General features: G+C 32.3%; 7 protein-coding genes across 10 annotated transcripts in view; 4 read left to right on the top strand and 3 right to left on the bottom strand.

Moving 5' to 3' along the window:
• Positions 1 to 546: 546 nt before the first annotated feature.
• Positions 547 to 3,303, top strand: LOC133312900 (GCN5-related N-acetyltransferase 5, chloroplastic). Its single transcript, XM_061514174.1, has 4 exons — positions 547 to 1,281; positions 2,131 to 2,434; positions 2,556 to 2,676; positions 3,032 to 3,303. Exons 1-2 carry the CDS (start codon positions 617 to 619, stop codon positions 2,387 to 2,389), a joined length of 924 nt encoding a protein of 307 aa, XP_061370158.1. The 5' UTR covers positions 547 to 616; the 3' UTR covers positions 2,390 to 2,434; positions 2,556 to 2,676; positions 3,032 to 3,303.
• A 15-nt stretch (positions 3,304 to 3,318) lies between these two features.
• Positions 3,319 to 6,861, bottom strand: LOC133312898 (probable serine/threonine-protein kinase PBL28). 2 transcript variants are annotated; one of them, XM_061514172.1, is made up of 7 exons: positions 6,547 to 6,861; positions 6,306 to 6,493; positions 5,930 to 6,128; positions 5,688 to 5,851; positions 5,497 to 5,601; positions 3,912 to 4,034; positions 3,319 to 3,555 (listed from the first exon to the last, which is right to left on the bottom strand). In XM_061514172.1, exons 1-7 carry the CDS (start codon positions 6,659 to 6,661, stop codon positions 3,319 to 3,321), a joined length of 1,131 nt encoding a protein of 376 aa, XP_061370156.1. In that variant the 5' UTR covers positions 6,662 to 6,861. The 2 variants fall into 2 exon arrangements, with proteins under 2 accessions (XP_061370156.1, XP_061370157.1); XM_061514173.1 differs by having other exon boundaries at positions 6,592 to 6,861.
• Positions 6,862 to 10,907: 4,046 nt separating this feature from the next.
• Positions 10,908 to 12,544, top strand: LOC133312907 (MLP-like protein 423). Its single transcript, XM_061514186.1, has 2 exons — positions 10,908 to 11,162; positions 12,081 to 12,544. The coding sequence occupies exons 1-2, from the start codon at positions 10,976 to 10,978 to the stop codon at positions 12,350 to 12,352; spliced, it is 459 nt and encodes a 152-aa protein (XP_061370170.1). The 5' UTR covers positions 10,908 to 10,975; the 3' UTR covers positions 12,353 to 12,544.
• A 26,265-nt stretch (positions 12,545 to 38,809) lies between these two features.
• Positions 38,810 to 48,446, top strand: LOC133312919 (uncharacterized). Its single transcript, XM_061514200.1, has 5 exons — positions 38,810 to 39,110; positions 46,335 to 46,540; positions 46,647 to 46,894; positions 47,015 to 47,889; positions 48,103 to 48,446. Exons 1-5 carry the CDS (start codon positions 38,810 to 38,812, stop codon positions 48,444 to 48,446), a joined length of 1,974 nt encoding a protein of 657 aa, XP_061370184.1.
• A 1,379-nt stretch (positions 48,447 to 49,825) lies between these two features.
• Positions 49,826 to 50,749, top strand: LOC133312917 (uncharacterized mitochondrial protein AtMg00810-like). Its single transcript, XM_061514199.1, has one exon. It carries the CDS (start codon positions 49,826 to 49,828, stop codon positions 50,747 to 50,749), a length of 924 nt encoding a protein of 307 aa, XP_061370183.1.
• A 1,260-nt stretch (positions 50,750 to 52,009) lies between these two features.
• Positions 52,010 to 55,742, bottom strand: LOC133312891 (WAT1-related protein At3g28100-like). 2 transcript variants are annotated; one of them, XM_061514161.1, is made up of 7 exons: positions 55,463 to 55,742; positions 55,274 to 55,336; positions 54,993 to 55,106; positions 53,595 to 53,826; positions 53,320 to 53,478; positions 52,876 to 53,027; positions 52,010 to 52,334 (listed from the first exon to the last, which is right to left on the bottom strand). In XM_061514161.1, exons 1-7 carry the CDS (start codon positions 55,666 to 55,668, stop codon positions 52,193 to 52,195), a joined length of 1,068 nt encoding a protein of 355 aa, XP_061370145.1. In that variant the 5' UTR covers positions 55,669 to 55,742; the 3' UTR covers positions 52,010 to 52,192. The 2 variants fall into 2 exon arrangements, with proteins under 2 accessions (XP_061370145.1, XP_061370146.1); XM_061514162.1 differs by having other exon boundaries at positions 53,320 to 53,427.
• A 3,757-nt stretch (positions 55,743 to 59,499) lies between these two features.
• The window catches only part of LOC133312890 (WAT1-related protein At3g28050-like), a 3,883-nt gene continuing 2,434 nt past the window's right edge, over positions 59,500 to 60,948 (bottom strand). Inside the window, exons 4-7 of one of the 2 annotated variants that reach the window (XM_061514160.1) lie at positions 60,623 to 60,860; positions 60,368 to 60,526; positions 60,100 to 60,251; positions 59,500 to 59,993 (exon numbers count right to left, since the gene is read on the bottom strand). In XM_061514160.1, the coding sequence (XP_061370144.1) occupies positions 59,831 to 59,993; positions 60,100 to 60,251; positions 60,368 to 60,526; positions 60,623 to 60,860 (712 nt within the window). In that variant the 3' untranslated portion in view covers positions 59,500 to 59,830. Of the gene's footprint in view, positions 59,994 to 60,099; positions 60,252 to 60,367; positions 60,861 to 60,948 lie in introns of both variants that reach the window. The other variant, XM_061514159.1, reaches the window with a different exon arrangement.

The raw sequence follows: 60,948 nt of genomic DNA, 5'->3' as shown, positions 1-60,948 counted from the left end.
AATCTGTGCCACCAAGACACGTACGAAACAGTGCTAGAGAACATAATATTTGTCATACCAAAGAACATAATGGTTGTCATGCACACCTTTAATCATTCATTCGATTTGATTTTTTTTTAATCCAATACAATTTTATTTGATTTGAATTGAATCCATTTTTGGTTTTTCAAAAAACCTAAAATTTTATCCATATAAATCTGTAGCTATATCAAAATGAAGTCATACAAAGTTACAAACCATTGAAAAATTAAAGTTTTCAAAGTAAACAAGTTTTAAAGTAGAGTAAAATAAAGTAGTTACTATCAATAATATTTACAATTTCATCTCTACAAAAAACAACGAGCTAAATTTTAAAAATAATAAATGCATAATATATTATATCGATTTGTATTGAATTGATTTTTCATCAACCAAATAAAAAAATTATCTAATTCAATTAAAATATATAATTTTTTTTCGATTTTCAATTTTGGATTAATTTCGGTTCGGTGAACACAATTTAAACTAGTTAGTTTGTACAGTTTGATACACCCGGCACAAAATGTAAATACATAGTGATTCTTTTGATGTAAATAGATAAGATAGATTGCAACTGCAACAAACGCTTCCCATCGTCATGGCTGCAACTGTTTCACTCTCCTTCCCCTTAGACCCTCAAAATCTCCACCACCGCTTTGTCCCCGCCACCACTCTCTCCAAAGCGCGTCACTTGATTTTCTCAACTCCCCCCCACAAATACCCACTTCCCAATTTCCACAAATACCCCTCTCCTTCCTTCAAAATCTCATCTTCGCATTCCCATTCTTCGGCGACGCTCGACGACCCGTTTCGCACGGGTCGGTTCCTGAGCGACGAGGAGCTCCAGAAGCTCAAGTCCCTCGAGAGCTTCGTGTATTACCAGGAACTGAAATCTGGGTCGATGTGGGTTCGGGTTATGAGGGACCATGAGATGGACCTCACCGTGCGGTTACTCGCAGAGTCGTTTGCTGAGTCGATGCTGTTGCCGAAAGGCTACGTGAACTTGTTGGGGTTTCTGGTGAAGCAGTACTTGATTGAACGAAGAACGCTAATGCCCCACATGGCCACGCTTATTGGGTTTTACAGGGGAGTGGTAAATGGTGATGGTGAAGAACAAGAAGAAGAAGAACCACAAGTGCAGTTAGCAGGGACTGTTGAGGTTTGTTTTGACAAAATGGGTGCCAATGCTTCTCTTCCATCACCTACACCTCCCAAGGATTCCCCTTACATTTGTAACATGGCTGTGCAAAAGTCTCTCAGGAGGTATATACATATATTTAGTCATTTAGAGTAGAAATCTCATTTACTAAAAAAAAAATATAATTTTTTTAATTTAATTCAAAGTGTTATGCTTTTATCAATTTTTGGTAGAAATAATCATTTTCAGTTGTTTTGACAAACGTTAAATGGTGGGACCCAAATTTGAAAGATGTAACTTTCTATTAGTTGTTGTGCACCCACACAGTGTGCCTGTTCAAGAAATTGAGTGTTGAGTTGGATCTTGAACTTAATTAGGCACAAAACAGGGTGGAAACTTTAATAGTTTGATTAGATCTTGAGTAATGGGTCTATAAATAGTATTTCAAAGTCTTAACTTATTCTTGTCAGGGAAAAAATAAGTTGTTAATCTGGGGTTTATGTTCAACTTATCTTAAATTTCTAAATGTTTCCATCTAGGGTAATCTGAAGCCGTTTTCATAAGTAGCAATTTGACTAGGGGAAACCTGCAGTTTAAATAATTAAGCTGCCTATTTTACCATCAATGATATTGGAATTTAATAAAGACCTATTTAACTAAATCTTTTAGCTGCAATGAGAGACTGACATGATCCTTGTGATAACAACGTTATTCTTATTTCCGAGCATAATTCTGCACGTATACAATGTCCGCTTTCTTTGAGTGAATGCATGCTGTAGAAAAGCCTATGATAACTGCTTTAAGCATCCAAGTTTATGATCAAGTTAATCCCAAAATCCCCATATTAGCTCACTTTTTATAACACTTAGTATGTCTTTTGATGAAATACAAAAACCGAGGGAGTGTGTGTATAGTTACCTCAATGTAACTGGATGCTAACTTGCTTAGTGTATGTTTCTGATAATTCCCATCAGGAGGGGCATTGGCTGGCATCTTCTAAAGGCAAGTGAGGAACTAATTTCTCAGATGAATTCTTCAAGAGAGGTTTACTTACACTGCAGAATAATTGATGCAGCTCCACTTAACATGTATACAAAAGCAGATTACAAAATTGTGAAGACAGATAGTATTTTAGTCCTGCTGATGTTGCAGAGACGCAAGCACTTGATGTGCAAGAAACTTCCTCTCTTAAGTATGCCTTCAGACACAAATCTGTCTGGTTCTGATGAGTAAAAGACAACATGAATTTGTATAAGGGTTGCGAAATATTTTGTTAAGGTAATGTTGCCATTGTTTCATATTGCTTAAAAGGTCGTTCATGTTATGTCTAGCTTCCACATGATCTTATACTCAAATATGTCGTATGATAAAGTTTCTTATTGTATTTGTGCGTTTTCAGTTTCAGCAATGGTAGCAAAGATGATCATGGTGGTTTTAAGTTTGACTGGAGAATGGAGAGTTGTTTCAGGCATCCTTATTTGTTTCTCTTTTCTGTAGGGCAGAGACAAGTTGTGATACAGGTAAATTACAACATACATTTTAAACTCTTGATTTCCCTATCTGGCTTTGACAACCAAGTGATGAAAAAGATTGTATAGCTGGTAATTTGTCATAAAATACCATGTTATACATGGATCTTTCTTGAAGAACCCAGGAACATTTCTGTTGCATGGAAAAACACAAATCATATTTACTCTAGATTTCTTCAATATAATCAAAACAGTGGTTTATGTATGGATCTATGGTTTATATATCAATCTCAATGTTTGAACAACATGGCATATGGAATCTCTTGAACCATGCCAAAACAAAATCATAATATTAGGAGGTTAGAGTACATTTTCTAAGAGGTTTATTCTTGTTGTGGTCTCTTAGGTACTCCTGTCATGTGAGCAGAAAGGGGTGAGAGCAGCACAAGGGTGGGAGTGGGGTTGAAAAGGGAAATGGAAATGCTCCTTCAGTTTGTCCACAGTGGATTGAGTTCCTCATCTCTTATAAGATCATCCATATCAGTTATGCTTTGTACAAGATCATGCAAAATACTTCGTGGTCATATATTAATCTGCTTGGTGTCTAAACATTGGAAGAACTTCCGAATAGAGCTGACCTTTTTATTGTCAATAAGAAATCATCATGATTCGGTGTCTAAACATGTGATTTCACTAGATCATTCTCAAACTATGCATAACCATTCCCAAGCCTTTTGAATTTGTATAGATAATCATTAGGAGTTCTTTTACACATTCTGCCATCGAAGGTCTCTCGTTACTCTCAGTGCGGACACATCTTGATGCCAGATTGGCAACCATGACTACAGACTGAATGGTGTAAGAATTTCGAGGCATCTCTGGATCTATCACCTTACGGAGCTTTTTGCGGTCATTTAGTATGTGCCTCACCTACATATGAATGTCAAACTTATTAAAGTCTTGCTGTTGTATGAGTCTAAAATTCTGAAACTTGTGAACCAGAATCATTTGAAATAAGAAAATATACAAACACATATATTGGGGCATATCATGTGAAAACACTAGTTTTTTGTAAGAGGTGCTAATCTTAACCATTCAATCTCACATGGATGGATGGTCAAGATTATAAGTTATTTATTAATCACATGATCACATAAAAAAGTCAAACGGCCTCATGTTTGTATCTAGATTATACATGCATGATCAAATGTTAGGATTTGTTCTTCTCACTCTTTGAATAAATCACTTCTCTTACTTGAACGATGTCCTATGTGTACATTTCTTACCTGTAGTACAAGGTTCTGATCACTAGGACCCTGGTTTAGATCTACTGCTCGACGTCCGGTCAAAAGCTCCAGAAGAACAACACCAAAAGCATAAACATCACTTTGTAGAGTGAGTTTCCCAGTCTGTTGTCAAATTAAATAAATTAATGATGTTAGTGTAAAAACACTAGTGTAGCAGTCCACAGATACTATATGTAAGAAGATAGAAGGTTAGAGATTGCAAGATAGCATTTTGAGATATATACATTTGATTTGAGTAACAGAACTGTTTGTTGGCATGCTGTATATTTAGGGTCTTAGAAGACAGATGGAGGGATTGATAGATAGATAGATAATATCAAGTTTGGTAGCAATATTCAATTGTAAGCATCACTGTCTATCTTTTTCTGATGAATTGGATTATGTTCATTTCAGGTCATACCCTAGTAATATATAAAAACTACCTGTCCTATATTTCATTTTTAAATATTATGTCAAAATGAAAACAATGCTTCCTATGAGCTGGAACCTTTCTTTTTAATTTGTGATATCAGGATTTACCATTATCCCTACTCTTTTCTCATACATCTTCCATTCAAGCTAGGGTTTACAGGAGGGAAGAAAAAGAAGAGGAAAAGAAAAAACTCCAGAAGAGATTGTCATAGAGCCACTTGACCTAAAACCTAAGTGTTTAGGCAAGGACTCGAAAATGATTTTAATAACCCTTATCACACCTCCCATGAAAGCCCCCTAGGCTTGAAGTATGGATAAGTACAGAAATTTCCTTGAACTTTATACTGGAAAGTTAGCTCCTAGACTATGGATGGCAAGGATTGAACTGTAGGCCACAGTGTCTATCAGTTTCTGATACCATGATAACCACTTGACCTAAAAGTACAAGCTAATAAAGAAGGGCCCTAGAATTGATTTTATAGCCTCACAATGCTGAAGTCAATTAACTTCTTCTGACTAACTCTCATTGTAGGAACTTAGTTGTAACAAAAATTCTCTCTGAATCATTTGCTGATAAACCTTACAAGGAAACTGAAAGGCTTCTTTGGTATTGGATAGGATTTCAGCCTTAAGTTTCCTAACTTAGACCAGATTTTCAAAGTTAAGCCTATTTTTGCTGCATGAGTTGGTGTAGAATTTGCTGGCTTAATTTGCATTGGTTATTTATTCTATGATGGCCTAAACGAACACAACAGATACTAGTGGGTGCTGCATTGCTGTTGTTAACCATTGATAAAGCTCACTCTTGATGATTAAACCGGTGAAGCTGATTGCATCATGTGGACAGGATTAATTGCAAAAGAACTGAACTGATTGAATTTAATGTATTCTGTCAATATCATTTTTTATCTTTAAAAAACTGGCAAATCTTGATGCACAAGGCTCCCCGACTTTGAGAGTAGGGGGAGGGTTAATTGTACCCAGATTTACAATTGCATTTTTGCAAAGAGACTGTTTTTCAGACTCGAACCGTGACTTTCCAATCACAAAAGAATGAATGAAATGAAAAATCGGAAGAAACTTTATCTGAAGGTGTTGAAACAAGTGAATTTTTTTATTTTTTATTTTTGATCATTATGACATAGATGCATACCGATGTATACTCAGGATCAAAATAGCCAAAGGTACCAAGCACTCTGGCAGTCACATGTGTCTCCTGTCCTTCTGGCATTAACTTGGCAAGCCCAAAATCAGATATCTACAAAAAGACCGTTAATTTCAGCTCTGTAAAATATTATTGTAAGAAGGAAATTTTAGAAGTCATTATCGGGTGTTTGTTTATACCTTTGCTTCAAAGTTTGAATTTAAGAGAATATTGGTCGATTTGAAATCTCTATGAACAATAGGAATTCCAACATCAGAACTTGAATGGAGATAAGCTAGCCCTTTTGCAGCTCCCAGTGCCACTTGGAGTCTTAGAGGCCAATCCATATTTCTTTCCCCAATTCCTAAAATTAGGTGTAGATTAATAGAAACTTGATTTAACAATTTCTGACAGTAGAGTGGATTTTGGGTACATGACAAACCATTCAAATGATCTTGTAGGTTCCCATTATGCATATATTCGTATACTAGGAACCTATGCTTTCCATCAGCACAGTAGCCTGTCAAAGAAACGAGATTTGGGTGGTCCAGTCTGCTCAAAATGTCAACTTCTACACGGAACTCACGTTCCCCCTCTGCTTCTTTAATTGCTGGCAGCGCCATTTTCTTGATTGCTACAACCTTTAGAGGGAGTCATATTATATAAGTATGTATTTATTTGTATCAAAATCACAAATTTTGAGCCATTTTATTAGAAGCATGGGTTCTGTATGGAAGCTACAAGTAATGTTACATAATCTTGAGATTTATGATGAATTCCTGTGGGCTATATATAAATTTATATGAAGAGCGTGTTACCTCTCCTGACCGCAAAGTGCCCCGGTAGACTTTGCCAAATCCTCCTTTTCCGAGCAAATTTTCATCACTGAATGAACATGTTGCCTCTTCCATCTCCTTGAGTGTGAAAACAAATGATCCATGCAGCCTTTTTGTTGGTCGTGGTGTTTGATCTTCAAGTTGCCAAAGCTGTGCAGGTTTGTAAATCCCTGAATAGAGTGAGTAAAAGTTACAAGTTGGTTGTGCAATGAAGCAACATTCATTACATGATTAAAGCCTGAGAAGAAGAAAAAGAAGAAGAAAATACAGGGGTCTGTATGATCTTGAGACTTGCTTCTGCGGCGCTTGTTCCAGGCCGAGACCAAACCAAATGGCATGATTGGCTGCTCTAATCTTATGTGTTCTGTTTAAGGATTGAAATGTCAGGTTATAACAAATGAAACATGCAATTGGATACAGATCACTAATTCCGTTACACCCGCAGAGATGCCGGTGTGTTACACCAAGAAACTTGAGGTAAATCACTTTTTTGATTCGACTTTGGGGGTGGGAGGTTGATCTAAATCACTTTGGAATAGTTGGCATGTGATTGAGAGAGCTATTATTCCCACATAAAAGTATTTTGATATAGCATGGGAATCCCTATGGAGTACGTATAGAGCAAGTGAAGTTAGATTAGAAGAATACTTAGCATAACATCTTCCAACAACACAAGGAGAGAGACACAGATATGTACTTTAAGGCAAAGAGAAAGCTCTGAAAAGAAAAGTAGGTACTACGGCTTGCTTACCTATTGTTGGGATGTAGTACTAGTAGGGGTGTGGGTGCTTTGTTTGATAGTGAAATGGAAACTGCAGCCTCTTTTCTCCATGTTGATTATCTTATTTACGTTTTACCGTTTACATGTTGAAAATAAGTGGAGGTTGAGATGCCCTTTTCATTTGTTCTCTTCATCACAAAAACTGTTGTTACCTTGTTTCTAACTCTTTCTTTTGTGTGGTGCAACCGTCATTGTTACTATTAAAGTCTATCATAATCAGCATTTGAAGAATATTATCTTTCGGACCAATAAAATAGTCCATGATCGTCAATGTGGGGACCCAATAGCCAATATCCTTTTTGTCAGTTACCATCATCACCTGAAAATCTGTGGCAAGAGTAGAAAAAATGAATATGGAGTTGGGTGTATTATTCTGGTTTTTCACCACAATTTTTGGCACTTGCCCCTCCCTTATTTCCTAACATTTCATTTGGAGTTCGTCGGAGAAATGTGGTTTTGGTTTTGGGCACAGGGAAGAATGGGATTGGCATGAAATGGTTATGTGAACATGACATGGAATGCCCAAAATAATATACTTGTATCTACTAAAAAGAAAAATAGTTCATACTTGTTATTATTTTTAGGTTTTCGGCCATATCAATTAAAGTTATAAACTTGTAATTCATTTTGGGTTACAAAAAGTGATATTTCAGGGTCCTTTGTGCATCTTGCTTAAACGTGCCATAGGCTTATGGGTTGTTGTCCTTGTTGGGTTTCATGTGAGAAGAAAGTTAAGATATTTTAGTCCTGGTCATTTGGGCTTTCCACTAAATAGGCCTTGAAGTTTTTGTACTTGTTGGGCTTCATATGCTAACCATTACCAACTATACATACAGAGATATGGATCCTCTTATAGTATAATCCTCTCAATCTCATGTTAAAATTGTGAAAATTTAGGGTATTTATGGCGACTGTCGTGCACCGAAAATTGCTCTTCGGAGTTATGACCCTTGGTTGCACTTTCACTATCATCACCTTCGAAATTCAACTCATTGCAGGGTCCTCTTGATACCACCGACAATGTTGTTATAGCTAAAATTAATTTCAGAATAAATTCAATTCAACATTGAGTGGGTGATAAAAGGGATTTATACTCGGCATTTATTTTTAATGCACCAAAAAAGAAAAAAGTAAAAACCTACAATTCAATAATAATGTGTTATCTCAGTATTTAATAAGTTTAATATTTTATGCAGTTGCTGAAATAATTAATTTCACTGAATAAGGTGTTAATATTATATTGGGTAATAATATAAAAACTTTATATTAAAATTACATCAAAATTAAACTTGATTTATTTTTCGTTACAACATGTGAAGTTATTGAGTATTGTTATTAAAATTTGATTTCAGCTTCAACAACTTGTTACAACGCCTTAATTTAGCCTATAAGTAGGACTTTCTATAAGTGCAACTCTCAAAGAAAGCATCAATTATAAACCTTGAGGTCATCATCCCAAAAGCTAGCTCAAAGGATGGAAGTACCCAAGACTTTATAAACCCCACATTAATTATATAGGTAACCAATGTGGGACTCGTAACACAACTCAATATCATTATCAAAATATTCCGACAATGTAACTATATAAATTGGGTTCACTTTTTCTACAGTTAATGTAAATAACTTATTTACATTAAGCCTAAAACGACGTCGTTTTGAAGCAGAAATTAAAATATTTTTGTAATTATAATTTATTTCATTCATGGTTATAATAGTATTTTTCATGATAATTTTTTAATTTTTCAATCAAAAACGAAATCATTTAGGGAGCGAATGTAAATAACTTATTTACATTCACTGTAGAACATTAAAACCATATAAATTTATATAAAAGTATTTATGAAATGCAATGGTCGATCAATTCAATTAGTTGAACTTAAACCCATTTTTTATTAGAAAAAATGAGATGATCGAACATAATTTACTACTACATAATATCATTGTTTTTTGATTAAGATATACTGACCATAACTTAGTTCCACCAGTTCTCAAATCTCCCAAAAAGCCTACTCACGTATGCTCCTAACGAGTCTGCTCACGTCTACCAAAAATCACACTCATACTGTCAGCCTGAAGATGATACCATAGTCTTTTTTTTGGGGGGGGGGGGGGGGGGGGGGGGTCAGAAAAGTGAGCGTCATCGGGTAACTCCAGATGCACGAATAGATAGTTTGCCTATCAATCTACGTATTGGTTGCCCTCCCGAAGAACATGCATAAACTAAACACTCCATTGACAACTAACAAATGTTCATATTCGAGTCACTAGGTGGGACACATGAGCTTCATTGCCTTCGTTAGAAAATAATGCAATGACTGTTTGACATTTACTTTCAATCAAAACATTTCTACATCTTGCCTTCCAAGCTAGCTCCAGCCCTTTAACACACCTCACAATTTTGCTTATAAAGGATGACAGTGACCAATTCTTGCAGCAAATCCCCCTAGCCAAACTTTCATGTGATCACGAAGAAGCCCTCCACAAGCTGCTTCAGTCATTTGATCCTTTGACATTCTGTGACATCTTAATTTAACATGATTATATTAAAATCTTAATTATTTATTCACAAATCACTACTTATTATGTCATGTGCATAATTGTTTTAAATTTTAAATACATAATTATGAGATTTTTTGTATTTTTTTTACTTTTCTGGGATATTTATATCTCTTAGCAATTAGTAATTTTATTTAACAACAAGTCTAATTTATCTAAAATACAAAATAAAACATGTAATTGAAGTTAACTAATAATTTAAAAAGATAACGATAATATCACAAAAATTAAACTGCCAAAGGAATCTTCATTTAACTAATTAGTTTGTTCGCATTTTTAAAAAATTATAATCGAAATAATAATTTAAATAACACTTAACAATCATAATAAATAGCTTACACGGTTAGTAAGCTTAAGCTATAGTATTAGGGGTTTGAGTATGTAGAAAAGCAGTTATAGAGAAAGGCAACCTTATTAAAATTGGTCTCACGCTGTTTACCGGGAAAACAAAAAAAAAATGGCCACACGCTCAAAAGAAAACGCTCAATAATATTAATTCTCTGCCTCATTATTTTTAGATTCTATCTTTAATAAAAAGCAATATCTTTCCTAACATGCAAAAAGGTGCTTTAACGGTAGTGTATGAGAACTGAGTAGGTTGGGGGTGAGAGTACGTATTCAATCCTTTTTATATTATCTTTGGAAGGAGTTTAAAGTCTTAATACTGATCTGTCCCGAACATGATTGTCTCCCTTTGAAGATACTTGTGGTTTATAAAAAAAGTGCTTTTTGAGGGAACAAAAAAATAAAAGAGCGATTATTGGAATTAAGAAAAACGTTTTTTTTGTGTGTGTGTTTTTTTTATAGAATTTTTTTCATCAATTTATCGAATACTCAACTAATTCTAGTAAAGAATATTGAGTATGTTGGATGAGCGACCACTTAGTAGTGCTAATTTCTCTCAAGTGGCTACATTTATGTCAAGTCTGGTCGCTCGGGACGTTGTACCTTTTGATTATGGTATGGTATTGTTAGATTCAAAATAAGGAGCAGTCTTTGAGCTAAAACAAACTGAAATACCCCTAAATTGAAAGACTGTCATAACACACAAGTTATTGTATTGTCAAAATTGGAACATCAGTGATTGGGTCCCAAAATTCATTGACGGCGAATGGTATTAACTTCACACGAAAAGTTAGGTGAAGCTTCATAAAGTGGCAGTTGAACTATTAGCTAATGAATTTATAGCTTTGTTCCAGAATCATAAGTGTTTTTACAATTATATATACGGGATCGCAATCCTATGTTCTCATAACATATCAATCTATATTATATAAATATACCTCCATTTTGATATATTTCTAGTTGATAAACCATGGGAACCCGTGGAAAGCTTGAGGTAGACATTGAGCTCAAATCTAGTGCAGACAAGTTCTGGCAAATCATTAGGGACTCTACCACTATATTCCCAAAGGCCTTCCCACATGATTACAAAAGCATTGAGATTCTTGAGGGTGATGGCAAGGCTGCTGGCTCTGTCCGTCACATAACTTATGCTGATGGTAAAAACTTTCTTCTTCCCATGAAGGATAAGTTATTATTAATTTTTTTTGAAGGGTTGTTTTTTTTCTTACTTGTTTCATGTTATATAACCTTGTTATAACCCTGTTTGGCGATTGATATTTGAAAATTTTAGTCCAATTTTCAGTAATCATTTGAGTTATGCCTAAAATTTTCAACTCCCCTTAATCTTTTCATAACCATGCTAGCTGTAGACTTGTTTATTTACTTTGTTTATTTACTTTATTTGGCTATTAACATACAGAAAGAAAAATATTTCTGCAGTTACTGCAGATAGGTTATTTGCATTTACTCCAAAAATAACATCGTTTTGGTGTTGAAATATTAAAAAATTATAATTATAAAGACTATTATAACCCTAAAATAAATTAAAATTACAAAAATACCTTGATTTCCGTCTCAAAACGACGTCGTTTTAGACTCAATGCAGATAATTTATATACATTAACTGCAAAAAAAATGAACCCATTAACATATTATTGGGTTGTGTTAGAAAATAATATAAACTATTAAAAAGATCATCACTCAACACCTTAAAATTTTGGGTTGAGGTAGTTCTTTACATGGTATCAGAACTTCAGTAATTACGGTAAACAAAAAATTGAGTCTGTATAATATTCACGCTTTAAGCCCAAAAGGCTCTTGCATAAGAATGTGTATATTAGAGAATAATATAAACTATTAAAAAAGCCCTCGTCCAATCACCTTAAGATTTTGAGTTGAAATAATCCTTTACAGATTAAAATGATTGGTTATCATGGTATCAAAGTCTTTATGGAGTCACTAGTTAAGTCAGCACAAACTGAAACAAAAATTAAGGGTAAAGATTAAAGCAAATGTTAGAACAAGAAATTCCGTTCTTTGGATTTTGATATGTTCTGTGGTGGTTAATGGTCCAGGTTCAGCAATTGTGAAATCATCCGTAGAGAAGATTGAGGCTGCTGATGATGCAAAGAAGACAGTTACTTATGCTGTGATTGATGGAGATCTTCTTCAGTACTACAAAAAATTCAAGGGACACATCACAGTAACACCCGTTGGAGAGGGAAGCGAGATTAAATGGACCGCTGAGTACGAAAAGGCTAGCCAAGAGGTTCCTGATCCAACTATCATCAAAGAATTTGCTGTTAAGAACTTCCTAGAAGTGGATGCCTATATTCAAAATGCATAGAGGTTATGCAATTGAAGTATGTGGTGATTATTAAATAATGTGGTGGTACCATTCCCCATTTAATATAATGTGGCATGTGACCCTGCCCTTGCTTGATGTTGGTGTAATGAATTATGTCATCTTTAGTAATTCTGATCCAAATGCCCATTTATTTGAGCATTCATTTATGAGAGTTGTAGTATATTTGATCTTAATTTAATTCTCTATCTTAGTATATTTGGGTTTATTGCCACTTACCCTAACTAATTTGGGATAAAAATATTGTTGAGGTTAATGTTGCATATATCCATAAAGCCAGCACAATACATCATCAGCAAATGCGAAGCAGACTCCTCTCTGCCATTAAATTTTGTTGATAAATTAAACATTTTTCAAAGTCCAAATATGATTTTTTTAATAGTTTTACCCCTCAAGATCGATGACATTAAATGATCCTCAAGCACACACTTATGTAGATATACTCTTGATGTCTGAGAAGGAAATTAACATTTGGAACATCATCTTTTTTGGACCCTAATGAGACGGACAAGAGAATTTACTATAATTGCAAATTAAACTTTGCAATAGCCCACCATGCACCTAATAGAAGTTAAAATGTAACCTACCAGTAGTTCTTCATTCTTACTGTGTTATATCTTTGGTTCCAAGTCTTCTTGTCTCAACAAGAGTTTTATTGATGTCAATCAAGGACAATATTGATGATAGATAGTCAAATCACCATAGGATCACTAGTGGCAGACCTACATGGTTTTGTCTATGTGTGCAATTACCAATTTTTTTTTTCATGTGAAATAGTTTGAAGAGTAAAATACTTTTTGGATTCTCAACAAAAGTCATCAGCCCCATTTTAATTCGTTAGAAAAAAGTCGACTTATGATCTATCTGAAATTCAAAATAGATATAATTAGTTGAAATCGTGGTCCATCTGAAATTCAAATAAGACTCACGTTAGTCTCTCAAAAAGAATAACATAGGTCTATTTTGAATTTCAGAGGAGACCACGATGCGAATTTTATTTAAGAGATTAAATTGGCCTCCGTAATATTTGTTGAGGATCCAAAAGAATACTTTACTCTAACTTAAAATAGCATTTATAAAAAATGAGATATGCGTGAAATAGTTTGAAATAACAAAATTTGATATATGTGAATAGTTTTCTTTTCTCTTCTTTTTTATATTCTTTTATTTTTTAATACATTTAAAAATTCTTTAAAAAAAAATTCGGGGGCAGCACAACCCCACCACTAACCATGCAGAAATAAAGAAAAATTTCTGGGTCCCAGACATAATTTTTAAAAGAAAGAAACAGATTTTGAGAGAGATCAACTTTCATCTCAAACCTTTTTTATAGGAAAAAAAATCAAAAAATAGTAATGTATTTAGAGATGATTTTTTAATTTAATTTTTTTATGTTAGTATTCAGATAAAAAATTTAAAAATTAATGTTTACCTGAGATGAAATTATTTTGTTTCTATCCTTATTTCGAATTAAAAGAGTAGTATATATCACTTACAGATGAAAGTTTCTTATGTCTCTAAACAAATTTTAATTTCATAACAATTTGTTAGAAATGAATTGTATTGTATCTTGAATTTTTTCTTTAATTCCCTCCCAAACAAGTGAAATTAACATTTCCTTATCCATCTCAGTTTCAATCTTTATCAGAGATGGAATTAATTTTTTCACCTTTGAAATCTGTCCCTTGATTTGATTTTTTCAATAGGTGTAATTGGCGTGTGGGCTAAGGTTGCACACATGTTTCACAGAATGGGCTAACAGTGTTAAAGACCCAACCAAAAGCTTAGCTCAAAACTAATTGAGCCTCTTTTAAAATTTAGATTCTGCATATACTTTAGGAAAAAACTACTCTTATATTACATGTGATAAGTTTTTCTCCTACACATCCTTCGATAATTGTGTCACCTTTTTCATTTTTTAAGGTAGTGGAACCCACAAGTTTTCTCTATGACATGAGATAACTTATCTCATTTAATATGAGATTAATAAAATCCTATATTTTAATCAAGTTTTAAATATATAAATATAAATATTATTTTTTTAACTTAAATTAATATCTTAGGTATATTATAGTAATATTTTACATGTTAATATAATTTCTTTAAAAATATGTATTTTAAAAAATTAATTTATTTTCTTATCAAAATCTTATTACTTATTTGAGAAAAGATCCATGTATAATTTTTTTATTATAAATTTTTTGCAAATTACACTATATACTCCCAGAAATACATATTGTAACCTAGTGTATTTTTGGGAGTACATAATATAGTTTGTAAGCAAAAAGTTTGTACATATAACTCTCCCCTACTTTATTTATATGTATTATTAAAATTGATATATTTTGTATAAATCTTAATAATAATAATAACGTATTAAATTTTTAATGAAGTCTCATTATCATGATTTGATCAAGTGAAATTATTTAGAAAATATAGTTAATTTTTCCAAAATAAATTTAATAAGAAAAATAATTAAAACAATACAACATATATATACTTACAATTGGTATTCTATAGACTTCTAGCATTATAAATAATTTAAAATATAAAAAATATCTTATTGATTGATGATGTTAGAGAGGGGCTACGGTCTATGTAGCACCGATACCGACACGAGACACGTGACACGATACGACACGACATTCCGACACGTTAATTTTAAAAATGTTAGATTTCGACACGTTAGGACACGTTTTGATATTAATTAAAATTTTTAATTTATGTAGTGTATATTATATTTAATATTCAATAATTTAACAAAAAAATGAATCTAAAATTATAATATTCATAAATTTTGCAAATAAACATAAGATATCCCAAATATTTATATTAAACTCAATAAAATAGTAATCGTAATCCAACGAATCTAATAGTTGGAACTAAAAACTCAACGCAACGCAACCTTTAAACCTTTTTTTGAATTTCTATACCGCGTGTTGAAGTGTCGGGGAGTGTCAGAGTGTCCGAGAGTGTCGGAAAGTGTCAGACATGACACGTCAAGATTTTTGAAGTGTCGGTGCTTCATAGGCTACGGTGGCATTTGCCTCCCAAATATCAAAAACGTTTTCAATCAAAAAGGGACAAGAGACTTGAGGTGTAAGTCAAATGAACATAAGAATTTAGATGTTTGAAACCCCTCTCCCATTTCCCTACAAAACGCTAGGCTGTGTCAATGGTCTTAATAAATCTACATTCAAATTAAGAAAAATATATTTAAAAATTGATTCTTCTTTTTTTTTTGGTAAATCACAACATAAGAAGAAGAGTTTGCCCTTGCGGATAGGGTTGGCAAAAACGAGCCAACCCGTCGGGTTGGCTCGCAACCCGTCCTAAATGAGTCGGGTTGGGTTGGCCTAAATGAGCTGCCAACCCGATACAATCCTAACCCAAACGAGCCAGCCCTCGGGTTAAACGGGCCAGCTCGCGGGTTGGGTATTTTTTTTAAATTAAAAAAAATAAAACGTTTGGTTTGAGCGTTTTAACGCTGAAGACCATAATCATTTTCCAGCATCAGGGCGCTAACACGTTCTGGATGGACGTTTTAACGCTCCAGACCAGCATCTTTTGGCTTCTTTCTGTAGCAGGGCGCTAAAACGTTCTGGATGAACGTTTTAGCGCTCAACACTTAGAATTTTTTCTCTTCTTCAGAATCTTCTTCCTTCTCCTAGAGCCAACTGCGAGCTTTTTTCCGAGCCAACTCGCGAGCTGATTATCGAGCCAACCCGCGAGCCAACCCTAACCCGGCTCGGGTTGGGTTTTCTGGCTCGTTTATTTTTTCGAGCCAACCCTAACCCGACCCGATTTTTACGGGTTGAATGCGGGTTGAGCCGGGTTGACCCATTTTGCCAACCCTATTTGCGGATGACATGCGAAAAGTGATATACCACTTCAACAATTTATCTTCCACATATATTAATTCCCAATTTTTTTCCTGATTTGTACTTCGATAATTAAAAGGCCTATCTTTTATTAAATAGATTTTTAATTTTATAAAATGTTTTAAAATACGAATGATTGATTTTTGAGTAAATTTTTCCCTTAAATAAAAGTTGAAATTAATGATTTTCAGTTCTTCTATATTTCAGAACAGATTTATAGTTTTTAAATAATTTCAAACAAATTGTCAGAAGACTATATATGACATATGCCACAAAAGGGCATATTGTAAACCAAATAAAAATAGTTTATCATACAATTTTGGTATATAAGATAATAGACAAATAGTCATTATCATAAATTATACTGACCTTCTATCTCACTTTTCACCTATCCCAACCACCAAATATTCTAAAAGTAATTCAACCAAGTTCATTTTAATTATAGTTTTTTTCTTTCATGGAAAAAATATGCAATGCTCAATATATTTGCTTTGTCTTAAAGTCCATCGAGCTGAAAATAATTTAAAACAGTCATTCCATTTATCATTTGTAGTGCTTAATTAAAAATTATAGCAATATTGGAATATTTTCTTTTGACGAATGAAGCTTACGAGAGAATAAGTCGTTTTATCTAAGGTAAGAATACAACACAAACTATGTGCAAAAATAGAAAAAAGAAAAGAAAAAAGAATACAACACAAACTTAACCAAGAGGATACAATTAATAATACTTAAAAATAAACAACTTGATCGATGCATTGTCTCCATATATATATATATATGCCAATAATATCAACCGTGCATGCGCGCATCCATTCCAACTCCTTATAACCCAAGAATGAACATCAGCTATAATTGAATGCTGCATTAAAGTTCATTACTTCCGCTATGTCTAGAATCATATAATTGAGAATTGATTTAATTTATAAGTTATTTTTTTTTTTGAAGAGTTATAAAAGAATAAATAATTTAATTTTAATAAAATGGAATCTAGTTTAAAAATGTAAAATAATAAGTAATTTAATTTTGTTAATTTCCTAGACCTAGAGTACCTCTCACTCAAAATTCTAGAATAAGAATTTATTTAATTTTGCAATCTTGTTAATTTTAGTAATGTGAACATAAAAATTTATTGGAATTTAATTAAAGTTGAGTGATTGGGTATATAAACCAATCAAATTCAATAGATTCAATCAAATTTGATTGTGAAATTACATTTATTTCCCATTTTATAATGATTCCAAAAACAATGTTTTCCTATTTTAGCTTTCCCATTTACCATAATCGTCCCTCCCATTTTGTAAGCAAATATATCCATGGTCCCAGGTACTTTATACGCGTTTTTCTATATCTTGTCTACTACACATCTTCTATTTTTATTTTTTGAAAATATACACATCTTTTATTTAAACTCCTAAACTATGTATATATATACAGGTTAGCCAAGTCTTTCTAAACCACCATCATCACAAGGAAATAGAACCAACGAAACCATGTCAGAATCATTCGTGAGAATTGTTCTTATGCTATCACTGCTTTCGGTGCTAGTAGCTATATGTGATGCAGGTCTTCTACTCCACAAGGTACATGAGGTAGTGATTAATGATTTGCCTGATAACAAACTTCTAACCCTTCACTGCAGGAAAAGAAAAGGTGGAGATCTTGGAGTCAAAGTGCTTCGTCCTCTTGAAACCTTCGAATTCACTTTCAGGTTGGCACCACTGAATATTATTGTAGCTTCCAATGGAAAGGTGCCTTTCACTGGTTTGATTTATACATTAAAAGTAGGGATCATAAACAATGCAGCCAATGCAGTTGGTGTTTGTTACATTATCACAATTATGGGGAAGATCAGATTAAAATTATTGATGGAAAAGATGTTGCATTTGTTTTGATGTTTAGACAGAAATAAACATTTTATTTAAATCATTAGCCTTGAGAGGCACTTACAATATGATCAAGATCAACAGTCTGCAATCTTAAACCCAAATTTATTTATTTGATAATCAACTGCGTGATTGGAATATACAGGATATATGGTGCATTCATGATTTTAACTTTCACGCATAACAATCACTAAAATTAAGAGTTTGATAATTGAACCTACAAATTTTTTCCTCTAACACTCCAACGTTGGAGTGTTAGAGAGGAAAAAATTTGTAGGTTCAACTATAAAACTCATAATTATAGTGATTGTTATGACTGGAAGTTAAAATGAATGCACCATATATCCTGTTCCAGTCATGCAGTTTATTATCAAATAAATAAATTTGGTTTTGAGATTGCAATACTGTTGATCTTGATCATATTGTAAGTGCCTCTCAAGGCTAATGATTTAAATAAAATAATGTTTATTTCTGTCTAGACATCAAAACAAATGCAACATCTTTGATCTCCACCCCCCCCCCCCCCCCACACACACACACACACCCACACACACACGAAAACATAATTGTGATCATAATGTAATTTATTATTCATCTTTACTGTTCAATTTTTTTTTTTACTCACGTTGATTATGTAATTTTGCGCTTTACTACTTCCATTAATTAATTTTATTTTAGCGGAGAGAATAGTTTTGCTATTGCGTTTCTTTTTAACAAAACAGTACTTTGGAAAAAAAAAAAAAAATTAGCAAATAAACTAAAATGAAAGCAACTCTCATAAGAGTCACCCTATGAACATTGACAAATTGCAAGTGACAATATACTGCAATCGTTTTGGTGTTGCTGATCCACTTTCACAATCAGCATCAAGAAGAGGGCGCTTCGATAATGATTCCAGTTTTATTTTTTCTATCTTTACTATTATTTTGCACCGTTGGATAGTATCTACATCAATGACTCCTAATATAATGGATCCCACTAGTTTGTCTCTCTTCTTTCTCTCTTTGGTCAAAAATTCTCTCTGTTCTCTTTTTTGAAACAAACATTTTCTTGCCTTAATCTTTGTATTATATATGTACCTACTACAACTGCATCCATCTCGAATGCCATCTCTGACCCTCTAAACAAATATCTCTAGCTAGGACAAGGAGCTCTCCGTCTTCTCCTGCATCAATTTGAGCATCCCCAATTCCGTGCAATAAGAGAAGTTGGGTGTTTCATTCATACTTCTATTGCTAGATTTTAATTTATTTATTTTTTCAATTTTTAGTCTCTTAACTAAAATTTGTAATTATAGCGTTTGTAAAAACTATAATGATCAAGGTTTGCTCTTAACAATATTTTCATATTGTCAAAAAGAGAACTGCGTACGTGGTCTTTGTATTCATCTATTCCTCAGATTCAATGAGTTCTTTAAGGCTTTGTTTGGGAGTTTGGAGGGGAAGTGAAGGAAGGGGATCCAAGAGGGAGGGAGGAGAAGGAAGGGGAGGAAATTGGAGGGTATCTCCTTCTCTTGTTTGGGAGTCAAAAAAAAGGAATGAGAGGATAATGGAGGGTCAATGAGATATTTTTATCATTTTATCCTTTTTTTTAGAATTAATATAATTATTATACTTTACAAATTAAATTAAATTAAATTTAAAATTTCTAAAAAAAATTATTTATGTACTTTTCACAACACCAAAAAAGATTATATTTTCGATGAAATTTTTACGTTGCAAACGATGAATCGTCGGAATACTTTTCGATGAAAAGCGACAGAATTTTTCAACCGATGAAATTTTTTACAAAAATAATCAAAAGTTTTGATGAAAATGATTTCCTCCATCATATGTTTTAAACATAAAAGAATTCTTTCAAACATTTTGATGGAACATTTTCCGTTCAAAATTTCGATGAAAATGTGTTCTGATGAAAATTTTAACAGAAATTGTTTTGTTAGAAATTTTGAGGGAAATGTTTCATTCAAACTTTCGACGAAATTTAGATTTTGTAAAGAATTTTGACAGAATATTTTTTCCGTCAAAAATTTTTACGAAAATATTTTCTGTCGAATTTTTTTGACAGAAATGCGTTCCGTTGAAAATTTTGATGTAAATATTTTTTTATCAAAAAACTTGACGGAAATATTTTTCGTCGAAATTTTTTGAGAGAAATGTATTTCGTTAAAAATTTTGACAGAAATATTTTTTGCCAAAAATTTTAACGAAAATATTTCGATCGAAAACTTTCGGTGAAATTTAAATTCTATTAAGAATTTTGATGACATTTTTTTTCGTCAACAATTTTTGATAGAAATGTGTTTCGTTAAAAATTTTGATGGAAATATTTTTTGTCAAAAATTTCGATGAATATATTTTTTTGTAAAATATTTTGGCAAAATTTAGATTGCGTAAAGAATTTTAACAAAAAAAAGTTTCGTCAAATTTTTTTATAGAAATAACTTTTGTCACAAATTTTGATGGAAATATTTTTCGCAAAATTTTGATGGAAATATTTTCCATAAAAAATTTTGACGTAATTGTTTTACGTCGAAACTTTTCGATAGAAATGTGTTTCATCAAAATTTTAGACGAAAATATTTTCGTTAAAAGTTTCGACGGAATTTAGATTCTATCAATAATTTTGACTGGATTTTTTTTTTCCGTACAAAATTTATGTTAGTGATTGTGGCAAAATCTGGTTCCGTCTCTAATTTTGTCTTTAGTTTTGACAGAAATTTTTTGACATATATGATTTTCATCAAAAATTTCATCACTATTTTTTATGAAATATTTTTCTTCAATAAATTCTGTCGGTATTTGAGACTTTTCTAATAATATCGCATTTAAAAATGATTTACAATTATGTAGTTTTAACATTTTAATGCTAAGGGTAGAAAAATAATTTTTAACATTTTTCCCTTCAAACCCTCCAAATTGGGGGAACTTTAATTTTAAGAAGAATGAAGGTTTTGGAGGGTTTAGTAAAAATCTTCAAACTTTTCCCCTCCTTTTTTTAAACTCACAAACAAAGGAATGGCTTTCTAAAACCCTCCCTTCCCTTTCCTTCCCCTCCTAAAACCAACTCCCAAACAAAGCCTAAATATACAATGCTACAAGTTAAATGTGCAACAACTATCTAAAAAGGTGTAACAACCAGATAAGAAGTAAGAAACAAATTTATGTTCCTATCTATACATAAGAAACAAACTTCTATTCCTATCATAACAAAAAACAGAGTAACAACTTGATAGATCCAAATATGATATATCATGATTTAACATTTCTCCTCAAGTTGGTGCAAAAATATCCATCATGTCCAACTTGCTAATAGCTTCTTTGAAGACTTTTACTGATACAACCTTAGTCAAAATGTCAGCAAGCTGATTTTCTGATTTGATGAACGAAAAATGAATTATTCCTTGATCCAACTTTTCCTTTATAAAGTGTCTATCCACTTCAATATGTTTGGTTCTATCATGTTGGACTGGATTGTGTGCAATTTCAATGACAGCTTTATTGTCGCAGTGTAATTTCATAGGTTGATCATAGTTGATTCCTATGTCTTTCAAAACGCTCTTCACCCATATAAGTTCACAAACTCCGTGTGCCATGCCTCTAAACTCAGCCTCCGCACTTGATCTTGCTACAACCTTTTGTTTCTTGCTTTTCCAAGTGACCAGATTGCCTTCTACAAAGGTAAAATAACCGGAAGTAGACTGTCTAGTAGTTTTATCTCCTGCCCAATCCGAATCTGTATATCCTTCAATGGTGGAATTATTATTCTTTGAGAACAATAGTCCTTGTGCTGGTGTTCCTTTTAGATATCTTAAAATACGATATACTACATCCATATGATCAATACTTGGAGCATGCATGAATCTGCTTACAACACTGACAACATAGGAAATATCAGGCCTAGTATAAGATAAGTAGATTAACCTTCCTACTAACCTCTGATATCTTCCAATGTCTGTTGCAATTTGATTAGGAAAGATGCCAAGCATGTGATTCATTTCTATTGGTGTTTCTAAAGGTTTAAAAGCAAGCATCTTGTTTCTGCTAACAAATCCAATATGTACTTCCTTTGTGAGAGAAAAATACCTTGACTTGATCTTGAGATCTCAATCCCTAAGAAGTATTTGAGTTGACCAAGGTCTTTCATTTCGAATTCAAAAGCTAAATATTTCTCTAGCAACTCCATTTCAGACGGATCATCTCCAGTTATCACCATGTCATCAACATACACAATTAGAGCAGTTACTTTTTCTCCTTTTTGTTTTATGAAGAGTGTATGATCTGCGTTGCTTTTTCTATATCCAAACTTCTTCATAGCTAAAGAAAACCTCCCAAACCAAGCTCTTAGTGATTGCTTGAGCCCGTAAAGTGCCTTTTTCAACTTGCAAACTTCATTTTCCTTCATCGGTTGTGTCTTAACTCCAGAAGGTATGTCCATATACACCTCTTCTTCCATGTATCCATTCAAGAAGGCATTTTTTACATCAAATTGTTTCAGAGACCAGTCTCTATTTTTTGTTACAGACATCAGGATACAGATTGTGTTAAGCTTAGCCACTGGAGCAAAAGTTTCCTGATAATCAACTCCATATCTCTGTGTGAACCCTTTGGCAACTAGTCTTGCTTTATACCGATCAATGCTTCCATATGCTTTTAGTTTTAATATGAACACCCATTTGCATCCAATGGTCTTCTTTCCTTTTGGTAAGGTAACTAGTTCCCATGTTGAATTTTCTGTAAGGCCTCCATTTTTGTGTTCATTGCTTCTGTCCACTTCAGGTTATTCATTGCTTCCTGAAATTGTTAGGAATAGGTGTTAGTATTTGGGTGTCCTAGAGACAATCTTATGATTAATTAAGGACATAGATGTAGACCTTTTTAATATTGTCGCAAATAAATAAAAGCACTCTTTATCTTGTTTCATAATTCTGTCTCGATATTAATGTTAATATATTATGAATAACTTGATAAACCCCGTGGAATAAAATAAGTATCTCTTGAGTATCTGTGATGAGATCACAATCATGAGGATTCAAGAATACCGGATGTTTATTCCTAATTTTATGTTCCTAGTCTAGAGATACTGGGAATGGAGTCAGTAATCTCGGGTAAGACTAGCACGACTTATCTACTTGTATATGGATACAAGGTATAGACCTCGTGTGCTACAGATATGGAGATGTCTTAGCTAAAGTTGTGGGTGGACCTATAAGGGTATAGCTCGCACTGAACAGACCCACAAAGAGACTCAATGAGGAACTCTCACAGAGAGTATCATTAGAGTAGTCTCTTTATATTTGGGTATGTTTTTCCTTAGACCAGAAGTTATTACCTAGACTGTGCTCTAGAAGGCATGCTTTGATTGTACACCTCGTCTGCCTGAAACATGGAGACTCATAGGTATACTGTTGGGCTTGTCCTGAAAGAACACAGGGCTAGGGTGATAAGCTGAAGGAATTCGTCAAATCTCTGTGAGAGATTAGGTTATCTGTAAACCGGAGAAATCAGGATGACATTTACAGGGAGTCGGGAATCTATGCATAGTAAAAGAGATCATGAGATGATCTGCCTTTAGAGTCTGTAAATTGAAGATTCCCTATTTCGAATAAAGCTTACCCTAAACCGCAGGAGTTGATACGCTTCCTTACCCTAGGTTTTATGGGAAGGTAACCGAGACGAAAGGAAATATATACGACAACCAAATATGTGCAATAGGATGATCAAGTCACTAATCTAACTAGTACTGAGGCAACAAAGCATTGCTAGTGCTCTGTGTTGTCATTAGATGGGTTGTGGGCTTATTGAGCCTAATCCCATTTATGTCAGTGGCTATGTTGGACCTAATGGGTCACACACTAACACCTAATTGTCTAGATGCTCTAGCATTAATGGTATTGGGCCTAACAATTGTTATTAGCCCAAGAAGTAGTTTGGAACTCCACAGATAGGGTGGAGGGCGCATGGATCTAAGTAATGGGATTGGATAGTCCAAGACATTATTAATTAATTTAATTAGTTAAATTAATTATCAAATGTTTAAATTTTGAATTTTGAATTTGAATTTTGAATTTTGAATTTGAATTTTGAAATTTGAATTTTGAATTTTGAATTTGAAATTTGAAATTTGAATTTTGAATTTTGAAATTTGATTTTTGAATTTGAAATTTGAAATTTGAATTTTGAATTTAGAATTTGAATTTGAATTTAAAATTTAAGTGTTTGAAAGTTTGAATTCAAATGTTTGAAATTCGAATTTGAATTGGCTATGAAAAGTTGTTTCATAACAAAAGGATAAGATGAGATCTTGTTGGAACATATCAAGAGGAAATCTTTTGGACATAATCTAAGAAGATTTGGGGTGCTGATTTGGCTGTTGGTTAGTCATCAGAATCAACTCCAGAAGATACGATCTGTTGGGAGAATATTTGAGTGATTTGATTCAAATTTGAATGCAACTACTCAAATGTATCTGGTCATTATTTAGGCTATATGGGGCGCACCATATAACTGATTATATGATGATTTATGATCAGATATTTGATTAGGTTTTGAACCTAATATATCATAAAGATATGATAGGATGTTGTTGGCAAGATTTGATGAGATTTGTTTTGCAAAAAATCCTATTCTCTCTTTGATGGAGCGCCCTTTTGGAAGGGATTTTTATTGATTAAAAATCTGATTTGTTTTTAACAAATAGGCTCCTCTTGTGCGCCTCTATATATATGTTCCTTCTAGGGTTTTTAGAAAACCAACCAAGCAATTCTCTTCTCCTCTCCTGCGCCACTTTTGTGAAGTTTTCACATTGAAAGCTTCACTCTTTCAAACACTTTTACCTAGCCTTTCTCTTCACACAGTGTGCGCTTAGCAAGCCTCATTGTAGTGATCACTTGGCGGTTTCACAAGAAGGAGTTCTTGCACCTAGACGCAGTAGGTGGTGTGGATCAACGTTAGAGGGTCCAAACCCTTCAGACCTACCTTGATCATCACGAGTTTTCACGAACAAGGTAACATCATGCTTTCCTAAAGCATGATCTTGAATGCATGTGTGTTCCGCAATGAAAAAGTTTTGTTTTTCCCTCCAGCATGCATCGGCCTTCAAGGCCATTTCCAACTTTCAATAGACACACCAAATAATTGATTTACAGTTAGAGCATATGATTCAGAAAGTCTATGGGTGGACAAATAATTATTGATTGGATATTTAACCTTGGCTTTGAGCTCGGGTTCATACAATGTTTTTGGTATACCTTTTGTAGGTCTTTGAGAACATCTGACACTTGGTTTTGGAGAGTTTGAGGCACTAATATTCAAGGTATCAGATACTTGAATCAAATTAGGTTCAAAAATTACCTCACGGAGTAACTCAAATTCAGGATCATCTCCGGATGAATTCTCGGGTATAGGTGTTAAACATGGTGATTCTTCAGCACTGTGTTCCATTTTTGCATTCAAGGAGCTTTCTGTAGGGCTTGTGTTCTGACTTGCCAAAGGTGCAGAATTGGTACTGATATTTTGAGGCAGTGAAATGTCAAAAAATGATTCTTCTCTAATGTGATTATGAGTATTCTCCACCTGAGAATGAGCGTTGTTGACTATTGCAAAAAAATACAGTTGCCATTCATGAAAAGATGCTTCTAAGGTGACATGAAGTTTTCGGAGTTGGGGATCAAAACATCGATACCCCTTCTGCATATCTGAGTAGCCAACGAAAATACACTTTTTTGCACATGCTTCCAACTTGGTGCGCAACTGTTTGGGAGTATGAGCATATACGGTGTAGCCGAAAATCTGAGGTTCAAGGTTAGAGACATGAGGAATGGAAAGGTATGACTCTAGTACCTGTTGTGGTGTTTTAAAATTGAGCACACTAGAAGGAGTCCTATTTATGAGGTATGCCGCAGAAAGGGCAACTTCACCCCAATAGTTTGTAGGGACATTCGTACCAAAGAGAGAGGCTCTAACAACCTCCAAAAGGTGTCTATTCTTCCGCTAAGCCAGATCATTCTGTTGAGGTGTATATGTGCAGGAAGTTTGATGTTTGATGTTTGATGCCCTCTTTATTTAAAAAAGAAGCAAAATTGTTTCCCATATATTCCATCCCATTGTCAGATTGAAGAATTTGAATTTTGGACTTGTATTGTGTGGCTACAATGCTATAAAAATGTTTGAACACATCAAATACTTCACTTTTAGCTTTTAACAAGGTAACCTAAGTTATACGAGTGCACTCATCAATAAGTGTAACAAAATAATAAGCCTGGGAAAAAGAAGGGACTTTAGCAGGACCCAAGACATCAGAGTGGACAACTTGAAACGGGACAAAACTTTTATTCATGCTAGGAAAATAAGGAATTCGATGGCTCTTGGCCAAATCACAAGTACTACAATGAAACTCGGATTTATTCAAAGCAGAAAATAATTTGGGAAATAATTTTTTGAGATAGCTAAAAGATGGACGTCCTAATCTAAAATGCCAATGTCGTATGGTTTTGCTGGCCTTATCTGCAGCAGTATTAGAGCACGCCTGAACGAATGCAGGTTCTTCTGCCTTGTTGTCTTCCAAAAAATACAGTGTGCCACGTTTAACACCATAACCAATTATCATCCGAGTTGAGATGTCCTGAAAAACACAAAAAGTAGGCCAAAAGACTACACTGCAATTTAAAGAAGAGGAGATTTTGCTAACAGATAAGAGGTTGAATTCCAGTGAGGGAACAACTAGAACAGAATCAAGGGTGATATATTTAGATAGCGCAATGGAACCTTGACCAATAATAGGAGAAGTACCCCCATTTGCAGTGGATATAAAGGACTGAGAGCAAGGTCCAATTTTATTTAAATGAGAAGAATCCTTAATCATATGATCTGAAGCTCCTGTATCAATAACCTAAGTATGATTCCTAGACAAAGAAGATAAAGCATGAATTGTACCAAGATTACTCTGCTGAGTCACATTTGCAATTGGTGGGGAAGGATCCGAAGTGGTGCGGAGAGCTAGTCCAGGAACCTTCTTGCGTGATTGTTTTGTAAAATCCCACCAGTCAGGATAGCCAATGAGCTCATAGCAGCGTTGCTTAGAATGACCTGAAATTCCACAATGAGAACATACAAATTAATTAGATTTACTAGAAGGCTGGGGCTTGCGCGGCTTCTGCGATCCAAGAGTGGGTTGAGTCAGCATGGCAATTGAATCAACAAAAGAACGATGATTGTCCATCGTTTGGTGCTGGTTAAATTCCCTACGGACATAAGCATATAAGCTTTCCAAATCAAGTTTGGGTTCCTTTCACAAAATCTCTCCACGGAGATGATCAAATTCAGAGTCTAGGCCACTAAAAAAGATGTGAACACGGAGGCGGGCCATAGCAGAGTATAGATGAACAACTCCAGCCACAGTGTTCTCCTGGGATGTTGTTCGATGGTTAATTTCTTTGAAAATTGCAAGGAATTCGTTGTAATATGTGGTAAGAGGACGACCATTCTGCTTCGTGGAGAACGATCGTTGATTCAATTCGAACAAACATGTCTTATCGGAGCCGTCATAGAAGGTTCATTTGTAAGCCTCCCAAATTTCATGAGCAGTGTCAAGACGCAGGAAGCGAGGCATGAAGGGCGGATGCATGGAGTCAATTAGCCAGCTTTTGACCCTTTTGTTTTCGCTCATCCATCCATCGAAATCAGGATGATCAGGTGTGGGTTGCTTCGTAGCTTCGGTGAGATAGCCATGTTTGTTTCTGGCTCCGATTCACATATCCGTTAGTTGAGACCATAATAGTTAGTTTGATTCATCAAGAACAATCGATACAAGAAAAGATGAATTATCCTGTTGGATGATAATGGGTGGGGATATGCTAGAGGGAGAGGGATTTGTTCATGGTTCGTGGTTGTGGCTAGATGAGGGTTTGAATTTTGGGTTTCCATCAAAAAGATGTTGAGGAACAGGGAGACGTGGGTGGGTAAAAAATTGGGCTGTAAAATGTGATAGATAAAAAATGGAACGTAACCTAAGGAAATGATACTATGTTAAAAAGAGAACTGTGTACGTGGTCTCTGTATTCATCTATTCCTCAGACTCAATATGAGTTCTTTAAATATACAATGCCACAAGTTGAATGTGCAACAACTATCTAAAAAGGTGTAACAATCAGATAAGAAGTAAGAAACAAATTTATGTTCCTATCTATACATAAGAAACAAACTTCTATTCCTATCATAACAAAAAACAGAGTAACAACTTGATAGATCCAAATCTGATATATCATGATTCAACACATATGATGTGTTTGCTTACATTGGAAAAGTTACAAAGTGACCTTTTGCACACACACAAAAAAGAGGTTACAAAGTGACAAGGAAGAGAGAATGTTTGACCAAACGAAAGAAAATAAAAAAAATATTTAATTCAAGAAAGAAGAAAGAGAGGGACTCAGAAAATATTTGACTAATTAGGAAAAAAGGGAGAACGTTTGATTAAAGAGAGAGAAGAAACAGAGAATCTTTGACCAAAGACTGAAAAGATGATGGAGAAAGTAGTGAAATTTAATGACACTGTTTTTTTGGTATATAATAACACTACTTGAATACGAAAAAAATATTTATTCTTTTAAAGGATACAATTTTGTGACATTTTAAATCTTAATCGTTGATTTCTGTCAATTAACGGTTATAATTTATTGAAAATTACTAATTTATTATATAATTAGATTTGGTAAATTATAACCTTTGATTCATGAAAATCAATAATTAGGATTTAAAATGACAATAAATTATATCATTTAAAAAGATAAATATTTTCCCCTGTTTCTAATTTTTTTTTTAGTTTTCAAAATAAAAATATAAAAATACTCATTTGATAAAATTTGTTTTGTAAAAAAGTTTTAAAAATTATAGCTTTTTGTTTTGTTTTTAAAATTGAATTTAGAAAATATGTTTGAGGTGTTTTTGTTTTATGTTTTGGTTTTTAATTTTTAAAACAAAGAAAATACCTATTTTTATTACTAGTTTAAAAATTAATTTTAAAAAGAAAAAACAGAACACAACGAATGATTTAAGTATGACCCAATACAAAAGTGATAGTAAATGCAAGAAGAACTCGTTCATAGAGCCTTCATGAAGTGGTAGTTGAACTCGTTCATAAGGAATTTAGGGCCCGTTTGGATGAGTTTTTTTTTTCTTCAAAAGCTGTTTTTTTTCAAAAAAAAAAAAGCTCTTTTCATTTTTAATTCGTTTGGATGTCTGCTTTTAAAAAAAGGAGAAGTCACAAAAAAAAGTCAAAAACCTACTTTTTTAGAAGCTAAAAATTTTAACTTCTCAGAAAAGCAGATGTCAAAAGCCAAATATTTTTTTCAAAAATTAAATATTTTTATAAAAATATAAATAGTTTTAACTTTTGTAAAAAGTACTTTTAAAATAAGGAAGTGGTAAAAGTTACTTTTAGAATAAGCTGAACCAAACGAAGGCTTTGCCTTGAATCAAAGTATGGCCTTATATTTATACGGGATGTATCTTGTGATGTGTTTTTTCTTTTCTTTTCTTTTTTTATACATTGAATATAAGACACAAAGAAAAGAAAACATAGAAAAGATTAGACTGGGAAGCTCCTAGCGAGTCTACGCACGTCTAACAAAAATCACACCTCTACTGTCAGCCTGGGGATAATACCATAGTCGGGGGGGGGGGGGTCAGAGAAGTTAGCCTCGTCAGATAACTCCAGGTGCATCAACAGATAGTTTGTCAATCAATCTAGCTATGTATTGGTTGACATTCCCAAAAATATGCATAAACGAACACTCCATTGACGACTAACAAATGCTCACATTCGAGTCACTAGGTGGGACACACAAGTTTCATTGTCTTCGTTAGAAAATAATGCAATGACTGTTTGACAGTCACTTCCAATCAAAACATTTCTACATCTTGCCTCCCAAGCTAGCTCCAGTCCCTTTAACACACCTCACAGTTTCGCTTGTAAAGCATGATAGTGACCAATTTTTGCAGCAAATCCCCCAAGCCAAACTTTCCTGCGATCACGAAGAAGCCCTCCATAAGCTGCTTTAGTCATTTGACCCTTTGACATTCTGTGACGTCTTAATTTAACATGATTATATATGGGAAAATTGATTGTTCTTTTAAATGACACAACTTGTGTCATTTCACTCTCACAAAGAGGTGGGACCCACATTTTGTTTGGTCTACTATCTCTCTTCCATGATTTATCTCTTTCTCTCTTTTAAAATGACACAACTTTATATCCTTTAAAATAACATGTACTTTTTCCTTATATTATAATCTTAATTATTTATTCACAAATGACTACTTATTATGTCATGTGCATAATTGTTTTAAATTTTCAATACATAATTATGAGTTTTTTTGTATTTTTTTTTTACTTTTCTGGGATATTTATATCTCTTAGCAATTAATAATTTTATTTAACAACAAGTCTAATTTTATCTAAAATACAAAATAAAACATGTAATTGAAATTAACTACTCATCATTAAAGATAACGATAATATCACAAAAATTAATCTGCCAAGGAAATCTTCATTTAACTAATTAGTTTGTTCGCATTATTAAAAAATTATAATCAAAATAATTTAATAACACTTAACAATCATAATAAATAGCTTACGCGGTTAGTAAGCTTAAGCTATAGTATTAGGGGTTTGAGTACGCAGAAAAGCAGTTATAGGGAAAGGCAACCTTATTAAAATTGGCCTCGCGCTGTTTACCCCCCCAAAAAAAAAAAAAAAGGCCTCGCGCTCAATAGAAAGTAGGAAAACGTGGTAATAGTTTGCTAATTGTGATGCATTCAAAATTATTTAAAAAAAATGGGAATAATATTAATTATCTGCCTCATTATTTTTATATTCTATCTTTAATGAGAAGCAATATCTTTCCTAACATTCAGAAAAGGTGTACCTAAGTTGGCGTATGATAGTTGAGTAGGTGAGTGTGAGAGCATGTGTTCGATTCTTTCGAGTATCATCTTTTAAAGGGATTTAAAGCCTTAATATCGGACCCGCCCCGAACAAAATTGTCTCCCTTTGAGAATACTTGTTGCTTATCAAACAAAATTTGCGTTTTGAGAGACCATAAAAAAATAAGAGCGATCCTTGGAATTAAGAAAAATGTTTTTTTTTTTTGTGCGTTTTTCTTATAGAATTTTTTGGCAGAAAAATAAATTTATTGTAAATTAAATAAAAAACTACAAATTTATTGTTGTTTTCAAATTATTTACGAGTGTATTGCAGGATATCATACTCAGATTGAACATGAGTAGTCACGTCCAATGTAAACGTCATACCGCTTAAGAACATGCCTAAAAAAACGTCACACTAATCACGCATGGAAAAGACATAAGCCAAGCACCAGTCACGTCTGCAAGAGGTGTGACCTTGTTAGTTGAAAACGAAAATCAAAACCAGCCTGAATAATTCATTCAGCTGTGTACCAACACCGTCTGAAATTAAATCAATTACTCATTTTCTATATGTGTACAAACACCCGCCTGTGGGGATACTTCTGCCTTTTTATAGGTATTAGTAAAACGCGGTGTTTTATCCTGTATGTGTTACATGTACATTTTTTAATATACATATACTGCATATTGTCTTTTAACTTCAATAACACTCTCAGATTACTTTTGTAATATTCTTTCTTCGTTTTTGAAAGGTTTCACAAATCGCTTTGCTAGGGTTTCTCTTGAAACCCAAAAATCTGAATTGAATAGATATTCTTTCTTGAAACCCAAAAATTAAAATTAAAATTATATAAAATTAGGGGAGGGTTATACTTATCACCAGGTAAGTTTACCACCCTTACCAGTTACCACTAATATTGTCACCGTCGGATCAGAATTAAATCCAACGGTCCATAATTATCTCATATAATCCTAATTTTTTCTCCCGTACATTCCTTCTTTGTCTTTCTCTCTCTAGGTTTCCATACCCTCTCTCATCCTTTCTTCACATTCGATATCGTAACTCGCTGCGCATCGATTTATTCAACAGATTTCCCCTTCTCATTCTCGCTCTTTCTTTCTTAATTGTTTATTTGTATGTCTTTGTAGATACTTTAATTCCGATTCTTCGATTCTCCATTAAAAACAAAAGAAAAATTAACAAAATAAAATTATGAGGATTGCATTGCATCGTTGCTCTTTCTTTCTTAATTGTTTATTTGATGATATTGTTTTGATTTATATGGTACCCTCAAACTTTCGATCCTGCATCTGTTTGTTCCTGAGTAAGTTCGAGTTAAATTGGATGCTAATTCAGGTTGAGAAAAAAAAGTTTAAGTTATGACTATTATTTCTGTGAATTGGCCAAAAGTTATTCAGGAACAATTGGCCAAAAGTTCGAGTTGAATTGGATGCTAAACACTTGGCCAAAAGTTATTCCGTTCATTGCTTGCTCTTCATAATACTGGTGGGAGGGTCTTGTGAATTCATTTTTTTTGTAACCCGTGACTATTATTTCTGTTAATTTGATCATCTTCCCTCGAATTCCTTTATACATGTTTATTATGAAATTTTTTTACAATTAATAATGTAATATTATATAATATTCAATGTATATGTTAATATATGTTGTATATAGAATCCATTGCTGTATTTTTGTTTTTATAATACCATAATTTTTATTCTTTAATATTTACATGTTATTTCAATGAAGGTCAATATGGAAGATGATCCATTCAATTGTATTGACTTTAGTGATGACTGCCTGTCAAATGAAATGGAATATGATGGAGTGGGAAATGACATGCCTGATGAAATGGAAGATGACATATCAAATGATTTGCTTAATGATATGTCGAATGTCATTCCGTTGTCCCCGACAAAGAGTACTAATGTTTCCATTGAGGTTGGAATGAAATTTCCTGAATGAAAGGATGTAGTAGAATTATATACAGCATTTGGTAGGATAAAAGGTTTTGGAATCCGGGGACGAACATCCAAGGAGGACTACGTAAAGCTAACATGTATCAGAGAGGGTCATCCACAACAGAAAAAAGAAGAAAATGAGAAAAAGAAGGATCAGACTAAATCAAGGAGAACATCATCATCATGTATAGGATGCCAAGCTTGTCTCAAGGCTTCTATAAATAAAAAAACAAATATGTGGAGAATCACATATTTCATAGACAACCATAATCATGAGTTGCTTTCTCCAAAAAGTGTTTTGTATATGAGATCACACAAAAGAATGCCTGATGCTGCAAAATATTTGCTAGAAAAATTCATCCAGGCAGGTTTGCCTATTGGAAAGGTAGCCACCATATTAAATAGTTTAAAAATATAAAAAATATCTTATTAATTGATGATGTTAGAGAGGGGCTACGGTGCCATTTTTCTCCCAAATATCAAAAACGTTTTCAATCAAAAGGGGACAAGAGACTTGAGGTGTAAGTCAAAAGAACATAGGAATTTAGATGTTGGAAACCCCTCCCCGGCCCATTCCCCTACAAAACGCCTGGCTCTGTCATTGGTCTTAATAAATTTACACTTAAATTAAGAAAAATATATTTAAAAATTGCTTCTTCTTTTTTGTTGGTAAATCACAATATAAGATAGAAGAGTTTGCCCTTGCGGATGACATGGGAAAAATGATATACCACTTCAACAATTTATCTTCCACGTATATTAATTCCCATTTTTTTTCATGATTTGTACTTTTATAATTAAAAGGCCTATCTTTTATTAAATAGATTTTTAATTTTATGAAATGTTTTAAAATACGAATGATATGATTCTTGAGTAAATTTTTTCCCTTAAATAAAAATTGAAATGATTTTCAGTTCTTCTATTTCATAACAGATTTAAATCAAATCAAATCTAATTAAATATAGTTTTTAAATAATTTCAAACAAATTGTCAGAAGACTATATATGACATATGCCACAAAAGGGCATATTGTAAACCAAATAAAAATAGTTTATCATACAATTTTGTTATATAAGATAATAGACAAATAGTCGTTATCATAAATTATAATGACCTTCTATCTCACTTTTTGTTGGGTCAAGTCGGACCTTCAAATCAATTGCGGAAGTGAAACAGTAAAATGCAAAAGGAAAGAGATGGGGAAGAACACAGTCAATTTGTTTAACGTCGGAAAACCTTATCCAATGTGAAGAAGTAAAAATTAACGAAACAATAGTCCAGAATCAAACTTCCACTATAAGAATAATGGGTTACAACAGTCAAACTTCCCTAGTTTTTCACTAGAGGTACAATCAAGTTTCACCAAATATGATGGTAATATCAAACTTCTCTAAAGAGGTCTCACCAAACTTCTCTCTAGAGGTATTCAAATTCTTTTTCTCATGGAGAATTTCTTCATCTCACTTTGTTGATCTCATCTCTTCCTCTATTTATAGATGGCTAGGAGGAATATCTTCAATGTTCTAGATTCTTCTTCATTTAATATGGAGAATTTCAATACAACTCTTCTATGCATTGGAAGTTGTATCTAATTAAAGAGAAATAATGCAACACTTTTCACCTATCCCAACCACCAAGTAATTCTACCAACTTCATTTTAATTATAGTCTTTTTCTTTCATGGCAAAAATATGCAATGCTCAATATATTTGCTTTGTCTTAAAAGTCCATCGAGTTGAAAATAATTTAATACAGACATTCCATTTATCATTAGTAGTGCTTAAGGAATATAGCAATATTGGAATATTTTCTTTTGACGAATGAAGCTTACGAGAGAAGAATTCGTTTTATCTAAGGTAAGATCGAATACAACACAAACTACGTGCAAAAAAAGAAAAAGAAAAAAAGAATACATCACAAACTTAACCAAGAAGATACAATTAATAATACTAAAAAATAAACTACTTGATCGAATATTGATGCATTGTCTCCATATATATGCTAATAAGCAACCGTGCATGCATCCATTCCAACTCCTTATAATCCAAGAATGAACATCAGCTATAATTGAAATGCTGCATTAAAGTTGATTACTTCCGCGCTACGTCTAGAATTATAAAATTGAGAACTGATTTAATTTATATGTTATTTTTTTTGAAGAGTTATAAAATAATAAATAATTTAATTTTAATAAAATGGAATCTAGTTTAAAAATGTAAAATAATAAGTAATTTAATTTTGTTATTTTCCTAGACCTAGAATACCTCTCACTCAAAATTCTAGAATAAGAATTTATTTAATTTTGAAATCTTGTTAATTTTAGTATGTGAATATAAAAATTTATTGGAATTTAATTAAAGTTGGGTGATTGGGTATGTAAACCAATCAAATTAAATAGTTCACAAGCATATTTGATTATGAAATTAATTACATTTATTTCCCATTTTATAATGATTCCAAAAACAATGTTTTCTTATACGCGTTTCACATTTACCATAATCGTCCCTCCCATTTTGTAAGTAAATCTATCTATGGTCCCAGGTAGTTTATACGCGTTTTCCTATATCTTGTCTACTACACATCTTTTATTTTTATTTTTTGAAAATATACACATCTTTTATTTAAACTCCTATAAACTATGTATATATATATAGGTTGGCCAAGTCTTTCTAAACCAACATCATCACAAGGAAATAGAACCAATTAACGAAACCATGTCAGAATCATTCGTGAGAATTGTTCTTTTGCTATCACTGCTTGCGGTGCTAGTAGCTATATGTGATGCGGGTCTTCTACCCCACAAGGTACATGAGGTAGTGATTAATGATTTGTCTGATAACAAACTTCTAATCCTTCACTGCAGGAAAAGGAAAGGTGGAGATCTTGGAGTCAAAGTGCTTCGTCCTCTTGAAACCTTCGAATTCACTTTCAGGCCACACATTTTCCGCACCACAAAATATTATTGTAGCTTCCAATGGAAAGGTGCCTTTCGCTGGTTTGATTTATACATTAAAAGTAGGGATCACAAACATTGCAGCCAATGCAGTTGGAGTGTTAGAGAGGACAAAATTTGTAGGTTCAACTATAAAACTCATAATTATAGTGATTGTTATGACTGGAAGTTAAAATGAATGCACCATATGTCATGTATGTTCCAGTCATGCAGTTTATTATCAAATAAATAAATTTGGTTTTGATATTGCAATACTGTTGATCTTTGATCATATTGTAAGTGCCTCTAGGCTAATGATTTAAATAAAATGTTTATTTCTGTCTAAACATCAAAACAAATGCAACATCTTTCTTTTACATAAATATTTTTGATCTGATCTTCCCCACAATTGTGATAATGTAATTTATTGTTCATCTTTACTGTTCAATTGTTTTTACTCATGTTGATTATGTAATTTTGCGCTTTAATACTTCCATTAATTAAGTTTATTTTAGCGGAGAGGATAGTTTTGCTATTGGGTTTCTTTTTAACAAAACAGTACTTAATTTGGAAAAGAAGCTTAATCATTCAAAATTTGCAAATAAACTAAAATGAAAGCAACTCTCATAAGAGTCACCCTATCAACATTGACAAATTGCAAGTGACAATATACTGCAATCGTTTTGGTGTTGCTGATCCACTTTCACAATCAGCATCAAGAAGAGGACGCTTCGATAATGACTCCAGTCTTAATTTTTCTATCTTTACTATTATTTTGAACCGTTGGATAGTATCTACATCAATGACTCCTTATGTAATGGATTCCACTAGTTTCTCTCTCTTACTTATCTCTTTGGTCAAAAACTCTCTCTGTTCTCTTCTTTGAAACAAACATCTTTAGGACAAGGAGCTCTCCGTCTTCTCCTGGGTCGATTTAACCATCCCCAAGAGAAGTTGGGTGCTCCATTCATGCTTCTATTGCAAGTTTTTATCTTATTTTTTTCAATTTGTAGTCTCTTAACTAAAATTTGTAATGATAGCGTTTGTAAAGTTATAATGATGTGTTTTCATATGATGTGTTTGTAAAAGCTCTTAACAATGTTTTCATATGATGTGTTTGCTTACATTGGAAAAGTCACAAAGTGACAAGGAAGAGAGAAAATTTTTAACTGAAGAGAGAGAATGTTTGAGCAAACCAAAGAAGAATAAAAAAATATTTAATTCAAGAAAGAAGAAAGAGATAGAACATTTGACTAATTAGGAAAAAGAGAGAGAACGGATAACGTTTGATTAAAGAGAGAGAAAAAGATAGAGAATCTTTGACCAAAGATGGAAAAGAAGAGAGAGAAAGTGGTCAAATTTAATTACCCTGTTTGAAAGCCGTTTTAAAAAATATTTTTTTAATTTTCAGAAAAAAATAAAAAAATTTGTTTTATATAATATGTTTTATAAACAAAATTTAAAAATTGTAACTGTTTTTTTTTTTTAATTAAATTTAGAAAACATGTATGAGTTGTTTTTGTTTTATATTTTGACTTTTAATTTTCAAAATAAAAAATACCAATTTCTATAACTATTCCACACAAAAAAGTTTTAAAAACAAAAAAATCAAGAATATAATCAAATAGACCCAATCAAATTATGTTTTGGAACCATTGATTTGAATATATATGACCCAATAATACAAATGTGATAGTAGAGGCAAGAAGAATAAACTATTAGGGAATATAATGTGCCCCGAATTTAAATATATCAAATATTCATAAATATAATTTCAGTCAATATTTATTTATGTGAAAAATCATTTATAAGTAAAAAGAGTGATTCATTAAAGTAAAAATATATTAACTTTTTATGAATTTAATCGATTTCATAAGAAGTTTTAATCTTACAATTTGTAGGGTTTAGGGTTTAGTCGTGCTTAAGGAATATAGCAATATTGGAATATTTTCTTTTGACGAATGAAGCTTACGAGAGAAGAAGTCGTTTTATCTAAGGTAAGAATACAACAACACAAACTATGTGCAAAAATAAAAAAATAATACAACACAAACTTAACCAAGAAGATACAATCAATAATACTTAAAAATAAACAACTTGATCGAATATTGATGCATTGTCTCCATATATATGCCAATAAGCAACCGTGCATGCATCCATTCCAACTCCTTATAATCCAAGAATGAACATCAGCTATAATTAAAATGCTGCATTAAAGTTGATTACTTTCGCGATACGTCTAGAATTATAAAATTGAGAATTGATTTAATTTATATGTTATTTTTTTTTTTGAAGAGTTATAAAATAATAAATAATTTAATTTTAATAAAATGGAATCTAGTCTAAAAATGTAAAATAATAAGTAATTTAATTTTGTTAATTTCCTAGACCTAGAATACCTCTCACTCAAAATTTTAGAATAAGAATTTATTTAATTTTGAAATCTTGTTAATTTTAGTGAGTTGAACATAAAAATTTATTGCAATTTAATTAAAGTTGAGTGATTGGGTATGTAAACCAATCAAATTAAATAGATTCACAATCATATTTGATTATGAAATTAATTACATTTATTTCCCATTTTATAATGATTCCAAAAACAATGTTTTCTTATTTTAGCTTTCACATTTACCATAATCGTCCCTCCCATTTTGCAAGTAAATCTATCTATGGTCCCAGGTACTTTAATTTATACGCGTTTTTTTATATCTTGTCTACTACACATCTTTTATTTAAACTCCTAAACTATATATATATATATATATATATATATATATATATATATATATATATATATAGCCAAGTCTTTGTAAACCACCATCATCACAAGGAAATAGAACCAACGAAACCATGTCAGAATCATTCGTGAGAATTGTTCTTATGCTATCACTGCTTGCGGTGCTAGTAGCTATATGTGATGCAGGTCTTCTACCCCACAACGTACATGAGGTAGCAGGTCTTCTACCCCACAAGGTACGTGAGGTAGTGATTAATAATTTGCCTGATAACGAACTTCTAATCCTTCACTGCATGGAAAGGAAAGGTGGAGATCTTGGAGTCAAAGTGCTTCGTCCTCTTGAAACCTTCGAATTCACTTTCAGACCACACATTCTCCGCACCACTGAATATTATTGTAGCTTCCAATGGAAAGGTGCCTTTCGCTGGTTTGATTTATACATTAAAAGTAGGGATCATAAACATTGCAGCCAATGCAGTTGGAGTGTTAGAGAGGACAAAATTTGTAGGTTCAATTATCAAACTCTTAATTTTAGTGATTGTTATGCGTGGAAGTTAAAATCATGAATGCACCATATATGTTGTATGTTCCAGTCACGCAGTTGGTTATCAAATAAATAAATTTGGTTTTAAGATTGCAGACTGTTGATCTTGATCATATTGTAAGTGCCTCTAGGCTAATGTTTTAAATAAAATAATGTTTATTTCTGTCTAAACATCAAAACAAATGCAACATCTTTCTTTTACATAAATATTTTTGATCTGATCTTCCCCACAATTGTGATAATGTAATTTTATTGTTCATCTTTACTGTTCAATTGTTTTTACTCATGTTGATTATGTAATTTTGCGCTTTAATACTTGCGTTAATTAAGTTTATTTTAGCGGAGAAAATAGTTTTGCTATTGCATTTCTTTTTAATAAAATTGTACTTTGGAAAAGAAGCTTAATCATTCAAAATTAGCAAATAAACTAAAATGAAAGCAACTCTCATAAGAGTCACCCTATGAACATTGACAAATTGCAAGTGACAATATACTGCAATTTTAGATTCGTTTTGGTGTTGCTGATCCACTTTAACAATCAGCGTCAAGAAGATGGCGCTTCGATAATGACTCCAGTTTTAATTTTTCTATCTTTACTATTATTTTGCACCGTTGGATAGTATCTAAATCAATGACTAGTTTCTCTCTCTTCCTTCTCTTTTGGTAAAAAATTCTCTCTGTTCTCTTTTTTGAAACAAACATCTCTAGGACAAGGAGCTCTCCGTCTTCTCCTGGGTCGATTTGACCATCCCCAAGAGAAGTTGGGTGCTCCATTCATGCTTCTATTGCTAGATTTTATTTTATTTTATTTCAATTTGTAGTCTCTTAACTAAAATTTGTAATGATAGCGTTTGTAAAAGTTATAACGATGTGTTTTCATATGATGTGTTTGTAAAAGCTCTTAACAATGTTTTCATATGATGTTTGCTTACATTGGAAGTTACAAAGTGACACGGAAGAGAGAAAAATTTTAATTGAAGAGAGAGAATGTTTGAGCAAAACAAAGAAGAATAAAAATATATTTAATTCAAGAAAGAAGAAAGAGATAGAACATTTGACTAATTAGTTAAAAGAGGGAGAACGGAGAATGTTTGATTAAAGAGAGAGAAAAAAATAGAGAATCTTTGACCAAAGATGGAAAAGAAAAGCGAGAAAGTAGTGAAATTTAATCACCCTGTTTGAAAGCCGTTTTTAAAAATAATTTTATAATTTTCAGACAAAAAATAAAAAAATTCGTTTGATATAATATGTTTTATAAAAAAAAATTAAAAATTGTAAATTTTTTTTTAGAATTAAATTTAGAAAATATATATGAGTTGTTTTTGTTTTATAATATGCCCCGAATAAACTATTAGGGAATATAATGTGCCCCGAATTTAAATATATTAAATATTCATAAATATAATTTCACTCAACATATATTTATGTGAAAAAGCATTTATAAGTAAAAAGAGTGATTCAATAAAGTAAAAATATATTAAATTTTTATGAATTTAATCGATTTCATAAGAAGTTTTAATCTTACAATTTGTAGGGTGTGAAAAAAATTAAATGAATACAACTGATCCGACTTTTATTAAGAGAATCACTTTGTTTTAAACATTTTCAAGAATCAAACCAATTTCTTCAAATCAGTTTAAAAACTAAAATATTTTTCTAAAATTGATTTGGTTCTTGAATGGAATCACTTTATTAATTCGGTTAGGTCCGGGTTAGAAACTGAACTGTAGTACCAGCAAACCTGAATAGAACCAATCGGAATATAAAAAAATTAAATGAATCGAATCAAGTCATGAACCAAATTAAGCCGCACCATATTTTTTTGCGCTCTAATACTTCCAATAATTATTTAACGGAGGAAATAGTTTTGTTATTGCGTTTCTTTATTAAAAGAAAAAAAAAGTAGTTTGGAAATTAAGCTTTTTCATTCAAAATTAGCAAATCAATTAAAATGAAATCAGCTTTTTTTTTAAGATATTCTAATTGGTCCATCGTTTTGTAACTAGTCTAATTCAGAGTGGGTCTCAGAGTTAAGGTTTTAAGCTCATCCCAAAGACGATACTGAAGAGGATTGAACACATACTCTTACCCTCACCTGCTCAATTCTTTGGCGCTAACTGAGCTACCATCATTTGGTAACAAAATCAACTCTCCGTGTATATCAAACTCACATTATGTCTATATTAAGAGCCTATTTGGATTTTTTTTTTTAACTAGAAGCTACTTATAAAGTAAATCTAAAAAAAAAAATTAAAAACTTTAGCTTAAAAGTTATTTAAATGCACATATTTCAAGAAAAATCTCTCTTCCTATCACTATAGCTCTTTATTTTATTTTTTTAAAAAATACACAATTCAAGAAAAACTGATACGAGCTTAAAAAAAAACTCCTCTTATGAACTTTTAGCTTTTAATTTTTTTTCATTATAAAAAAAAAAGCTTTTCATTGTAAGAACTTTTCTTAAAATTAATTTATCCTAGTTTTTATTTATAAGTAGCTTCTAACTTAAAAAAAAAAAAAGTATCCAAACATGCACTAAATGAGCATGTGAACATTGACAAATTGCACGGGACAATACACTAATTTTAGATTCATTTTGGTGTTAGTGACCCACGTTCACAATCAACATCAAGAAGGCGCTTCAATTATTAACAATGATTTTCTATCTTAAAATTTAAATATACCAAATATTCATAAACAAATAGATAAAGTAAAAATATATGAAATTTTATGAATTGAATCTATTTCATAAGAAGATTTAATTTAACAATTTGCACATTTGATGAAATTCAACGTCGATTTTGAAACATATGTGTTTGATTTCTTTTCCATTTTAAACAAGATATTTAAACCAAATATAAAATGGCAACACTAAATATTAGCAATACTTCTTCACATAATTGTTTTTAGATTCGGAAATTTTTAGTACTTCTTTTACTTCGGATCTCTTATAAATACCAATAAATCCCAGCTACCTCGATTTAACTGAGGAGAATTAATATTTATTTAAAACAATTACATTTACTAGTTTATATACATTTTTTTATCTTATAGTAAGCAAGGCGAAGTACATTCCCTTTTGTCTTGGTATTTTGTAATGTCTTTTTTGTGCAGGAAAACACTATGTTTGGATATTTAATTTTTGGGAAATACTACTCTCATTTTACATGAGGTAGTTATCTCATTTTCTCTCACATCGAAAATCGCACCCCTTCTTTTTTCTTTTTCTTTTTTACTTTTTAATGGTGGACCCCACTTAAACTCTCTCTATAGCATGAGATAATACTCTCATGTAACATAAGATTAATATTCCCCTTAATTTTTAGTAGAAATGGAGTGGAAGCAGGAATAGAATTATCAAACCGTTTACCAAAAAATAAAATAAAATTATCAAACCATTGTTTGGGTAATGGACAGAATGGTAAAAGTGATAATTAAATAAAGTTGTTCTCTGTCTCCTACCCCAAATTGCAGAAAAGAAAATGGATTCGATCAAGTGACATTCCATTGTATCATATTTTAACAATTCAAACAAGGAAAATTAATTTGATTCATTTTTATTCTCATTCATTTGTCTTGTTCTATCATTCTGAAAATAGTACATTTTTTATTTTCAGTTCATTTGTTTTCACTAGTAATAATTAAATATCAATTTATTTTTACTTTATATCTTATTTTATGATGATATGAATAGAAGATTTGTACGCAGAATTAATACACATGAAGTTAAGGAGGCTTTAAAGAGGATGAAGACTAATAAAGCCTTGGGGCCTGATGGTGTCCCTATTGAAGTGTGGAGAGGCCTGGGGGATGTGGCAATAAAATGGTTGACCAATCTTTTTAATAAGATTCTCCAGACGAATAAGATGCCTGATGTATGGAGGAAAAGTATGATTGTGCCTATCTACAAAAACAAGGGAGATATACAGAATTGTTCAAACTATAGAGGCATTAAGCTAATGAGTCATACTATGAAGTTGTGGGAGAGGGTTATTGAACATCGCTTGAGGAGAGATACCAAGGTTTCTGTAAATCAATTTGGATTTATGCCAGGAAGATGTACCATGGAAGCCATTTTCTTGATGCGACAACTAATGGAAAGATACCGAGAAAAGAAGAAGGACTTGCATATGGTGTTCATAGACCTTGAGAAAGCATACGATAGGGTTCCAAGGAAAGTTTTATGGTGGGTCCTGGAGAAGAAAAATGTTCCATTAAAGTATGTAAAGGCAATCAATGATATGTATGATGGGGCTACTACATGTGTAAAAGCTTGTAACGGATCATCAAGTTATTTTCCTATCACGGTAGGTGTACACCAAGGGTCGGCTCTAAGTCCTTACCTCTTTGCCTTAGTTATGGATGAACTAACAAAAGATATTCAAGAGGAAGTGCCATGGTGTATGCTTTTTGCAGACGATATTGTGCTTATTGATGAGAGCAAGGAGGGTGTTAATAGAAAACTTGAATTGTGGAGAAGCACATTGGAATCCAGAGGATTCACATTAAGTCGAAGCAAGACTGAGTATCTGAAGTGTGAGTTTTCTCTGGTACAAGATGAGGACCAAGAACCTGTGCATCTAAATGGTCAAGAGGTACCCAAAAAAAATGCTTTTAAATACTTGGGCTCCATTTTACAAAACGGTGGAGAGATTGATGAGGATGTAAATCACAGAATCAGAGCAGGGTGGATGAAATGGCGTAGTGCATCTGCATTTTTGTGTGACCGCAAAATTCCCCTGAAGTTAAAAGGAAAATTCTATAAAACGGCAGTACGACCGGCAATGCTATATGGAGCGGAATGCTGGCCAACACATAGGCAACATGAGCATAAGATAGGAGTAGCAGAGATGAGGATGTTACGGTGGATGTGTGGTTACACAAGGATGGATAAGATAAGAAATGAAGATATTCAACGAAAGGTCGGAGTAGTACCGGTAGCCGAGAAGATGAGAGAACATAGATTGAGGTGGTTTGGGCACGGGATGAGAAGACCCATGGATGCTCCTGTAAGAACAGAAGTTTGTTACCAAAAGCTAAACACAAAAAGAGGCAGAGGTAGGCCGAAGCTTACTTGGGGGAAAGTAGTAAAACAAGATTTAATGGAGTGGGATATAGATTGGCGGACAGTATGTCTTAGAAAGGAATGGAGAAAAGCTATAAGTATGGTGGAGGGTTAGACCCGCTGTTATTCCTATGTTCCAGATGGTCCCTTTTTAGTCCTTTTCCCCTTCATTTCCCCCACTTCTTCTTGTCCCTTTCTTTTTTACTTTTATTTATTTATATATACATATATTTTTATTTTATTTTATTTTATTATTTTATTTGTGTATTTTTTTATTTATTTATTAATTAATTTATTTATTTTTTATTTATTTTTTATTTTTTATTTTACTTTTTTTTCAACCTTTTTGTATCTTTCATGTGGGTTCATCTACCACCGACCCCAATTAATTTGGGATAAAGGTGTTGTTGATGTTGATGTTGATCTTATTTTCAAGAATTTCCAAAATAATAATAATGATAAAACAAGTACAATATATGAAATAATAAAAATAAAATGTAACTAACAGATTGATACATAATTTATAACCTATTATTTAACAAATTAGTATGTAATATGATAATATAACATTTTCGATTGATGCACAATTTATAAATATTTAAAGGGGAAATTATTTGTCCTTTTAAATGACACAACTTGTGTCATTTCACTCTCATAAAGAGGTAGAATTCACATCTTTATTTTTTGGGAAAAGTGTTTATCATTTTAAATGACATAAAGTTATGTCATTTTAAGAGAGAGATAGACACAAAATAATATTTTTTATTTAATATTTAAATTAAAAAAACACTCACTTTCTCCTTCATAATTTTCATTTTGTGTGTCTATCTCTCTCCAAAAATGACATAACTTATAACTTATGTCATTTAAAATGATAAACATCAAATCTTTATTTTTTTTGTTCACTTTCTCTCTCCCTTTATCTATCTCTTTCTCTCAGTTAAAATGACACAACTTTATATCCTTTAAAATGATACACATTTTTCCCATATTTAAATTACACATTAATTTTTTAATATTTCATTTCAGAATTATTTTTATAATTTATAAGTTGATTTATTTATATTTTCAATTTAATGAATAAATCATTTATTTATACAATACTATTATTATATATTTTAATTAATTTTTAAAATAAAATATTAATAATAATAGTAGAAATAATAATAAAGTCATTTTTCTTTCTCTTCGTTAAAACAAAATACAAGTATTCTACATTACTGAAAAAAATACAAGTATTCTCTTTTTAAAATAAAACTCTTCTATTCAGGATACAAAAAAAAAAACTCTTCTATTCAATTTTTTCTCGTAAAGTATTAATCTATTAATAAATTGAAGTTGTTTTTGAAAAACTTATGTGTGTTTTTATCCAAAATAAAATGTAAAGCTTGCTAACATGTGGTTTCAGTTATTTTCACCATTTCAGTGTTATATACATATATATATATATATATATATATATATATGGGTAATGTTATATTTACAAACTTTTTGTATACAAACTACACTAAGTATGACCGGTTATACTTCAATCAAGAGTGTATGACCAGTCATACTTAGTGTAATTTGTAAAAAAATTGTGATAGATATCAATATTAAATATTTAATATTGTTAGTTAGTTTGTTACAGTTAGTTTTTAGTTTCTGTTGGTTATAGTCATAGTTAGTGATCCACGTGGATTCTTAGTTAGTTACTTGGTTCCAAAACTATAAATAGAACCAAGCTTCTGTAACTTAATACTTTTGATTCATTTTTCTCAATGAAATACTTTCAATTTATTTTACTTTCTAAGATGGTATCATAGCTCTACAAGGAGCTCTGATATTCGCCGTTTCAATTTCTGCATAACTTCGTTCTCAGAAGTTCCTTTTACACTTCTAGTTTTTGTTCGTTTTAATTCATTTTCATGGAAGGTGATGAAATGGCGCATCGGAGCTCTAGCCTAAACGAAAAAATCAGACGCTATTCCAGTTCAGATGAAGAACAGTAATTCGGTTAAAGCTATTGTTCTTGATATTTCTGATCCAGGAAGTCCCTACTATTTGCATCCAAGTGAGAATCCTGCACTTGTGTTAGTTTCAACATTACTAAATGGTAAGAACTATCATGGCTGGGCTACGGCCATGAAGATGTCTTTGATTTCGAAAAACAAATTTTCTTTTGTCGATGGAACGATTTCTGTTCCTGAAATCTCAGATCCAAGGTTTGCTGCTTGGGAGAGATGTAATACCATGGTGATTTCGTGGTTGCATCGATCAATCTTAGAATCTATTTCACAATCTATTCTGGTTAGATTGTGATGTTGATGTGTGGAACAATTTGAAAGAACGTTTTTCACAGGTTGATGTTTTTAGAATTTCTGATTTACAAGATGAAATCTACAAGTTACAACAAGGTGATAATTCAGTTAGTGATTATTACACAAAGTTGAAGATCTTATGGGATGAACTAGAAGCCCTACAACCTACACCTGCATGTAGGTGCATTCGACCTTGTTGTACGATCTCTTCACAGATAAGAGAAATCCGAGATAGAGATTATTCTATAAGATTCTTAAAAGGACTTAATGAGAAATTCACTCATGTAAGGTCCCAAATCATGCTAATGGACCCACTCCCAAATGTCAATCGAGTATTCTCCTTAGTGACACAACAAAAAAGATAGATGGTGCAGTTAGAAGGTAATATGCCTAAATTTGAAACTCTCAGAGTTTTCTATAATTCTGCTGATCAAGCCTTTGAGAGAGGGCGTGGAACTATTCGTGGAAGAGGTCGTGGATATTCATCTGGAAGAGGGAGAATAGGAGGATCCAGATTATGTACTTACTGTGGAAAAACAAACCACACAGTTGATACTTGTTTTGAAAAACATGGATATCCTCCTGGATTTCGACAGAGGAATCTTACTCACAAGGCAAATGTAGCCACTGTAGCAGATCATGATCAGGAATCAGAAATGCAATCCTTAGTCAATCCTACTGTTGCAGGGAATGACAAATTCACTAAGTGCCAGTATCAAACTATACTGGATATGATTCAACAGCAAATGCAACAACCGAATTCAACTACACACATGAGCAATATGGTGAGGACTAAGGTCTACAACATGAACACTGAACCTACTGCACCTGCAGGTAACTCTATAATCCCATGGATTTTAGACACTGGGACAACTGATCACATTACTTGCTGCTATGAAAGTTTATGTCATGTGAAGAAAATTGATCATGTTCCAATTTCTTTGCCTAATGGAAGCATTATATACTCACATTGTTCTCGTACAGCCTTGCTATCAGATGCTTTAAGCCTGGAAAATGTCCTTTTTGTAGAAAGATTTACAGTAAATCTTATCTCAGTTAACAAACTCATATATGAAGTTAACTGTCGTGTTTTGTTTCAGCATCGAATTTGCATCATTCAGCAGACACCATCAATGAAGATGATTGGTTCTGCTAAGTTAGAAAGAGGGTTGTATGTTCTCAAACAAAATTGTAAGTGTGAAGATAGTTCCAGCAACAATAAGGATAACTTGAAGACAAAGAGAGAAGCTGAATTCTCTAAAACTAGTTATCTAGTAGAAAATTGTATTGATGATGTATGACATTTACGTTTAGGACATTGTTCAAAGGGTGTAATAAGAGTCATGATGCTCCAATATCCTTTCATTAAGTGTAAAGACATTGATAAACCCTGTGACACTTGTCATTTAGCAAGGCAAAAGCATCTGATATAATGCCTTCAATTCATTAAGTGTAAAGACATTGATAAACCCTTTCTTGTTAGTCATACTGTATCAGGTTCAGCATTTGATATAATGCATATTGATATATGGGGGCCATGTTCAATGCCTTCAATTCATGGTTATCGATATCTGTTGACTATAGTAGATGATAATACTCGATTTACTTGGGGAATTCTCATGAAAGCTAAATCTGAAGTGAGGCATCATATTCAATCCTTTGTTTCACTTATTGAAAATCAGTTTCGCATAACCATTAAGGCTTTTCGTAGTGATAATGGGCCAGAATTCTTCATGACTGATTATTTTGACAGAAAAGGAATATTGCATCAAACCTCATGTGTAGAGTCACCTGAGCAGAATAGGGTGGTTGAAAGAAAGCATCAACATATACAAGCATAGCAAGGGCACTTTACTTTCACAGTAAAATACCTCCTGGTCTATGGTCATACTGCATTATGCATGCTGTTTACTTGATTAATCGATTGAATACTCATGTACTGCATAATAAGTCTCCCTTTGAAATGTTGTATAATGAGCCTCCTCTAATCATGTATCTTAAGACATTTGGTTGTTTAGCTTATGCTTCTACCAACACTGCTGGTCGATCCAAATTTGATCCTCGAGCAAGAAAATGCATCTATATTGGACATAAAGATGGAGTTAAAGGGTTTGTACTCTATGATCTCACTTCTCAACAGATTGTCATATCCAGGAATGTTGTTTGTTATGAACACAACTTCCCATTTACTGAAGACCATACAGTATCTCATACTCCTTGGCCACTTGGTGGTGATATCAATCCAATGTCTGATATTCCTTCTTCTAATACAAATGATGCAGCATCAATTCATCAACATACTGATCTGGTTATTCCTGCACACTCCAGTGACCAATTAGAAGCAATTCCTGCACTGCCCAACCTGTCTGCCGATTCATCAACTCCAGTCATAATTTCCAATACTCCATCAGTGACAAGTGCTGCCAGACAATCGACAAGATTGAAAGTACCTCCAAAGCATCTAAGGATTTTCATTGCAACTTTTCTTCCACTACAGAGGAGGTGTCCAATGCAAATTCAGCATGTCAGTATCCTTTATCATCTATTATGACATATGACAAATGCTCTAACAAATATACTTCATTGCCACAACATTAGTGCCTTCATTGAACCAACTACCTATAAGCAGGCTTCTCAATCCCCTGAATGGATAAATGCCATGAATCAGAAAATTGAAGCACTTAATCAGAATCAAACATGGACCTTTGTTGATTTACCTGCTGGAAAACGGCCCATTGGATCCAAATGGGTATACAGAATCAAGCACAACCAAGATGGCACTATAGCTCGTTACAAGGCACGATTAGTAGCCAAAGGATACGATCAGTTAGAAGGTGTTGACTATTTTGAAACCTTCTCACTGGTTGCAAAGCCCACAACCATTAGACTCCTCTTAGCAATTGCTATCTCTCGTAATTGGTGCCTAGAGCAACTAGATATCAATAATGTCTTCCTCCATGGTGACCTTAGTGAGGAGGTTTATATGCCAGTGCCTCATGGAGTGCTTGCACCTGATTCTAACAAAGTTTGCAAGCTTCAAAAATCAATGTACGGGCTTAAACAAGCCGGTTGAGTGTGGAACGCGCGATTGACAACAGAATTGCTGCTCCTTGGCTACAAACAATCTTCAGGTGATCACTCTCTCTTCACTAAAGCAAAAGGTAACTCATTCACTGCATTACTTGTGTATGTAGATGACATGATACTCACGGGTAATGACATGTCTGAGATTAACATGGTTAAACGACATCTAGATGCTCTTTTCTGTATCAAAGATCTCGGTCCTTTACATTTTTTCCCTGGTTTAGAGGTGGCTCGTTCCAAAAAGGGATTAGTTCTAAATCAAAGGAAATACGTTTTGGAATTACTTAATGACAGTGGCTTGCTAGGAGCTAAGTCTGCATCTACACCCATGGAACCAACTCTTCGATTGAGACAGAATCAAGGTGTTCCATATACTGATCCACCTTCTTATAGACGGCTTGTTGGGAGTTTGTTGTATCTCACAAACACAAGACCAGACATTTCATTTGTAGTCCAACAGTTTAGTCAGTTTGTTGCTAATCCAATGAAAGCACATTTTAATGCAGCTTGCAGGGTTCTACGTTACTTGAAAGGTTCACCAGCCAAGGGTCTTTTCTTTCCTTCTGATAACAAGTTACAGCTCTCAGCCTTTGCAGATGCTGACTGGGCAACTTGCCCTGATACAAGGAAATCAACTACCGAATTCTGTGTCTTTCTTGGATCCTCATTAATATCTTGGAAATCCAAAAAGCAGAGTACAGTTAGTCGATCATCAGCAGAGGCTGAATATAGAGCCTTAGCAACCTTAACATGTGAAGTTCAATGGTTAACCTACCTTCTGTCTGATCTTGATGTTCCTACTTTACATCCTTCAGCAGTGTACTGTGATAATCATGCTGCAATTCATCTAGCTCGAAATCCTTCCTTCCATGAGAGAAGCAAACATATCGAACTTGATTGTCATATCACTAGAGAAAAAGTGCTTTCGGGACTCATTCATCTATTACCCATCTCAACTACTCACCAGTTAGCTGATTTCTTTACCAAGGGTCTACATCCTGGTGTGTTCCATGGTTTTATATCCAAGTTGGGTTTACACGACATATGTCTTCCAACTTGAGGGAGGGTGATAGATATCAATATTAAATATTATTAAATATTTAATATTGTTAGTTAGTTTGTTACAGTTAGTTTTTAGTTTCTGTTGGTTATAGTCATAGTTAGTAATCCACGTGGATTCTTAGTTAGTTACTTAGTTCCAAAACTATAAATAGAACCAAGCTTCTATAACTTAATACTTTTGATTCATTTTTCTCAATGAAATACTTTCAGTTTATTTTACTTTCTAAGAATTTGTAAACGGATCCTTATTCTATATATATTAAAAAAAGTGAAAATAGCTTACCAAAAAAAAAGTGAAAATAAATTTTCGAATTTATAATTATTATATTTACATTATAAGACTTTAGGAAGAAAATAAATATATAAACATTATTTTCATTATGCATAAAATATAAAAGGTTATAATTATTAATTTCCTACATACGTAGAGCGTTAAATACAGTAAACAGGAAAAGACAATTAATTACAAACAATAACACTTATTACGCAAAATATTTAACTTTATTAATTATGCTAACACCCCCTCCTCAAGACCTCAAGCAAGCATGACTGATGAGTGATTATAAAGGCCCAACTTGAGATTGGGAAAAGGATATGGAAGCCTGCAGGGTTTAACCGGGCTTGTGGATCTCAGATTCTCAGGTTCGTCAAGAGGCACGTGGAATCGAAACTTTGGCAATGAGTATAAAATGCAGAAGAATATATTTATTTATGAGTTTGATATTTTTCATTTTATAGGAGATAAAAGTATCTGTTACACACATATAAAAATATATGGGGCCAACGTAAAGAGAAGAAAAAAAAATTTACATATTTTTATGTGTGTGTACATGTGTTTAGGAGATAATAAAAAATTATCTCCTACGATATAAATACATTAAACCCATATATATTCTATATAATGTGTAAATATAGGAAATAGTAAAAGACAATAAATGAATGTATTATAAAGAATTATTTCCACCCAAAAGATTAAGTTTTCAATTGAATATTACATTAATATTTATATTATATCTTTCTAACATGTTCTTTCATTCATATAAAAGTTTATTGCATTTGATGGATGAATAACACACATGCATGCACTGTTTAGTTATGTTAAGAAATTTTATAATATTTAATTACTTATTAATAAAATATTGGATGATAAAAATGAAACTCATGACTAACTCTGATGGGAGGTAAAGAACAATTTCAACATAAAAATTTAAGGTTTTAGGTGAATGTGACACTAATGAATTTATATTATGTCCTTGTAAAATACATAAAATGGGAACAACAATTAATTACAAATGATGATATTGATTACTTTAAATAAATGCTAAATATTTAACAGCATTAATTACCCTCACAATTAGTGAAGACATATGAATTGAAAATAAAAAAAAATCAAACTTTCTGTGGCTGATATATTCATAGCACATATTCCATCTAATACCTGTTACACCTTGTTTTGTAACAGAGGAACATTATGGCAAGACGACTCCAAGTTGTTAATCTCTCTCTCAACCATCTTCTCTTCTGTTGCTTTTCCCCACATCACAGCATAAAATCCTATCACGATTATAACCGCCCCAATCAAACTGCACAGCAATTATTTGAAAATTTTGCCGTCAATGTAATAGAAAACAAAATTAAAGGCACAAGAAATTTGACCGTGTTTGGCATAATTTTGATATATATGTAAATGTGTCATTTTCTTTTGCTAGACTCAGTAAGGAATCACCGTAGGTTGACTAGTAAATATGCAACTTAAAAGTGGTTAACTTAAATAAATATAAAATTATTAATATAGCATCATCCATTAGCTTAAGTTTTTAGGTTGAATTGATTATTTATATTAATGTAACTTCACTTAACGGCTTAAACTTTTGGGTTAAATTAGTTCTTTACATACTACCAAAGCTTTTGTGATGAAGTTGTCACGAGTTCAATCTTCACCGCTCTTATTCTATTAATAGAAATAATTAATTATTGTGATCTTTCATAACACATGTGGGTTAGACCTAATGTATCATCTACTGTTAAAGCTCAATAAATTCTCGTGTGAAGGAGCATATTAAAAAAACATAAAACTATTATTGTAGTATCACCGCTTAAGCTCTTAGGTTGACAAAATTTTACCTTCCAAGTCTAAAATCATCCCCGAGAAAGATTGCACTCATGAAAACGGTGAAGATGATTCCCATGGGCTTGAACATAGCACAAAACAGAGGTCCGGCTCTTTGGACACACCAAGTGCATAGGATGTAGCGTATCACTGTTGCACATATTGCCTATTTACAATGAACATTAAACTAGTAACTTTATTAGGGAATTCAAGCACCAAATTTTCTAGGCATCTAATTAAACCAAAACGGGAAGATAAATAACGAAGGAGAGGAAAGGAAAGATGCACAACTTTTAAATTTTACCCCTTGGTAAATACTAACTAGGGTTAAAAATTAAAATATAATGTATTTCATTATTCAACCATTCCTTAGTTAAATATACTGTGTTACATATTTGAATTCCAAATTGTCAACCAGTTCCTTTTCAAATATCCCATATGAGACGGTAAACTATTACCTGGTATAAAATGGCAATCAACCCCACATCAAGCTTTAGCTCCCATTCCCTTGGATCTCTAACTGCAATAAAGGCAAAGACTGCAGACTGAATGGTTGAAAATAAGACCTGGAAGAAGACTGTGATTATTACAGCAGGGTATTTCTTTACAACTGAAGCCTGAAACGTGTGGCAGGAAAAGGTAAAAAAAAAAAAAAAAAAATTATTTTATTTTCTAGTAAAACACACTACTTGAAAGTTGAAAATAAAAAAGAGTAGGAAGTATTGAGCCCAACCTGATATATGTACCACATGGAAGAAAGGAACGAATCAACAGCACAGAGCAACCCTCCCAAGATCCAGTTTGACTGTGGTGAAAATTGAAGTATGCTAGAAGAGTCTGACAAATTTGTGTTGAAGATTGGTGGGCCCTTGTAAAATATCACAACAAATGCTCCAGTAATTGATACTATAGTTCCTATTACTTTAGCTTGGCTACTAAAATGTCTCCAATATACTTCTTCCATCCTAAACCATTAAATTGAGATAATGCTAGTTCAGATACTGCAGTTACAAATATTGTATAACTTTTATTTAAATTGCTGTTCACAACGGCAATTACAGCAACAATATTGTGGTTTTGGAAGTCTCTTCAACCATATTTGCAGCCACATCAGCCACAATACCGCATATAGCCATGTATATATTTTTTCCAATAATGCTCCATACACACACTTCCATTGTTCCACACACATCACATTTGCACAATTTTTACCATCTAATTACGGGCGTTCTCATCTCTCATCTCATTTTCTACACACGCAAAATCTAATTTTGTTATCTCACACAAATGTAAAATGATGTGCTTAAAGCTGACGTGTATTAAGTGCTGTTCCTAGTCTTCTTTACTCATGACATATGAGAGACTAATGAGAGTTTTTGCAGCTTAAGAAGGCAATTAGTAATTTTTTAAATGAATAATCATTTATACTTAATAGTTAGCAGTTAAGAATGTCATTAAATCATTTAGACTACGGTTTGAGACCTTGAGTGGTTAAAGAATCACTACCTTGTAGCCCACATTCTTTTATTGAGCTTGCAACTTAAAGTTGCAACTCAATTGTACTTCATATTCTCCGTTTCGTTCTGTTCGGTCGAATAGTGCTATCTAATATCTAGTATTTTTGTTCACAACTGCAATTACAGCCACAATATTGTGGTTTTGGAAATTACTTCAACCATAATTGCACTCACATCAGCCACTGTATTTGGTTTTGGAAGTTAATGTAGCCACAATTTCCTGCATTTGTTTGCAAATTCTCTAATTGCAACGCAACCGCAATAGCAATCTAAAACTATTAAAATAATGGGAAGGATTCCTTTATAAATTTTTTTTTATAAAACTTTACAAATTATAATATTTACTCCCAGAAGCATATAGTATAATTTGTAAAAGTTTGTAAATAGAACTCGTTCCTTTCCTTGTAATAAGGTATAAACTAAATAAAGAAATTAAAAGTACCCTTTGTTTCTTTTGACAGGTGATTTAGACCCCTTTTATCTATACTGCGTGAAGATAAGGCAACATATTTCACAACATAGCATCCGCAAATTAAAGTCCTTTTGTTTTCAATTTAAGTTGTAAAAATGTTTCAAACTCACAATCAGTTTTGGAAAAAATAAAAAAGCAGAACCTGAAAATGAGAGCAAGTACAAAAGTGAAAGCTGGAATGAGGTTAAGCATGGCCGAGGCAAGAGTAGGAGAGCTGAGTTCTATGCCAACATAAGCCATTATCTGTGCTGAGCTTCTGCATGGTAATATAATTAAATCGGATAAATTCCATTATTCTTAGAGAAAGGACAATTACATGAATGAATTTAAGCCTCCTAATTTTAACAAAAAATAATAAAAAAATAGAGTAATTTACTTTTAAGTGCAGATGGAAGCAGAATAATAGTTGATAGTAATACCAACCCAAATAGAGCAAGCAAAAAGAAGCTTCTAAGTGCAGAGAACGTGAGAGGAGGACGCTCAGACCTGCAAAGGAACAAAAAATTATCTGTTAAACTTTCTTCTTAGAAACGAAGTGAATACATCGTATTCTTCCATGCATTGCAAGAGATATATATAAAGGAAGAAAGAAGAAAATAAAAAAAAGAGAACCTATGGAGAAGCAAGGCAACGGGAAGAAGCATGAAGCAGGAGAGTGCTAAAGAATACACAAGCATGACATACTTGTTTATCCCATCAGTCATGGCAACTTTGATAACCACCATGCTCCCACTTTGAGTCAGAAGAGCCACTACCATTCCCACAAATGGCAGTAAACTGCTCATACTCATACCATTCACCCATCCTAATCCTATCATTTCTTTCCAACCGTCTCTGCAATTCCCACTTTCCTTTTCCCTTTCCCTCTGTGGTGCTCTCTATGCTTTTCTGTTTCTCTCTCTCACACACAACCAACAAAAGTCCCTACTTTTGGCTTAAATTATCACCAAGTTGCTATGCATATATCCTCAGTCTCGGTCTGATTTGATGCGACAATGGTCGCAGGAAAATTTGTAGTTTATTTAAGGGTTTTATAAGAATTATGTACTAGAAAAAGTAATTCTGTAATGTTATAGAGATTCGTTTTATGTGCCGTAATTTTTTTTTTTTCTTTTTTCTTCAAAAAGTGTGGGCTACACAAAATATTGTGTGTGTAAGAAAATTTGTTGTGTCATGTTAAATGACAAATGCAAATTCCTTTATTTAATTGTTAAAATGGTAGAAACATTGGACAAAAATAAAATTAATAAACAGTATAAATCTCTGTTAGGAGATAAAAAAAAAAAAAAAAAAATTTCTCAAGTTACATAAAAAAAATTTATCTCATGTCACAGACACATCGCAATCTGAGTCAGCATTTCTTTTTCTTTTAATCGTGAAACTCACTCAATTATGTCTTTACATGAGATATATAATACTATCTCATGTAGCATGAGAAAAGCATTACCAAAAAAATTATTTATTATGTTAGATTGCTCGAACATATAAGTATAGGACAAAAAGTAACTTAAGACACAACATATTTATTTATTTTTTTGGTAATCAAGACACAACATTAATTTTTATTACAGGTTAAATCAGATTAAAAAATATTATTCATGTTATAAAAAGAGAAAAAATCAATAATTCCTGCCCTTCATTTTATTATAATAAAGGGTTCGTTTTTCTGCAGTTACTACATATAAGTTATTTGCAATAAATTTAATATGACGTCATTTTAAGGCAAAAATTATGGTGTTTTTGTAATTTTAATTTATTTCAGGGTTATTATAGTCTTTATAATTATAATTTTTTAATATTTCAATTTTAAAATGACGTCGTTTTCGAAATAAATACAAAAAATTTATCTGCAGAAATATTTTTTTGTATAATAAATTATGTATTATTCTGTTTATATATATTTCAAAAAAATTAGTCTTTTTACAATTAATAACACAAAAATTGTATTAAATACCGAGTTAATAGGTTATGATTAAACTAATGAATTATTGATTTAACTATATAAATTAAATATATATAATAGAATTAATAAATATAAAATTAGAAGCACTTTAACTAATAATTAGAGTTAGTTTAGTAACAAATTCTATAAATTATAATTCACATGATATAGGTTTCAATTTTATTAATGGTATTTTTCAAGCATTGTATCTAAAATTTCATCAAATCAATTTTTTTGTAAATAGATATCGATTTAATACTGATTGAAACCAATTAAAGATCGATTTATAAATTTCACATCGAATCAAATGCAATGGTCCAATACCTAAACAAAATCATTTAAAAATTCAATTTATGGGTCATTCGGTAGGAGGTTTATTTCGATGGACCGGGAACACGTAATCTCATTCCAGAAACAGTAAAGAATAAGGGAGTGAGAGATAATGTTTTAAAAAGTGAGGGATTGGAAGGAAACCAAATTTTCCAAAAATAGAAAAGGGATCACTTAAAAAAACATGTTCCCGGATCACTTTATAAAATTCCATTCGGTAGGTTGAATCGCTTTTAATATCAATAGGTTAAGAGTATATACTCTTTTCGGTACTCAACAAATTTTACAATATTCGTTTTAGTCCCTAGCAAATAAAAAGGTTATTCATGGTCCTAAAAAAATTAAAGTTGATCCATTTTAGTCCTTAACAAATAAAAAGGCTATTCGTGGTCCTAAAAAATTTAAAGTTGATCCATTTTAGTCTTTTTGAGAGATTAATGTGAGTTTTTTTTTAATTTGTGAGGAACCATGATTTCAACTAAATTGATTCATTTTGGATTTTTTAAGGACCATAAATAATTTTTTTATTTGCTAGAGACTAAAACGAATATCATAAAATTTGCTGAGGATGAAAAAAAATTATTTACTCGTAAGTTCAAGAATCACCATCTTTTGGCCGACATCCTTTTACCGAGCTTCAACGGAATTGTACTTCATCTTCTCCTTTTCGTATTGTTTGGTCGAATAATGCTATCCAGTATCTAGTAATTATTAATTATAATATAAATTTTTTTTTTTTTACAGATCCCTCAATTTCCATTAATTTCTTTTAGGATTCTATTTCTTTCATTTTTCATAAGACAAACAAATTTTCAATATATACAAAATAGATAAGATCCTATCTTTATTTTTTCTCTCTTCTCTTATCTATGAATTTCATTTGTAATTTTGATTTTATTATATAAGATAACTCTTTTTTTACAATATAAGAAAATAATTTTCCTTTCTTTTAATATATCAAAAATCCATGGATACAATTCTGCAGCATACAATTATTGTTAAAAAATAATATAAACCATTAAAATTATTTTTATTAAACATTTTCAGATTTTGGTTAAAGTGATTTTTTATATGAGATAAGAATTTGAGTAAATGTAGTAATTATAATATATTTCCAGCTGCAGGTTTAACTTTGGAGGATGAGCACAACTGAAAATGGACGAGGCTATCGTTTGAAATGAGGTTCCAGTGGCTTGTAGCCATCCAATCAATGGAACCATCCAACTAAGGTTCTCATGTGAAAGTTAGACTGTCCAATCAATTTTGCACTTGGAATTTTAACAATACTTTTTGATGTTTGGAAGATTTTTTTTAAGATAAATAGGAGAAGTGAAGGTGAGTTTTCAAGAAGACCATAATTGATATCATATTTCAAAAAAATTATTCAAAAAAGTGATTTATATGTGAATTTGTTTTGTGTATAAATTGTGAATGAATAAAAAGTGTTTGGTATTCTTGGATTATTGAGAAAATAAAAAAAAAGTATGTGAAAAAGATGACAAAAATCAGGAAATATATCAAATATTTTAAATATTATTTTTTACCTACCAAATAATTTTTTGATAATATTACCAAAAAAACTCATTTTTTTCATTTTATTTTCAGAAATCAAATAATTTTTTTTCTTCTTCTACCAAATATCCCCGGCGGGTAAATTAGCGCTGGCGCGCCTTGTTCACTTTAGAAGCATAGAGCAAAGAACATATACATAATTGGAACCTTTTATTGAAATTAACGAAGAAAAAATAATTAAAATTTTATAATCTGACAACCATAATTGAATAATAAACGCAATTTCTTTTGTCACTTGCATATGATCAAAATTGAACGCTTAATTTGAAGACCTCTTTTTTTTTTTTTGGTAAAATCTTTTTCTTTTCTTTTTACTGTTGATTAATGCCTCTTTTGAGTTTCAAATATATATGTATGGGAAAGGATTCGTTTACAAATTTTTTTTACAAATTTTTGTAAGTTACACTATGTACTCCCGAGATAACATAATGTAACCTAGTGTTCTTCCAAAAGAACATAGTGTAGTTTGTAAACAAAAAATTTGTAAATATAACATTCTTTTATATATATATAAGACTTGGAAGATAATTTTGCATATATTCAGACTTAAAATTGAATAAATCTAATGTAAGTTAAATTCAAATATAGACTACTTAAAATATGTATATGTAAATAATATCTATAAGCGTGATCAGGATAACACAACTCGATTTATTAGAAGCTTACGAGAAGGATGACGTGTCATGTTAAAATTTTATATGCTTTTATTATGTAAATATTTTTATTACTTAGCAAAAAAAAAAAAAAAAAAAATTATTTATCTATTTTTATGAATATCATTAATTACAATATAATCTTACTTATATTATATCTGTGAAAAAAGACATAAATATAAAATTGTATATGATTTTCCACTATACAAATTTTATACGAGATAAACCATTCCCGCAAGATATTTTCTTCGTAAAGTTGTGGCTGAAAGCAAGGGGCTGACGACATTTGACGGTGACATTGGTAATGACTAATGAGTTGCTCCTTGCTACTGATGCTAGTTGTGTGAGTGGCCGAGTCAAGTTTGTTCTGTAATACAAGGACAACGTTTAAGTAAAGATAGGAATGCACGTGGCTGTCTAGTCTAGAACTATCTCCATGTAAGTCCAAATTTCCATTAAAATTTATATGCTATCATCCAAAAATCAATCGTGTCCTTGCTTTTTGTTCATTAACAGTGGCTCTGCAGACGAAGACGATGAGATAATGCTACATTGTCCATATTCTTCATTAACCATCTTTTCATCTTGGGCCTGGCCCCATATCACAGCATAAAACCCAATAGCTATTATAGCAGCTCCTATCATGCTGCATGACAAATCAAAATCGTACAACTTGTTAAGAAAATCAATAGGATTTGGCACTGAATTTATATAATTTCCTCACAATTGCACTTCTTTCTAGATATATCTACCTTCCAAGATATAGAGCATCACCCAGAAATATAACCCCCATGGCGAGTGCAATGACAATTCCTAAAGGATTGAACATAGCAACATATAAAGGCCCCTTCTTGCGACATGCCCATGTATGCACCACACTTCGCATAGATATCACAAAAATTGCCTACAAATGAACCATCAAATAAATAAAATTGCTAACTAAGTTCGCAAATGCAAATTGTACAAAATTATTTTTAACCAGGAAATAGTTTTTTTTGTTATATACTAATCCATACTTACTGAATAGAATATAGATATCAACTCCATATCAGGTTTAAGTATCCAAGCCTTTGGATTTCCCTCTGCAATGAAAGCTACCATGAAAGATAGGATAACAACGAAACTGCAACAAATGGTTGTTAGCATTAGCTCCGCAGGATAGTCTTTGATAGTCCAAGTCTGCATAATGTATAAGAACACTGTGATTTTAGTTACAAGATGTGAGGACAAAGTGCATGCGCATTCTTGAGATATGTTTGAGTAAGATTCACTTGCCTGCATGACAAGCAAAGTCGAAATACAAAAACTAGCAGCTGCAAGGAGAAAACCTCCGAGTAGCCATTCTGATTGCTGTGAGGAGAGGAAAGTCCCACCAAGCACATTGTTTGGAAGCACACCATTAGTCATAGGCAAGCCCTTGTATAAAGTCACTGTTAGTGCTCCTGCAATGGAGACCACAGTGCCAATGGATTTTGCCTGGCAACTTCGTAGTTTTAGATCCAGCTTTTCCATCCTGAAAACGCATATCAAAGAATTCACACTCCATTTTTAGTTCATATGTATGCAAACTCGAGATTGGTCTAATATATATATATATATAT

This window comes from Gastrolobium bilobum, unplaced genomic scaffold (genome assembly GCF_033153095.1).
Source record: "Gastrolobium bilobum isolate Gb01-03AN ecotype WA unplaced genomic scaffold, APGP_CSIRO_Gbil_v1 utg6455, whole genome shotgun sequence".
NCBI lineage: Eukaryota > Viridiplantae > Streptophyta > Magnoliopsida > Fabales > Fabaceae > Gastrolobium > Gastrolobium bilobum.
The sequence above is the reverse complement of the archived record's forward strand: the minus strand, read 5'-3'. Positions and strand labels throughout refer to the sequence as shown.

Excerpts from the sequence above, each read along its gene's own strand:
- LOC133312900 (XM_061514174.1), top strand. The coding sequence starts at position 617 with ATGGCTGCAACTGTTTCACTCTCCTTCCCCTTAGACCCTCAAAATCTC. Across the intron at positions 1,282-2,130 it reads GTGCAAAAGTCTCTCAGGAG|GAGGGGCATTGGCTGGCATC; the intron begins GTATATACATAT and ends AATTCCCATCAG.
- LOC133312898 (XM_061514172.1), bottom strand. The coding sequence starts at position 6,661 with ATGCCATTTGGTTTGGTCTCGGCCTGGAACAAGCGCCGCAGAAGCAAG. Across the intron at positions 5,852-5,929 it reads CCTACAAGATCATTTGAATG|GAATTGGGGAAAGAAATATG; the intron begins GTTTGTCATGTA and ends ACCTAATTTTAG. Across the intron at positions 3,556-3,911 it reads ATCAGAACCTTGTACTACAG|GTGAGGCACATACTAAATGA; the intron begins GTAAGAAATGTA and ends ATTCATATGTAG.
- LOC133312907 (XM_061514186.1), top strand. The coding sequence starts at position 10,976 with ATGGGAACCCGTGGAAAGCTTGAGGTAGACATTGAGCTCAAATCTAGT. Across the intron at positions 11,163-12,080 it reads TCACATAACTTATGCTGATG|GTTCAGCAATTGTGAAATCA; the intron begins GTAAAAACTTTC and ends TTAATGGTCCAG.
- LOC133312919 (XM_061514200.1), top strand. The coding sequence starts at position 38,810 with ATGTCAGAATCATTCGTGAGAATTGTTCTTATGCTATCACTGCTTGCG. Across the intron at positions 46,541-46,646 it reads GGGAGAGATGTAATACCATG|GTTGATGTTTTTAGAATTTC; the intron begins GTGATTTCGTGG and ends CGTTTTTCACAG. Across the intron at positions 46,895-47,014 it reads GAGAAATTCACTCATGTAAG|AGTTTTCTATAATTCTGCTG; the intron begins GTCCCAAATCAT and ends TGAAACTCTCAG.
- LOC133312917 (XM_061514199.1), top strand. The coding sequence starts at position 49,826 with ATGTCTGAGATTAACATGGTTAAACGACATCTAGATGCTCTTTTCTGT.
- LOC133312891 (XM_061514161.1), bottom strand. The coding sequence starts at position 55,668 with ATGATAGGATTAGGATGGGTGAATGGTATGAGTATGAGCAGTTTACTG. Across the intron at positions 55,107-55,273 it reads TTTTTGCTTGCTCTATTTGG|AAGCTCAGCACAGATAATGG; the intron begins GTTGGTATTACT and ends ATTACCATGCAG. Across the intron at positions 53,028-53,319 it reads TGATTGCCATTTTATACCAG|GCAATATGTGCAACAGTGAT; the intron begins GTAATAGTTTAC and ends CATTGTAAATAG.